The sequence below is a fragment of the Hevea brasiliensis genome, chromosome 14, assembly GCF_030052815.1.
Source record: "Hevea brasiliensis isolate MT/VB/25A 57/8 chromosome 14, ASM3005281v1, whole genome shotgun sequence".
Lineage (NCBI taxonomy): Eukaryota > Viridiplantae > Streptophyta > Magnoliopsida > Malpighiales > Euphorbiaceae > Hevea > Hevea brasiliensis.
Window position 1 is genome coordinate 86460097 of NC_079506.1, and position 72089 is coordinate 86532185.

At 32.2% G+C, this 72089-nt stretch overlaps 3 protein-coding genes and 1 non-coding gene across 4 annotated transcripts; 2 read left to right on the top strand and 2 right to left on the bottom strand.

Moving 5' to 3' along the window:
- Positions 1-6942: 6942 nt before the first annotated feature.
- LOC131173268 (oxoglutarate-dependent flavonoid 7-O-demethylase 1-like) lies at positions 6943-8569 on the bottom strand. Its single transcript, XM_058135320.1, has 4 exons — positions 8283-8569; positions 7859-8106; positions 7411-7735; positions 6943-7296 (listed from the first exon to the last, which is right to left on the bottom strand). Exons 1-4 carry the CDS (start codon positions 8529-8531, stop codon positions 7030-7032), a joined length of 1089 nt encoding a protein of 362 aa, XP_057991303.1. The 5' UTR covers positions 8532-8569; the 3' UTR covers positions 6943-7029.
- Positions 8570-20191: 11622 nt separating this feature from the next.
- On the top strand, positions 20192-21189 carry LOC110654594 (probable WRKY transcription factor 20). The gene is made up of 2 exons (XM_021810625.2): positions 20192-20579; positions 20689-21189. The coding sequence occupies exons 1-2, from the start codon at positions 20235-20237 to the stop codon at positions 21022-21024; spliced, it is 681 nt and encodes a 226-aa protein (XP_021666317.2). The 5' UTR covers positions 20192-20234; the 3' UTR covers positions 21025-21189.
- Positions 21190-24335: 3146 nt separating this feature from the next.
- On the bottom strand, positions 24336-24442 carry LOC131173551 (small nucleolar RNA R71). Its single transcript, XR_009143867.1, has one exon. It is a non-coding gene; the product is annotated as a small nucleolar RNA R71 (small nucleolar RNA).
- Positions 24443-58636: 34194 nt separating this feature from the next.
- On the top strand, positions 58637-62048 carry LOC131172572 (receptor-like protein 9DC3). Its single transcript, XM_058133677.1, has 3 exons — positions 58637-59011; positions 60333-61529; positions 61767-62048. The coding sequence occupies exons 1-2, from the start codon at positions 58729-58731 to the stop codon at positions 61481-61483; spliced, it is 1434 nt and encodes a 477-aa protein (XP_057989660.1). The 5' UTR covers positions 58637-58728; the 3' UTR covers positions 61484-61529; positions 61767-62048.
- The last annotated feature ends 10041 nt before the right edge of the window (positions 62049-72089 follow it).

Here is a 72089-nt window from a genome sequence, read left to right on the forward strand (position 1 = left end):
AGCATCTTTTAAATCTAAAAATATAGTGTCTACCACTAGACCACTAGAATTGCTTCATCTTGATTTATTTGGACCTGTAACTCCTACTAGTCTTGGTGGAAAATCATATGCTTTAGTTATTGTTGATGACTATTCAAGATATACATGGACATTTTTCCTTGCTCACAAAGATGAAACTTTTGAAAAATTCACCTCTTTTAGTAAAATGGTTCAAAATGAAAAAGGCTTTTGCATCTCATCTATAAGAAGTGACCATGGAACTGAATTTGAAAATCATTTATTTGAGAAATATTGTGATAAATATGGAATCAATCATAATTTTTCAGCTCCTAGAACACCACAACAAAATGGGGTAGTAGAAAGGAAAAATAGGACTTTGCAAGAAATGACTAGAACTATGTTGAGTGAAAATAATTTGCCAAAGTACTTTTGGGCTGAAGCTGTTAATACATCTTGCTATGTGTTGAATAGAGTTTTGATTAGACCAATTTTGAAAAAGACCCCCTATGAGCTTTGGAAAGGAAGAAAACCAAATATCTCATATTTCAAAGCATTTGGTTGTAAGTGCTATATTTTAAATAACAAGAAGGATAACTTAAAGAAATTTGATGCTAAATCCGATGAAGGAATCTTTCTTGGGTATTCAACAAAGAGTAAAGCCTATAGAGTGTTCAATAGAAGAACTTTGGTTATTGAGGAAACTATTCATGTTTTGTTTGATGAGACTAACCCTTCTATCAGAAGGAAAAATGTTTGTGATGATAATAATGAGCAGGTTTTTGGAAAAGAAAATATAATATCAAGTCAAGAAATGGAACAAATTGATGACAAAGATGAAGAAACTCAAGGAGAAACTACAATAGATGTCCATGATGCCAATGAAGATCAAATCAATGAAGAAATGCCAAATTTGGAAGAATTACAAGTAAATGAGCCCCAACATGATGATTTACCTAAAGAATGGAGATTCCATAGAAACCATCCTCAAGAAGACATTATTGATGATCCATCTTAAAGGATGATGACTAGAGCACAATTGAGAAGATATTTTGGTAATGTTGCTTTTGTTTCACAAATTGAACCTAAATGTTTTGAAGATGCTCAAAATGATGAAAGTTGGATTCTTGCCATGCAAGAAGAACTAAATCAATTTGAGAGAAATAAAGTTTGGAATTTAGTGCCTAGACCAAAAGATCATTCAATTATTGGTACTAAATGGGTTTTTAGAAACAAAATGGATGAAAAAGGCAATGTTGTTAGAAACAAAGCTAGACTAGTGGCTCAAGGCTACAACCAAGAGGAAGGGATTGATTTTGATGAAACCTTTGCTCCGGTTGCTAGAATTGAGGCTATTAAAATGTTGTGTGCCTTTGCATGTTACAAGGATTTTATGCTTTATCAAATGGATGTCAAGAGTGCATTTGTAAATGGTTATATTGATGAGGAAGTGTATGTTGCACAACCTCCAGGCTTTGAAAATCATGAGCATCCAAATCATGTTTATAAACTTACTAAAGCTTTATATGGTTTAAAACAAGCTCCTAGAGCATGGTATGAAAGGCTTAGTAAATTCCTTTTACAAAATGATTTTCAAAGAGGCAAAGTGGATACAACACTTTTTGTTAAGAAGCATCATAATGATATGCTCATTGTGCAAATTTATGTTAATGATATAATTTTTGGTGCTACTAATGAATCTCTTTGCAAGAAATTTTCTAAGATTATGCAGAATGAATTTGAAATGAGCATGATGGGTGAGCTCACATTCTTCCTTGGACTTCAAATTAAGCAAATGAAAGATGGCATCTTCATAAATCAATCAAAGTACATCAAGGATATGCTAAAGAAATTTAAGATGGAAGATTTGAAGAGCATGGGCACTCCTATGAGTTCAACAATTAAAATGGACAGTGATGAAAAAGGTAAAGAAGTAGATACCAAGCTTTATAGAGGTATGATTGGCTCTCTTTTGTATCTTACTGCATCTAGGCCAGACATACACTTTAGTGTTTGCTTGTGTGCAAGATTTCAATCATGTCCAAAAGAATCCCATCTAAGTGCAGTTAAAAGGATTTTTAGATATCTCATTGGCTCACAATCAATTGGTTTATGGTATCCAAAGTGTGAATCATTTAATCTTGTTGGCTATAGTGACTCTGATTTTGCTGGAAGTAGACTGGATAGAAAAAGTACTTCAGGTACTTGTCAATTTCTTGGTCTTGCACTAGTTTGTTGGCACAGTAAGAAACAAACTTCAGTAGCTTTATCTACAGCTGAGGCAGAATATATAGCTGCTGGTAGTTGTGTTGCTCAAATCTTATGGATGAAACAACAATTGGAAGATTTTGGTTTAAAATATAATCTTGTTCCAATTAGGTGTGACAACACAAGTGCCATAAATTTGATCAAAAATCCAGTCCAACATTCAAGAACTAAACATATTGAGATTAGACATCATTTTATTAGAGATCATGTTCAAAATGGAAATATCAAAATAGAGTTTGTTGCCTCTGAAAATCAACTTGCTGACATTTTTACAAAACCTCTTAGTGAAGAAACCTTTTGTAGAATTAGAAGGGAAATTGGTATGTGTGAACCACTTGCTTAAAATTTTAAATCATAATAATTTCATGTTTTTATCTTATTTAATGCGTAAGTGATCTGCTGTGATATAAAGTTTGCTAAGAAATTTCTGAAGATATTAGCTAACTTGTTTGTGTACTCGTAAAATTAGTTTACTATGTTGTATGCTAATATTGCTTGACTAAAATTAGTTTGCTATATCATATACTGTTCAAATTTCAAACCGAAAAGGTGATTGTTCTTGAAAATTTCTGCGTGTCCACTAATGCATTTATCTTTTCTCATTCGATATCACATTCTCAGTGCTGTGTCAGACATGTAGAAATGTTTATTTATGCATATAGAGATAAATAGACTTGTTTGAAATACAAAATAAAGGAAAACAGGTTCAGTTGAAAGTACAGTGAAAATGAAAAGCGCGGGACTCAAGAGGACTTAAACCCTCTGCCACACGAAACCCCCACGCTTTCTCTCTCTCCTCTGTATCGATTCCCGACACCTCCCAAAACACACCCATTCTCTCTTTCCGGCAAACCATACCCTAACCCACCAAATATCTCAACTCTCCTTTCCTCTTCCACTCTTCACTCACCGAAACGCCATTAGCAGATTTCATTTTTTAATGGCTCGCACCAAACGGAAATCCCCTGTTGCTGCGACTGCTTCGTCTTCCTCGTCAGCATCCGACGATGTCCCTGTTGCCACATTGCGAAAGAAAGGGAAGAAAACCTTACCTGCATCGAAATCAGCTAGTGAGTCTTCAAATCCATCCAAGGGTGTCGAACTCACTAAAATGACACCAGAACAGAAAAAGAAATGGCAGAAGTCCGGGTTGGATACCCAACGAAAAATGGGTGCCGTAAAATCTTCAGGCCCAGTGGACAAAGCACTGTTGGATTGCAAATTCATCAAATGGGAGAACTTTAATAAGGTAAACTTTCAATTCAAAGAGCTTTTTGAGTTTCAAGGATGGTTGGATGTGTGTGAATGTGCAAATGAGTATTACCCTAGGCTTGTTCAAGAGTTTTATAGAACCATGAGAACTGTTGATGATGAGGACAAATTTGAAGTGATTTTAAATAACAGTACATATGGTGTTTCTGTTGAACTGATAGCCACGGCTTTGAAATTGCCCAATGATGGAAATAAAATTTCCACACATAAGGATGTTGCTAGGGTGGCAGGATTCAATTTGGTTGAGTTTGAAAATGAGGTGTTCCCTGTTAACACTGCTGCAAATGAAAAATCCACCAGTACAAAAGCCCTCCAACATATCAAAATCATTCACAGTATGGTGAACTACATTTTCTGTCCTAAATCTGGTAGTTATGGTTATTTGAGTCACTTGGACATGTGTATTATGTGGCACATTGTGAATAAAGTTAGGTTGAATCTAGCTTATTTAATTTTCAAAAACATGTGCAAAGCTTATGGGATTGGAAAACTGCCATATGCACATCTTCTGTCTGCTGTGTTTAAAGAGCTACATGTGAATGTTTCTAAGGAAAGCTCTAGAACTGATTTGATAGTGCTTAGGGAAATACATTCAGACACTGATGGGAGAAAGAAAAGATTTGAAAAGGGTGGTTCCTCCTCTGCTAAAGTTGATTCTGAATCTGCTAGTGAATTTTTGAGTGAAATTCAAGGGATAAAAGCTACTGTTAATGAACATTTTAGTTCAACAAATCAGTCCCTTGACATTCTCAGAAAATTTATGGATGTGGTTGACTATAAAGTGAGTCACCTGCTCACTCAAAATGAGGAGTTAAAGAGGCTGATTATGGATCTTCAGCAGGCCAAGGAAACTGGTGTTCCAACTAAGGTTGAGGCTGCTACCCAAGTCTCTGGTGATAAGGGTGAAAGCAATAAGGTTGGTGAGTCTCCTGATGATATGGCACATAAAAGTGACCAAGTAGCTGAACCTGAGCTTGAACCTGCAGTAGAAGCTCCTGTTGAGCATGCTACTGAATAGGTCATTGAACCTGAAATTGGCCTCACAGATGCACCTACTGAGCATACTATTGAAAATGTTGTAGAACCTGAAAGGGAGCTGCCTGTTGAATCTCCACCTGCACCACCAGTTGAGATTGCTGTTGTTCCTACGCAGCCCCAGGAAACTTCTTTAAAAGATCACCAAGCTAGTGCTCAAACTCAGCTATCTGCAGCTGCTGCCCCTGCAGCCAAGAAAGGTAAGAAAAGGTACAAGTCCACTATGTCAAATCCCTATCAGACGTTAGCTGCTGCTCTTGAACCTCCTTCTGAAGAAGATGAGCCCGAGAAAGATGATCAAGTGGCTGACCAAGCACCTCAGCCCCCTGTTATTAAACTGCCTAGGAAGAAAATGGTGCCTTCAAAATCCACTCGCAGGAGTAAAAGACTTAAATAGCATTTCATCTAGATTTTTAGTTTACTGTTTGCATATTTAGTTTACTAGTCTGTTTGCTGATATTGGTTTTTAGTTTGCTACTGTCTACCTTACTGCATTTACATTTTGGCTAACATGATTCTTTTTGGGGTATTTTCTCCTGTTTCCTTTTTGATTGATGACAAAAAGGGGGAGAATGGTTATGGATATGTGAATATGTGTTGATGAACATGGAAATGCGTTGATATACTTGTGAAGTGTGATGATATGTGACATATGTGTTGATGAACATGGAAATATGGAAATGTGTTGATATACTTGTGAAGTGTGATGATATGTGAATGTGTGTTGATACTTGTGTTGATGGATATGTGTTTATACTTGTGTTTATACTTGTGAATTGTGAATATGCTTTATAGCATAAACTCAGGGGGAGCTTATGTACAGAAAATAGATTTCTTGAAAATTATGTGCATATATTTAGGGGGAGCATTTTCGGTATACTATACTGCTTGGATTTACATACTCACATAAACTCTCACACACTTTTATTTTTTATTGTTGATTTAGTTGAGTTTTGTCATCATCAAAAAGGGGGAGATTGTTGACCCCGTGTAGCTCAAAATGAGCATTGATTTTGATGATAACAAAACTCAAAGAGAATCTATCTAACCTAACTTTAAAGTGTTGTGTAGATTCTTTGTCTTATGCATAAAGAACCTTTCAAGTTGTATCTAAGAAGAAAAGATACTCAAAGGCATTTCAAGACAAATCCAAAATGAGAAAAAGACTATGGAAGCCAAGACTCAAAGAAAAGGTATGAAAGGCATAGTGTTAGAGTCTTAGGTCTTTTGTGAAAAGAATGGATGAGAATTTAGTCATATGGAGCTCAAAATTAAAATTTTATTTTCTGATCACTTTTTCTCATCATGACCTTGGACACTACTATTGAAACATTTTTCTTAAGGTCTAAATCATTTTACATTGCAAGTTGAGACATGCAGCTGTTGCCTTAGTTTGCTAACTGGTTTGCTAAAATTTTCGGTTTGCTAATGTGTTTGCCAAAAAAATTAGTTTACTAACCAGTTTGCTGACTGCTACCATTATTTCATTAGTTTGCTAACTGATCAGAGCTGCTCAACTTCGCACAAAAGGACAAAATAACGGCCATTTTGTCTTGGGTAGTGTGTATAACGTTCCAAAAGGGTTTCAAACGGTTTAAAATGATTTGGGACTATAAATACACCTTCTTTACTTCATTTACACTTGATGAAAGCTTATATTTGAACTCCAACATTGATTTTTCACTTATTGCTTTCATTCAAGAGCTTTAAAGATTTTGAGCTACCATTGGCAAATCAACTCATCTCTTCTTTATAGTTTGATTTGTATTGAGTAAGAGTGAGTGTTGAAACATTGAATTGCATTTAAGAGAGGTTGTACAAGCACCTATTGAAGCTTGAGAGAGAAATGTGAAGGTTTCAAGCTACCTTGGTAAAAGCTTGGTGTTGAGAAATTGTAAAGGGCTTTTGGTCTCTTGCCTTCAAAAGAACAAATAGTGGAGAGAAGACTCAAAGAGGGTTCTTTGAGAGAGTGGATGTAGGCTAGTTAAGCCGAACCACTATAAAAATCGTTGTGTTTGATCTCTCTAACCTTGACCTCCTTAATTTTGTGCAATTTAAATTTTACTTGCTATACATGATATTGAATGTTGTTTGAATGAGATTGAATTGATAAATTTGAGGACATATTGAGTGATCTGAGAAATTAATTGTATATTGTATGATACATGCCTTGTTAGATATTGCCATATACATTGATTGAGGGTTGAATTGCAACTTAGGAACACATTGTTGAAGCACATATTATTTTCATTATATATAGAGTAGCACTTAGTTGAACAAAGTCACAATTTTTCATTAGGCCACAAGCAAGGGCCGAAAAATTGGTAAAGTCCAATTTACCCCCCCCCTCTTGGACTATTTTTGGGACAACAGAGTGGAATGAGAAACTCCACTTATTACATAATTTGTTGTTTCTTCTGAAATTTTAAAACATAAACTGGTAAATGGTGTTACCAATCAGTCGTTTTTGGCTGCTTCATTCTGGATCCTGACGACATCCAGGTATGATTTTCCAACCAATTCTCGTGAAAAGAGTCCCTTGAAGAAATCAGCAACACCGATTTTTCTAAATGAGGCAGGCCTCTCTGGGGATACAAGGCTCGGTGCTGGACCCATTTCTCCACCCAAATTCGGGCTATAAAAAGTGGCAATGGAGATCCTCTCTTTCACCGAGTTCACTGTTGCTCTATGCTCAGTGCTTTTGTAAATTCCATTGGTAACAATCTGCAAATAAAATAATAGAACTTGAGGCCACAACTCATAATTTGTGTGATCAATGTAAACTAAGCTCATTATGAATAAATTGACTTTGTTTTAAGAAAAGCTTATATTAAGTACCTCCAAAATGTCACCAATATTGATGATAAAGGCATCTGGCAGTGGCTTAACAGGAACCCAACTCCCATCTTTCTTTATTTGCAAACCTTCTACCTCGTTGACTTGAAGGAGGATTGTGAGGCCTATTGCATCAGTGTGGGAATTGAGGCCCATGACCAGCTCAGGTTGTGGGCATGGAGGATAGTAGTTCATTCTCATTTTCTGGCACCCTTCTTCAAATATTTTTCCCATTTCTTCAGCTTCCATTCCTAGAGCTTTTCCCATGAGATTGAGGATTTTCATGGCAAGATTTTTCATTTCTTCTGAGTAAGTTTCCAAGGTGTCCCTAAACATAAAGTTATATTGAAGATCATTTTGATTTTCATTCTCTTATAATTAATTAACATGATTATTAATAAGGATTACCAAGATTGCATGTTTTAGATTTTCAGAGAGAGAGAATAGGCACCTGAATGGGAGAGGGAGCTTGTGGAATAAGTAAGGCTTTCTCAGATTATGTGGCAGGGTGATCAAGTAGAAGATGTCTCCCCAGTCAAGCTTCTGCTCCTCTGACACAACGAAAGCCTGCCCAAATCCTTCCATATCTCCTGGTTTTTGCCAATACTTATTCTTCTCTTCCATTGGGAGATCGAAGAATTCTTGAATTTCCACCTTCACTTTTTCCACTAATGAACTGCTCACTCCATGATTTATCAGCTGCAAAAAAAAAAAAAAAAATTGTGACCCGAAGCATCCTTGTGAGCTCTGGTGAGAGTTGATGTACACGGCAAAACATATAAATACATGGGAAAAAGTTTTCACCATCGTGAATTCCCATTTTCTTGTAAACACTAAACAAACAAGGGATGATTCTGTTCAGTACATGTAAATACCTGGAAGAAACCCCAGTTTTTGCATGCGAGATGGAGCTCATCCAGCTCTGAATCGATGAAATCTTGGGAAAACAACTTTTGCATGTCAATCACAGGAACTTGGGGTAGAGAAGCAGCATTAGATATGATTGGAGAGTCTTCATCAGGACGCAAATAACGCGGTGGAACTTTTGTCAGTGGCTTCTTTGCCAGCTCCTGCACACAAGGCACCAGGAGAGAGCTCCCAAGCTTTGTATGTTCAGCTTCCATGGCTTCTGTTTTCTATTTTTCTCATGTTATACCCTTTCAGAATTTCCGCCAGCGAGGAATATATGTGCTTGAGATCATGCATGCTAATCATTTCCCTCTAATTTAAAACAATAAATTAAAAAAAAAAAAGAGAGAATGACTTTTTCACCCCTTGTAGAAAACAACGACATTGAACCTTTTTCAGCATACAAATCCACATATATACACTATAAGAAAAACATGCTCGAATGATCTCTTGCAGGTAATTGTCGCAGTTAAGCCATTACTTTCAATACAAAAGGAACCAGACCAAAAATCTATAGCTTGGATTTGGAATTGGCTATTGAAAAAAATGGCATAAAGTTCGATTTGGCTTTTGGAGTTGTTCATTATGTTCAATGTCATCCAAATTGAACTTTGTGGCCAAATTTGCATGCAACTATTCTAATCATCTCATTTCAGCCCAATAACACTCGCTTTTATATCACACACCTTATGCAAGAACGTAAACCAAAACAAAACTCAAAATCATCATTCCAAAGCCAGTCCTTATGGGTGGAACTTGGAAGTGGATATTTGGTAAGGTTTACAAGGGGCCTTTGGGAGATGGTTCACTTGTTATTGTTGTAAAAAGACTGGAAGATGGTATTGCCCTTGACTCAAGGGACAAGAAGACAAGGAAGCAAAAGACAAGGAATGGACGTGAAATTGGATTTGGGAAGCGACAAGCAGCAGGAAGAGGTCACAACTCATTAGTAGGGACTAGGGAGAGGGAGAGAGAGAGAGAGAGAGAGAGAGAGAGAGAGAGAGAGAGAGAGCAGAGAGAAATAAGGCTTCTCATAGAATAAAATTTTATTTTTTTTTTAAATTAAGAAAAATGAATTTCTTGTATCACGAGAGAAATAACGCATGTTATAGCACTGAATAATCTCTTCAATCATATTGAGTGTGCTTTCCATACAATATCTTTTTTGCCGATGTAAATTTAAATGTCAATCTGAATAAAAATATTATTTTAAATATTATTAAAAAAATATTTTGAAAAAATTATTTTATTATTTTAATATTTTTAAAAATAAAATTAATTAAATTTAATTTTTAATTATTTTTTAATTAATACATTTAAAAAAATAATTTTTCAAACAATAATTTCAACAGAAATATCAAACATGCCCTTAATTGTTACCTTGCTCTATGCTTTGATACAATCCATTTGCCAAAATCTGCCAAATTATATAAAGGTTCAAGATCATGAATATATGATAAAATCTTTTTTTGGTAAACAACCCAGTAATTCAAAATCTATTATTATAATAAAAGAATGAAGAAACTGTCAGGCATGCATTTATTTTACCTCCAAAGCGTCTTGATGTGGCCCAACCGCAAGTGCATGAGTCGTATAAGTAATATAGAAAAGATATCGTTCCCGCGAGGAGTTGTGTTAATGATTGATTTTTTGATATAAAAATTCTGACTAATTTGAACTATTTATGAAATTAAAGTAATAAATTGATAGATATTAAAGTGTGAATTCTATGTGTGTAAAATTAATAATCTATTCAACAATGTAGTGATTTAACTAAATTTGCATCAAATTAAAATAAGTAAATTGAAATATGGCAAGATTTAAAATGGCAAGTAATTAAATTCAATTAGAAATTAACAATGATAAAAAGGCGATTTCGGAGTTCGGGAGTTCATATTCAAGCTATTTTGGGATTTTTTTTTAATTGGTTATCCAATCTTGTGGAACTTACGGGTTTTAAGGAGATTAATTCTTAAATCCTTTGAATACCCTTTCGAGTGGGACAAAGAGTGCCTTAATCAATCTAATCCTACTTTCGTAGAGTTAAAGTTAATCAAGACTCATTAAGTTCCTTAATTAATCCGTAAATCCTCTTAATCCTTAGTCTATTTCTAGATCTAAATTAATTAAGTCCAATTTCTTGATTATCTATCACAAGGCTTTCTCCTTTTGGTGCCTCAACCATGGATTAAAAATAACACTTAATGGGATCCTACACTAAGCATGTCATTGACCACACAAGAAATGAATAAAACTCATTAAGACCACAAAATATGGATGACCCAATCAAAATCCATAAAATATCTCTAATATTACATTCCAACTCCAGAATCTAATGAACACTACTCACTTTCCATAATATTTACAAGAAAATCTGAGTTAATATGGAAATAAATATTTAATCTAAGCTAAGAATTAAGAAACCCAATACAAGAAAGGTAGGAAATATGCAAGAAAGGAAAGAAAACTCTCAATCTGTCTGGAAATGGAGGGGTGACGTTTTTGCTCCCCTTTTTGACTCTTCAGCTGCTGCTCCTTTTCTTTTTGTTTTGCCTCCTCTTTCTAAAATGGGATAAGGGTCTATTTATAACTTTTTCTCTGACAAGTAGCCCTAAAATGGTGTGTTTGATGTGTGTTTTTATGAGGGAATCTTCTGCTAGCACATTATGAAGACTTTCTGGGACTGCATAAGTGGACTGCATAAGTTATGCAGTCCCTTATGCGCTGATCGCTTTCTGGGCTCTCAGGCGGTTGCATGAGCAGAGTGTAAGACTGCATAGGTTATGCAGTTTTCCGTGAGGTTGCATAAGGGAGGCATGAATCTGCATAAGTTATGCAGTAACTTATGCAGATTTCGGTAGGTTTTGGAAATTGTTTCTTCTCCTTGTGCAGAATTGCACAACTTAGGTGGCAAGTTATGCGCAATTTGGCCAATGCATACTTCAACTTTGAAACTTGTTTTTGACATCTTTGGCTGTAGAAATCACTCCTCAAAGGCAAAATTTCTTTTTAGTCCCTCAAAAACACCATTTTACCGACAAAACAAAGTAAAATTACAAATTAATCCAAAAATTGGCAATAATGAAAAACTATCTAAATAACTAATGAAATTAGCTAAAAGTGATTAATAATCAAATAAAATGACCATGAAATTAAATCTAAATGACTATGCAAAATGTATGTATCACGTCTCCAATGTTGATGATAAAGGCATTGGGGAGAGGTTTAACAGGAACCCACCAGCCATCTTTCTTTATTTGGAGACCTTCCACTTGGTTGTGTTGGAGGAGGATGGTAAGTCCTCCAACATCTGAATTAGGGTAGAGACCCATCACAAGCTCTGTCTGTGGACATGGAGGATAATAGTTCATTCTTATAGACTGTATTCCTTCTTCAAACATTTGTCATTTCACTAGCCTCCATTCCCATAGCTTTTGCCCATCAAGTTTATGATTTTCGTGGCCAGGTTTTTCATCTCTGCAAAGTAAGCTTCTAGGGTATCTCTGCATGCAAATAATTAAATTAGAAAAATTTTATATGCCATTTCTTGAAAAGGAAATTTGAATCTCATTAAATTAAACCTAAGTTAAGTGAAGAAATTATAGCTATATATAGGTTATCTGATATAATAAAAAAATTTCCTTTTTATTAAAAGAATACAAGAAGAAATTTTCAATTGTAAAAATGAGAGTCGTGCAATATTTGTGGATCTAATTAATTAATAATAAATAAAGAACTATATATATAAGACCATGTGAAATTATCTAGAAAATAAAAAAACATAATGGGTCATGATGTCCGGCGTTGAATTATTGTCTCTACTTTTATTTATTTATTTATTTTTTAACTTTTGTTTAACTTTAATCTCCATATTGATAAGCATTTAACCAAATAAATAATTAAAAATTATTACAATCATACACTTAAAGGTATGATCGAGACTTAAAGCTCAATTTCATTTTTGAGAAAGTTTAAGTTTACTATTTTTAGCTTTTTTTTATCTAAATTAATTTAAAATTTTAAATTTAATTTAATTTAAAAATTAAAAAAATTAATAAATTAAATTTTTTTAATTTTTGAATTTAAATAAAAAATCAATAAATTTAACCTAAAAATTAAGAAAATAAATTTTTTAATTTTTGAGTTAAATCAAGAAATTTAGCTTATAAATTTTAATTTTTGAATTAAATAGAGTTTAAATTAAAACTTCTTAGTTAATGTGAACAAAAAGTTAAAAATAGACTAAATTAGAATTCGGTGCTAAATTTTTTTTTTAAACACAAATTTTACAAAGTTTAATTTTATTTAAATAGTTAATTTATATTTTAATACAATAACAATAAAACTTTAATTTTAAATTGATTGAGATAGGCTATATTACTTCTTTTTCATCATTCAAATATATTTCTGACTAATTCCACATCAATAACTAAGCATTAATTTTAGTCTAATATTTTGTACGTTCACTTTTATTCATATTTTTTAGAAATTATTTTATCCATAATTATCTATGATAAAGAGAAGATTAAGAAGTATTCATTATTTTTTTTTTAATTTTATCTTTATTTTTAATAAACACAATGAATATTTAAATAATTTCCCAAAATTCATCTTAATGCCTCCCTCCTTTTTCTCTTAATTAGATGAAATAAAGGTAATTTAGTTAAATTAAAGAGTATTTTATTATAATTTAGATGATTTAATTGTTTGTGTAAAAATTTAAACCACAGATAAAAGTGGATTAAAATTGTTTGGTTTACAACCATAGAGTCTTGTATAATTAATTAGATTAAATTCCCCTCAAACTTTACAGAAATACGACGATCACCATGTTTATATAATCCTAAATAGACTTAAATAATTTTTCGGTCCTTACTTGTAGCCTAATGAAAAATTATGGCTTTGTTCAATTAGGTGGTCCTATATGTAGTGGAAGTGATATGTGTTTCAAAAATGTGTTCCTAAATTGCAATTCAAGCCTCAATCAATATTTATAGCAATTTTCAACACAACATGCTTCATAAGAAATTCAATCAATTTCTCAACCTAATCAATATATCTTCAAATATATCAACTCAATCTATCATCAATATCATTCAACATTCAATATCATGCATAGAAAATAAATTGCACAAAAGTAAAGAGATTAGGGTTGGAGAATCAAACACAATGATTTTTATAGTGGTTCGGCTTAACTAGCCTACATCTACTCTCTCAAAGAACTTCTTTCTATTATTTGCTCTTTTAAAGGTAAGAGACCAAAAGCCGTTTACAAATTCTTCAACACTAAGCCTTTACAATGGTAGCTTGAAACCCTAACAAGTGCTATCCCAAGCACTCACACCCACAAGCTTCAATAGGTGCTTGTACAATCTCTCTTAAATGCAATTTAATGCTTTAATACTCAATCTCACTCAACACAAATTAAATTATAAAGAAGAGATGAGTTAATTTATCAATGGTAGCTCAAACACTTTAAAGCACTTGAATGAAAGTAATAAATGAAATTTCAAGGTTGGAGAGCAATTCTAAGCTTTCATTTTTTTTTTTAAAATGAAGTAAAGAGAATGCATTTATAGTCCCAAATCATTTTAGACTGTTTAAAATCCTTTTGAAATGTTACAGATGCTGTTTTAGGTGAAATAGTCGTTATTTTGTCCTTTTGCACGAAACAGAGTAACTCTGATCATTAAGCAAACTAATAGAATTTTGGTAACAGTATCAAACTGGTTAGCAAACTAATATTTTAATAAACAAGTTAGTAAACTAATTTACCAGATGCTTCTTTCAATTTTTTAGAAAAATTTTAATCTTTGAAAACCTGATTTAGACTTTAAGAAAAACATTAATTCCAATAAAAATATCCAAGGTCATGATTAGAAAAAATTTTGTAAAGTAATTGAAAGAAAAATTAATTTTGGGCTCCAATTGACGAAAACTCTCATATATCCTTTTTACACAAATCCTAAAACTCAATTCCTAACTTTATGACTTTCATACCTTCAACTTGAGCCTTAACTTTCATAGCCTTGTTCTTTCTCAACTTAGATTCATCTTGAGTTGCCTTTCAGTGCCCTTCTTCCTTAGATGCAACCTCAAGGATTTTTCATGAATAAGGAAAAGAATCTACACATAACTTGAAATTGAGTTAGATAGATTCTAGTTGAGCTCATCAAAATCAATGCTCATTTTGAGCTACATGGGGTCAACAATATCCCCCTTTTTGATGATGACAAAACTCAATTGAATCATCAATTAAGAATAAATAAAAGTGTGTGTAGGTGTATGTATAACCGTGCATGTAAGTATGTTGAGTTAGATAGATTTTAGTTGAGTTCATCAAAATCAATGCTCATTTTGAGCTACACGGGGTCAACAATCTCCCCCTTTTTGATGATTACGAAACTCAATTGAATCACCAATTAAGAATAAATAAAAGTGTGTGTAGGTGTATGTATAACCGTGCATGTAAGTATGTGGGAATTACTCCCCCTAAATGTATGCACAAATGTTAAAAAAAATTAAAAGTATTGATAGCTATACAAAGCTCCCTCTGAATTTATGCAACAAAAAATATTCACAAGATATCCACAATTTCAATAGGCAAAATGTTAAGCTTAACCTGTAACAATAGTCACATACAAAATTATTTGCACACATAAGCCACAATAGTTTGCACACTTGCATCTAAAACATAAGCGCATCCATTGCAAGACCTATTAACAATATCTCAAAATAGTTTGCACACACATATCTGAAACATAAGCACATCAATTCTCCACCTTTTTGTCATAAGTCAAAAAGAAAAGAGGAGATATCAATCCATAAAGAACCAAGTAAGCACAAAATAGATGAACAGTAGCAAACAAAACAAAAAAAAATCCAACAACAGTAGTAAACATATTAGTAAACTAAAAAGGCAGGTCATGATATAAACATTAAGTCTTTTGCTCCTTCGAATAGGTTTGGAAGGTACTTTCTTCTTCTTGGAAGGTTTAGCTGCAGGTGGTTGATAAACTTGAATAGCCAAAGCATCACGGGAATCATCCTCCTATGATTCATCCTCATCAGAATGGCTTTGGAGAGCAACAAACATGCACTGATATGGGTTTTTCACTGTAGATTTAACTCTCTTCTTATTGCTCTTAGCTTGAGAGACTTCAACTACAGGAATTGTAGGCGGTGAAGAAATAGGTAGAGCACCCTCCTGCTGAACCTCTATAGGATAACCATCCTTTTGCATAGGCTCAACTTCAGGTTCTATAACCTTTTCACTTTCATGCTCAACATCAGTAGTAGGTTCACCAATCCCAGTACCTCCAAACTCAACATTACCATGATCAGAAGCAATTCCATCATGATTGGAATGATCATCAGCATGTGGATCAGTCACAATTCCAGTGCCAGAATCATGTCCCTATGCCAGCTTAAGTTTTACAATTTTCTTTTTTTAAATCCTCATTTTGAACAATTAAGTAATCCACTTTGCAATTAAAACCATCAATTAATCTCTTCAAAAGCTCAAAAGACTGATCATATGCACGAAATTTCACATTAATACATTCTTTCAAGCCATGAAGCTCACTCATAATCTCATTTTTAAAATTAGAATAAACTTTTGCTTTAGAGGAGCCACCTTTTTCAAATCGCTTCTTCGTACCATCATTATCAGAATGGATTTCTCTAAGCATAATTAAACTTGCCCTAGAGCTTTCCTTAGAAACCTCTATATCAAGCTCATTAAACAAAGTAGTTAAAAGGTGGGCATAAGGTAATTTTCCAATTCCATAAGCCTTACACACGTTCTTGAAAATCAAATAAGCCAAATTCATTCTCACTTTATTAATAATATGCCACATGATACACATGTCCAAGTAGCTCAAATATCCATAGCTGCCAAACTTAGGACAGAATACATAATTCACCATACTATGAATAATCTTAATGTGCTGAAAGGCTTGAGTGCTAGTGGATTTTTCACTAGTAGGAGTGTTGGCAGGAAAGATTTTATTCTCAAATTCAACCAAATTAAAGCCTGGAACTCTAGCAACATCTCTATGAGCCAAAATCCTATTACCATTATTAGGCAATTTATAGACTTTAGCAATTAAATCAACAAATACCACATATATTTTGCCATTCTTAGAGTTCTATAAAAATCTTAGACCAGTCTAGGATAGTAAACATCAGTACATTCACACACAGTCAACCATTCTTGAAATTCAAAGAGCTCCTTAAATTGAAAATCAACCTGGTCAAAATTAGTCCACTTTATAAACTTACTATCCTGAAGCAGTTTTTCAATAAGAGGAGCAATGGATTTTGAAGCAGCTTGTTCATTTTGAATGTTAATTCCACACACTTTCCGTCCCCTTCGTTTTTCTTTTACAATGATCACGGTTCATCTTCTTCAGACGGAACAGAGGATATATCTTCAGAATCAACATCTGGTAATTTTTTCTTTTCCTTTAATTTTTTCTTTGAAACGGCAACAGGATCTCCTTCAGATGAAGAAGAGGACGACGAGGCTGTGGCTGGAGTTTTACGTTTGGTACAAGCCATAGTCAATAAACCAGAAACGCAAGACTCCAATTTGTGTAGGTACAGAGCAGAGAAGAACGAGATTTTAAGATGGGTTACAGTGCAATGAGGGATAAATGATATGCTAGGTTTAAAAAAATGATGTGATTAGAAAAGATTAAAATTGAGATAGTGAGAACATAACATTTTTATGGATTTTTCATAGCCTTAAATATTTTTCAGGTGCTAAAAATTACTATCGATCCCAGTGATGATATTCCTAGATTTGGCAAATTTTAATTCCATCCATTAATTAAATTCAAATTCATCAATTTAAAATGATTCATAGTCTATTTTGATTCGTAAAAAAATTTGAAATGAAGTGAATTTGAATGACCTGCAAAAATTGAGGGTACAAATTGCTGATCAAATCAATAACCCCGAATGACTGATTCAAATTTGACATGTTTGGTTGATTCATTCAATTTAAATTTTAACTTCAAATATAATTTATTAAAATTATTTTTTTTTAATTTGATATAATTTATAACTCACAAACTTACTCAATTTAATTCAAAATTTAATAAAAGTAATTTAAATTAATTCACATTTAAAAATACTAAAAATTAATTCACAATTTAAATTGCATATTTATTTAGATCTCTGGTGGTAATGGAAGGATTTAATTTAAATATTGTAACTTTTTTCCATTTTAGTATAGTGTGAGATTAAGAAAAAAATTATAGAATTAAAATTTAGAGATGGTTGAGAGATTATAGCATTTTCAAAAAATATTTTGACCTAAAATGATTTGTGCTATCTGTAAATTAACTCGAAATCGTAATAAACAATTGCATAAATTAATTAATATATAAAATTAATTTATGTCAAAAAAAAAACCTTTAAATTGGTTTGAAATTCAAATTTAATTTTGTTTTACCTTTGAAGGTCTCAAATACAATCCCATTTGAGATATTTCCCTAATTTCTTTCTTATCAGTGATTTCCAATTTGAATGACTTGTTTACTCAATCAAGCTTTTGGATGTTTAGGGATCATTTAGAAAAGTCGTCACCTAATTTCTACTCAATCCAGTTCTTGAATGCTTAGGGACCATTTGGAAAAATTTCTGTGGAATATATACGAAGTGTTTAATGGATTAAAGAGGGAGACGAATTGATTGAAAAGGACAAGTCAAGTCATTGGCTTTTTATCTCTACAAGATGGACGAAGGAAAATAAAGTGTTGAAGCCATTAAAATCTTTGCCTTATTATTCACGGCCATCTATGTCTTGACAGAAGCAGTCAACTATTACTATGTATTTGTATTCTTACGTGTGAGTTATCTTTGAGAGAATTGCACGAGAAATTTGTGAGAGAGAAAAATAATTAATATATATAATAATTTTTATTTATTGGAAGATTTATTTTATGGAGTGGTTGGATGGCGAGGACATTTTCTCTTTCAGCTACTTGGTAAAGAACTCACTTCCATTTGTCTAAGGGATATTTTGCATATATATCATAATTTATAAAAGCAAAAGTATCTACTTGATCAAGTTTTTCATTTTTCATTATTTTAAAATTAACGTCTTCAAAAAGGCGAAATTAATGATATATAAACCTACATGTTGTGCTTATTATCTCACCAAAACAAAAATGTTATGCTTATTTGCAATCCATTTTGACAATTAATTAGAATACTAAAGCAAGAAATTGCAAATTTAAGTATTTTAAGAAGTTCAAGGATACTTGATCAATGAAAGAAAAAGTTGAAAGATTTTTATTAAAAATTTGTATAAAATTGGAGTGATTTTGTATGATAATATTAGAAATAGTTGATTGAATAATCTATTTAGCAATGAACCTTGAAAGTTGGGATTATACATCAATAGAATTGTTCTTGGCCTCTTTCCATTTGGAGGAGCATAATTTTCTTCTTTTTTTTTTTATTTGTGTTAGTATAATATCAACATTTACAATTAAAAATATAAGTAATGACTTGAGAATCTATCTAATTAAATGCTCATGGAAATAAGTGTCACAGAAATTAACTTCCACTTGTTATGCATAAAGAATGTTACAGAAGATGGTGAAATATAGAATTAAATAATCAATCAAATTAGAAATTAAATGATATGTCTAATAATTAAAGAAAAGGAAAGTCAGAAAATGTGTTTAACTTTAATTTATAAATGCTAAAGAATTTGGGATACCATTGCCATATACCAACAAAGACTTATATGTTATTTATTAGTCTTAGTCGAGGCTACTTCCTGATGGAGATATTTCTCTTAATAAAAGTAGGTATATTTTAACTATAGTTAAGAGTTTCAAATTAGAATGTCTTTTATCATATAAATAAATAAATAAATAAAATCTCAAATATATAATTTAATTATAATTATCTTACAATAAAAATAAAAAATAACTCTATCTAAGGAGAGAAAACATCACAAAAACTTAACATCTATCAACAAGGATGGATATAAGGATTTATTTACTCAAAATCTATCAACAATAATAGATCAGAAGAAATATGCCAAAAATCTGTTTCAAATGGACATAGATCTGAAAGTTATTAAAAAAAATATCAATAGAAGAGAAAGGGAAAAAATGACCATAAGTGAAAATACTCATCGGTGGCCACTAAAAAAAGAAATCAATGAGAAAAAAATAGACAAATAGAAAAGAAAAAGTTTCTGAAAGGCAACGATTATTAATACCATATATGACGGCAAATATTGGGCTACATACCCACACCTTTTTCCCATTTAGTGTCCACCAATATAAATTTTTGCTAGGCCCATTGAAGCTCCAACAGTGCTCAAATTAAAGAATAAAGAGGACCCATTAAAACCCAGAAACTAAGAAATGGGTTTTATTAGGCTAGAAATTATGGTTTTCAAAAATCGGTATTCCAATGTTGAATTCTCACATAACTCTCATGCTTTTATTTATTTATTTATTTATTTTAACAGCAATATATTGCATTAAAAGCAAGAAACAAAGAAAGGATAGAGAGGAATGTGATTCCCATTCTTTAGCAATTTGTTGGGAATGTGATTCTAGTAAGGAATAGAAAGGAAGCACTTGTAAACCACTTATGGAAGAATCTGTTAAGACATGCAAGCCAAGCATAAAGCCCCATCACAAAAGAAAGACAAGTTAGAAGTTAGTAAGCAGATATGGAATCTTTTATAGAAAGTCAAATTTGCAAACTACAATCCCTATATAGAATTTTACAAAAGTTTAATTCAATTAATTTTTTTATTAATTTTTATATTTAAAATAAAAATTTAATTATATAAAAATTTAATTAAATGCTTTGCATGTAAATTATTTATTCACTTTGCTTCTCCCTTATCAATTCTCATTAGATGATCTCTCTCCCCTTCAATGGGGAATAACGACCATGACTGCAGTCCTTTCTTATTTTCCTCTCCACCTTATGCTCCATTGTCCTCTCCTTCTTATTCACTGTCATCGTCTCCTCCATTATCTCCAAGTCCAGATTCACCTTTTGAATCTTCCTCAAGTCTTCCCCTACATACTACCCAATCTTCTTCAAGTTCTTTCCATCCTTCTGCTGCTAATCTTGGGCCATGCGCTGCCTGCATAGTCCATGGTCAGATATGCACTGACAAGTGTTATGTAGCTTCCTACATACCACCCACTGATTCACACAAATTGACCGTCGTTAATGGAATATTTGGAACTCCCAATATCGTCAGCTTCTTGCAGGTACGCCATAAACTATATTCTTTCAAATGATTCTACAGTGAAGAGTTATTTTTATTTGATTAATCAAATAGTCAGGACTGAATTATATAATGATGTTATTTTGCTGCAGAATAACAATTCATCGTCATATGTTCCACTGTTATTATTGTTGAGAGACACAACTACTCAAGATGGAGAACTGAAGCAGACAAGTACTCAAGAGCATCTGAAAGTCTTATCTGCTGCTTCTAATGGTGACCGAGCTTTTTATAATTGGAGAAAACATGGGCAAAAGCAAGTAAAAGGAAGTGTGTATCCGCTTAGCTACTACAGGTGCACACATCCAAATTGTTTAGTGAAAAAGAAGGTTGTAAGATCATTGGATGGGTATATTGCAGAAATTGTCTACGGGGGTGAACACAACCATCCAATGTTAGGAGTTCTTGGTCCAGTCAATTTCTGTTAAAATAAAGTCCTATTCTTCAGGAAGTCCTATTCTTTTGGGACTGTTAGGATTTATCTGCTGTTATTTTTCTTTTCAACAATTTTACGTTATTTGTGTTTATCTATCTTTTGTAAGGCTATATATTGCCATGTCTAATTTCAATAAGATTATCACTTTGAAATCCAATTGTTTATGTTTCTGGTTTAGTTATTTTACTGTAAGACTCTATAATTGGTATCAGAGCCCCCACTGGGTTTTGAAAAAAAGGGAAGTAGCAATCTTCGAGTGATCAAACACAGAGAGTATGAGTGAAGATAAAACTCTAACAAAAATTCCTCACTTCGACGGTCACTATGATCATTGGAGTGAACTGATGGAAAATTTGCTTAGAGCAAAGGGTCTGTGGAGTTTAGTGGAAATTGGTTTTACAGAACCAATAGAAGGAACGATACTAACTGAGGCACAACGGGAGCAGTTCGATGATGCTAGACTCAAAGATCACCAAGTCAAGCATTACCTCTTTCAAGCGATTGATCGAACTGTCTTTGAGCAAATCTTGGACCGTCGCACAGCCAAGAGTGTTTGGGACTCACTGAAACGGAAGTTTGGTGGGAATCTAAAGGTGAAGAAATCTCTTCTTAATGCACTAAGGAGAGAGTTTGAGGTTCTAGAGATGAAGAAGGATGAAACCATCACTGATTACTTTGCAAGAGTAATGATGGTCTCCAATAAGATGAGGAGCAATGGAGAAGAAATGCCAGACAAGAAAATTGTAGAGAAAATCCTACACACTCTAACTGACAAATTTACATATGTTGTAGTGTCCATCGAAGAATCAAAGGATACTGATACTATGTCCATTGATGAGTTATAGAGTTCGTTAGTGGTGCATGAACAGAAATTTCGACGTCCTAGCAACAATGATGAGGATCAAGTGCTGAATGTTGTAGGTCGATCAAGTACAAATAACAGAGGAAGAGGAACTTACTGATGCACATATTTTGCATAGTCATTTAGGTCTAATTTCACAATCATTTTATTTGGTTATTAGTCATTTTTAGCTAATTTCATTAGTTATTTAGTTAGTTTTCCATAATTGTCAACTTTGGATTAATTTGTAATTTTTGCTTTGTTTTGTAGGAAAAATGGTGTTTTTGAAGGACTAAAGAGAATTTTGCCATTGAGGAGTGTCTTCTACAGCAAAAAGATGCCAAAAGCAAGTTTTCAAGCTAAAATATGCATAGACCAAACTGTGCATAACTTGCGCATAAGCTATGCGATTCTGCATAAGGAGGAAGAACAACTGTTCCCAGAACCACCAAATGTGCATAAGGAGATCGCATAGCTTATGCACATTCTCACCTCCCTTATGCAGATTCACGAAATTGTGCATAACCTATGCACCAAGTCATGCAAACGCATAAGTGACCCAGAACCAGTTGAATCGCATAAGGGATTTGCATAACTTATGCGATCCACTTATGATCCATAAAGAGTTCATTAATGAGTCGTGAAGATTCCCTTAATGTATTCCTCCTAGAACATACTATTTTAGGGCTCCATGTCAGAAAAATGCTATATATAGTCCCATTTTCTCATTTTAGAAAAGGGGGCAAGGAGCAAAGAAAGAAAGGAGGAGGCTAAGCAGAATTTGAGGAGTCATTTTCACCTTCCACACCATTTTCAACTAAGATTTGCAGATTTCTTTCTTTCTTTACACTTTTCTACATTTCTAGTGTTTAATTACTTACTTCTTAGCTTAGATTAAAGCTTTATTTCCATTTAAACTCATCATATCTTGTAAGCATTATGGATAGTGAGTAGTTTACTTTTGATTCTGGAGTAAGGGTTGTAATATTTGAGATATTTTGTGGATTTTGATTGGGTAATCCATATTTTATGGTCTTAATGAGTTTTATTCATTTCTTGTATGCTTAATGACATGCTTAATGTAGGATCCCATTGAGTAATGTTCTTAATCCATGGTTGAAGCACCGAAAGGAGAAGGCCTTGTGATAGATAATCAGGAAATTGGACTTAATTAACTTAGACCTAGAAATAGGCTAAGGATTAAGAGGATTTACAGATTAATTAAGGAGCTTAATGGGTCTTAATTAATTCTAACTCTACGAAAGTAGGATTAGTTTGATTAAGGCACTCTTTGTCTCACTCGAAAGGGAATTCAAAGGATTTAAGAATTAATCTCCTTAAAACTCATAAGTTTCATAAGATTGGACAACCAATTTAAAATCCCAGAATAGCTCGAATATGAAATCCCGAACTCCGGAATCAGCTTTTTACCATTGTTAATTTCTAATCGAATTTAATCATTTGCCAATTTAAATATTGCCATATTTGAACTTGCTTATTTCTATTTGATGCGATTTTAGTTTAATTAATACATTGTTGAATAGAATATTAATTTTGCACATTTAGATTTCACACTCCATTACCCATTAATTCATCATTTTAATCTTATAAATACTTCAATTTAGTCAACTTTTATATCGAAAATTCAATCATTAACACAACTCCTCGTGGGATCGATATTTTTCTATACTACTTGTACGACCCGTGCACTTGCGATTGGGACGCATCAAGTTTTTGGCGCCGTTGCCAGGGAGTTGTTTGTTTAAGATTGAATTCTTGATTATTTTAGTTGTTTTTAGTTTTATCTTTGTTATCTTTTCATTTTGTGTTTGTTTGTTCTTTTTCAGGTACTTTAATCTTTTATGAGAAGAGCTAGAAGCTCAAGTGACACAACCTTACTGTTCAATCCTGAAATTGAGAAATTTTGTAAGGCCAACAAGAAAGAAACCAGAAGAAAGAAGGAAGCTTCGAGAGAAACTGAATTAGAAGCAGATATGGCTGATGAAAGAATTAGAATTGGTGTTGGTAATGCTGGAAATGGTCAAAACAATGAAAATGAAGCCCAAGGGGAAGAAGTTGTTAATGCAAACGTGCCTAGGGGAAGTATGATGGACCATGATTTTCCACGTTTTGATGACTTGAGAGAGAGCATAGCAAGACCAAGGATTGATGCGAACAGTTACAAAATGGATTTTGGAGTTCTTCAAATGATCCAAAACTCTCAATTTGGAGGACATCCTTCTGAAAATCCACACACACACCTGAAGAAGTTTGCTATGATTTGCGACATGCAAAAACAACCTGGAGTGTCTGATGATGCAGCAAGATTGAAGCTATTCCCATTCTCTTTGAAAGATAGAGCATTGGATTGGCTTGATTCTTTACCTCACAACTCCATTACAAATTGGGAGCAACTCACTGATGCATTTCTTGCACAATATTTTCCACCTGGAAAAACTCAAGAGCTGAGGAATCAAATGACAGCTTTCAGACCAAGAGAAGATGAAACTCTCTATGAATCATGGATGAGATGGAAGGAATTAGAGAGATTATGCCCACATCATGCCATTCCAAAATGGATGATAAATCAGAATTTCTACACAAATGTCACTCCTGCAATCAGAGGAATTATTGATGCTCAAAAAGTAGGAGAATTTATTATAAATCATGAATCTGAATCTTATGAGTTTTTAGAGAAAATTGCAAAGAATACTCATCTTTGGAGTAGTCCAAGAGGACCAGCTCCAACTCAGAAAAGGCAAGCTGCTGGAATGTATGATCTTGATCCATTCAACATGATTAATGCAAAGTTTGATGCACTTACAAATGTCCTTGCTAAGAAGATGGAAGATTTGAGTATGTTGGTTAGTTCAACATCATCACCGGAAGTTCACAACAAGTGGCTTATGCAGAGGAAACTACCACCGGTGTGGAGTAGATTATGGAGAACAAGCGGATATGTTGGTAATTATGGAAACAAGCAAATGGGGAATCCTTATTCTCCAACTTACAATCCAAATTGGAGGACTCATCCCAACTTTTCATGAGGCAATCAGCAATATCAAGTTCAAAATCAAAATTTTCAACCACAACAAAGAGAGTCAAGTTCCATATCGCAAAATAGGCAACCATTGCCCAATTTTCAGCAGAAAAATATGAACCTCCACCAAAACAAAGAAGAACGAAATTCCACCACCAAGCTTTATTGCAACAGATTCTTGCCAACCAAAATAAGCATGATGAGGAGATGAGAGAGGTGAAAGCAAGGCTGGAACAAATGCAAACACACAAGAATCTTTGGAAAACCAGTTGCACAACAAGCATCTTCCTCAAGTGCCAAATCTTTTGGAAAGCTTCCAAGTCAACCAGAAAATCCAAGAGAGCATTGTCAAGCTATTACTTTAAGAAGTGGTAAAGTTATAAATGATGAGAAGAGTGAAAAAGTTGAAAAGAGAGAAAATGAAAAAGGAACCGATGAGAGTGAAAAACAAGAGAGTGCAGAAAAATGTAAGGAGAAATTTGAAGAAAAGAAGAGAAGTATATACCTCCGAGCCCTACAAGCCACAACTTCCCTTTCCACAAAGATTTCACAAAGCCAAGCTTGATAGGCAATTTGGAAAGTTCTTAGAGGTTTTGAAGAAACTTTACATAAATGTGCCTTTTGTTGATGCTCTTTCACAAATGCCCTCTTATGCAAAATTCTTGAAAGAAATTCTCTCAAACAAGAGAAAACTTGAAGATGATGAAACCTGTAGCTTTGTGACAGAAGAATGTAGTGCTATCCTCCAAAGGAAACTTCCTCCAAAGCTTAAGGATCCAGGAGTTTTTCAATTCCATGCCACATTGGAGAGTCTTGTTCTACAAAAGCTCTATGTGATTTAGGGGCAGTGTTAGCCTTATGCCCCTTTCTATCTATGAGAAGCTCAACATGGGAGATCTAAAGCCAACCCACATTTCTCTTGATTAGGTACGAACAATCAAGTATCTGAAGGATTTTGGAGAATGTGCCCCAAGGTTGGAAAGTTCTATATACCTGTTGACTTTGTCATCTTGGACATGGAGGAAGATTCTAATCTTCCAATTATATTGGGGAGACCCTTTCTAGCTACAGCAAGAGCATTGATTGATGTGAAAGGAGAAAAGCTTACTCTTAGGGTTGGTGAAGAGCAATTAATTTTCAATATTAATAACTCTATGAAGAAGCATCATTCAAGCGATACTTGCTTGAGAGTTGATATTATTGATAAGTGGTTGAAGAACACTTGAAAGAAATATCCGTAAGATCCACTTGAAAATTGTTTGGTTCATGGAGGCGGCCTAGACAATGACCACCCTCATGTAGCTGCAGATTCTCAACACTTAGAGGGAAGTCCACCATTCATTTCTGCTCCAGTTTTTCAACTCACACGAAAGGAAAAAGCAGAATTTAAGCAACCATCATTCAAGGAAGAAGATGCACCTAAGGTAGAACTTAAGCAACTTCCTTCTCAGCTCAGGTATGAATTTCTTGGCACTAATAACACTTATCCAAGAATTGTAAATGCAAACTTGAGTACTTTAGAAGCGATAAGTTGTTAAGAGTGTTGAGAAAATTTAGGAAAGTTTTGGGATACACCATAGATGACATTAAGGAATAAGCCCACACTTTTGCATGCATAGAATCGGTTTGGAAGAAAATTGTAAACCATCTATTGAACATCAAAGGAGGTTGAACCCAAATATGAAAGAAGTTGTTAAAAAGGAAATTTTGAAGTTGCTTGATGCAGGGATCATATATCCCATCTCAGACAGTACTTGGGTGAGCCCAGTACATGTTGTCCCAAAAAAGGGTGGAATGACAGTGGTCAAAAATGAAAATAATGAATTAATTCCCACTAGAACGGTGACTAGTTGGCGAATGTGCATAGATTACAGAAAATTAAATGTTGCCACTAGAAAAGATCATTTTCCACTTCCCTTCATTGATCAAATGTTGGAAAGACTAGCTAGGCATTCTTACTTTTGCTATTTAGATGGATATTCAGGTTTTTTTCAAATCCCTATCCATCCAAATGATCAAGAGAAAACCACTTTTACTTGTCCATATGGAACCTTTGCTTATAGAAGGATGCCATTTGGGTTGTGTAATGCACCAGCCACTTTTCAGAGGTGCATGATGGCAATCTTCTCAGATTTCATTGAAGACATAATGGAGGTTTTTATGGACGATTTTTCTGTTTATGGATCTTCATTTGATATATGCTTGGCTAACCTTTCTAAAATTTTGCAGCGATGTGCGAATCGACCTTGTGTTAAATCGAAAAGTGACATTTCATGGTTCTAGAAGGGATAGTGCTTGGACATTTGGTGTCTAACAGAGGAATAGAGGTTGATAAAGCCAAAGTTGAAGTGATAGAGAAGATGGCTCCTCCTACCAATGTCAAGGGAATTCGAAGTTTCCTAGGACATGCCGGGTTCTACAGACGCTTTATTAAGGATTTTTCTAAAATAGCTAAACCTTTGTCTAATTTGTTAAGTAATGACACACCATTTGAATTTGACCAAGAGTGTTTGGATGCCTTTTGCAGGTTGAAGCAAGCTCTCATCACTGAACCAATCATGCAACCACATGATTTGAGCCTACCTTTTGAAATTATGTGTGATGCTAGCAACTATGCAATTGGGGTCTGTTCTTGGTCAAAGAAAGAACAAAAAGGCTTATGCTATTTATTATGCTAGTAGAACACTGGATGAGGCTCAAACAAATTATGCAACAACTGAAAAGGAATTTTTGGCAATTGTCTTTGCATTGGAAAAGTTCAGACCTTACATTATTGACTCAAAGGTGGTTATATTTTCAGATCATGCAGCCATCAGGTATTTGCTCCGTAAAAAGGAGGCCAAACCGAGGCTCATTAGGTGGATTCTGATGCTACAAGAGTTTGATTTGGAGATTAGAGATAAGAAGGGAGCTGAAAATGTAGTTGCTGATAATCTTAGTAGGTTGAAATTGGATGGTGAAGAATTGGATGAAATCCCTATTGATGAGTTTTTCTTGGATGACCAACTTTTCTCTCTTGTTGCTAAACTACCTTGGTATGCAGACTTTGTGAATTATCTATCTTGTGGAGTTTTACCTCTAGGTATGACATGGCAACAAAAGAAAAAGTTCTTGCATGAGGTGAAGTTTTATAGATGGGATGACCCTTTACTCTTTAGGAGATGTTGTGATGGTCTAATTAGAAGATGTATTCCTGAAGAGGAAATCCAGAGTATTTTGCATCATTGCCATGCTTCTGATTATGGAGGACATTTTGGCATCTCTAAGACAGCTAGTAAAATTTTGCAAGCTGGTTTCTTTTGGCCAAATCTTTTTAAGGATGTGAGGAAATTTGTGTTGGATTGTGATAAATGTCAAAGGAGTGGAAATTTGTCAAAATGAGATCAAATGCCCCTAAATAATATTCTTGAAGTGGAATTATTTGATGTTTGGGGAATAGATTTTATGGGGCCATTCCCTCCTTCATATGGTAATAGATACATCTTAGTTGGGGTTGACTATGTGTCAAAGTGGGTGGAAGCTATTGCAACTCCAACTAATGATGCTAGAGTGGTAGTAAAATTTTTGAAAAAATTTGTCTTGAGCAGATTTGGAGCTCCTAGGGCTATAATTAGTGATGGGGGTTCCCATTTTTGTAATAAGCAATTTGAGAGCTTAATGAGGAAGTATGGTGTAGTGCACAAGATAGCTACCCCATACCATCCTCAAACTTCAGGACAAGTTGAAATTTCTAACAGAGAGCTCAAGCATATTTTGGAGAAAACAGTGAACAATTCTAGGAAAGATTGGTCTATCAAACTAGATGATGCTTTATGGGCATATAGGACTGCCTACAAAACCCCTATAGGAACTACTCCCTTTAGGTTGGTGTATGGTAAGTCTTGTCATTTACCTGTGGAGCTAGAACATAGAGCATATTGGGCCATTCAGACCTTGAATTTTGATCTTAAGCAAGCTGGTGAGAAAAGGTTGTTACAACTTAATGAGCTTGAGGAATTGAGGATGGATGCTTATGAAAGTGCCCGTATTTACAAAGAAAGAACTAAAGTTTGGCATGATAAGCATCTGAGGAAAAAGGAATTCAAAGAAGGTGATTCAGTTTTGTTGTTCAACTCAAGATTGAAATTGTTCCCTGGAAAACTCAAGTCAAGGTGGACTGGTCCATATAGAGTTTCTAAGGTTTTCCCTTATGGAGCAATAGAAATTTGGAGTGAAAAATCTGGGAATTTTAAGGTCAATGGGCATAGATTGAAGCATTACATAACTGGAGACCCAATACTAGGAGCAAGCTGTTACAAGCTCTCCAATCCCTCACCTCTTTTCAGTAAAATTCATGAAGAGTCCAGCTAAGGACTATAAATTAGCCCTCTTGGGAGGCATCCCAAGTCCTTTTATTTTGCTTTTGTTGATTTACTTTCATTTTCATTAATTTTGTTTTTATCTCAAATCTCCCCAAATTAAAATTTTGACATTGTTAACTCTTGTCCCTTGTAGATGTAATTCAATGAAGAAAGGCTGGTGAACTGTTGGGGAAGTAATTCTTAACTTGAAAAATTTTGTCCTTCAAAAGAACTGATAAGCTTTTGCTGCATAATCTGTGCAGGAGCTGCAATCTGGTTATTGCAGAGGAAAAGTACATTCTGCAGCAAAAAGGGTGTCTGCAGCAAATGGCTCATGTTTTTGATGAGGTTGGATGTATTTAAGTGGAGGAAGGTTGGAGAACTGCTGAAAGCTGCAATATGGTTATTGCAGAGGAAAAGTATATTCTGCAGAACAGAAAAATAGAATCTGCAGCAGATCACTTGTATTTTTGGTGAGGTTGGGTGGGTAATTTTCTAATATTTGTGCTTATAATGATATTATGGTGGTTAGTTGGTCATTTTTGCAGTTTCGAGCTCCTTTGGGGTTGTAGGATTCAAGGTAGAAATGTTGCATTTTCTTGGCAAATCTTGGAGACTTCATTTCATTATTTGTGGTTATATGCAACTTCATGCAAATTTTATAGAGTTTTATGTGCTAAATAATTGACTTGCAGAATTTGAATCAAAATGGCATAGTTCTCAAGGGTCTTTTATGTAGGATCCATTTTTACATACTTGTGTGATGCACTTTTGATGAACTTTGAATATATTGATGTGTTTTTGATAAAAATTTCTCATGGTTTGTGCTTCTTAGAATTATATTTCATCATTCCAGGGTATTTTTCACACTTGCAATTCATGTTCTATTGCATTCTTGATCTTGTTGAATTGTGCATAAGCAACTGCATAGCTTATGCAATCCTGCATAACCAAAATTCTTACCATTTTTCACCTTTATTGCAAGTGCATAAGGAGAGTGCATAGCTTATGCAACTCTGCATAACCTCATTTTGTCAAATTTCATATCTGTTAAAACTTGCATAAGGTGAGTGCATGACTTATGCACTTCTGCATAACCAAAAATCCAAAACTCCAATTCTGCCGAAGGGTGCATAAGCAGAGTGCATAACCTATGCACTTCTGCATGACCAGAAACCCAGAAAAATCATTCTTGCCGAGGGGTGCATAAGGAAGGTGCATAAGTTATGCACTTCCGCATAACCAAGAACTCCAAAAATACAACCTTGCCGAGACCTGCATAAGCAATGTGCATAACCTATGCACTTCTGCATAACCAGAAATCAGAAAATCCCAAAAGTTGCCGAGACCTGCATAAGCAATGTGCATAGCCTATGCACTTCTGCATAACCAAAATTCTGAATTTCAAAACCTACCGCAGAGTGCATAAGCAGAGTGCATAGCTTATGCACATCTGCATGACCACCAACCAAAATTCAAAAAATTGCGCGAGTGCATAAGCAGAGTGCATAGCTTATGCACATCTGCATGACCCAATTTTCTGAAAAACCATTTGTGCCGAGAGATGCATAAGGGGAGTGCATACCTTATGCACTCCCGCATGACTTCGCGCCTCACCATTTCAGGGTCACCGAAACATGCATAAGGGCGATGCATAACCTATGCACTTGTGCATAAGCATTTCTCTGAAATTTAAATCCTTTGAAACATGTACAAAAGAGTGCACAGTTATGCATAAATCATTTTCCCCTTATGCGTCTCCTACAACCCGATTCAAATTCATTTTCAAGAAAGAACATTCCCACCACCTCCACTTCCCACTCTTGAACCCCACGACCGCCCTTCAACCTTCATTCTTTCCGGCATTCTCGCCTCTCTCCCATCTTCTCCACCAGCTCTCATCACGAAACCCTAAATCCCCCTACATTTTCATTTCCCCCTATCTCTTCTCCAATCGGCCATGGATTCCCCTCCACATTCCCGCCCCGCCTCTCCTCTCGAAGTCTCTCCATTGTCTTCGATACACCCCCCTTCCAATCCTCCACCACAAACGACACCACCAACCACATACAAACGCAAAATTAGGTCCAAATCCGTGCGACCCATGTCCTCTACTCCTCCTCTGTCCAAACGCAAAGACCCACCCACCCCATTTTCGGAGCCACCTCCTAAAAAGCCAAAAGCACCAGCCTCTACACCTTCTTCCAAGAAAGACAATTTCAAGTGACCCCATTTGTATCAAAGCTACCCTGGCCTCTCCCTGATACAATTCAAAAAGCCGCTTTCAAAAGACTTAAAGATAGAAGGGTACAACCTACTAGGTATATATCTGCTGATGCTCTACAATCTCTGGGTTTATTTGACAATGTAGTTGCATTTCTTGACGGTATGGGTTGGACAGAATTTGTGCATAAGCAAGAGGTAGTTTATCCAATTCTAGTTTTGGAGTTTATTTCTTCATTCTCTGCCACCCTCAACTTGCATGATGTAGACCATAAGCCAATTATGACATTTAGATGCTTGGGCCAAAATAGAGAGCTGTCATTGGATCAATTTCATAGCATTTTTGGTTTTGCAATTGATGGGTTCTTTAGAGTGCCACATACTGGAGTAGAGGTAGCCAATAAGGGCATCTGGAATCCTGCCCAATTTTGGAGAATCATAACAAACCAACCCCAAACCTTCTCTGCTGGTAGGTCCAAAACATCCCAAATCCTTGACCCTGCACTTAGGTTTATTCATAGGCTGATGGCTAGCACCATATTGGGCCGAGGGACTAGTTCTGGTGCTGTGGGCAAATCTGAACTATTTATGTTATGGTGTGCATTTCACAAAGTTAGGGTGTCTCCAGGTTACTTCTTTTGCGAACATGTGCTGCATATTGCCACCAAATCCATTGGTGACATTGTTTTGGGTGGACTCATTACTGTCATAGCCAAGCATTTTGGCTTTAATCCTGCAGAGCACTCAATCCCAAAGACTTGAGGACACTTCCTATTTTGATGTCAGACACTTAACCAAAACAGGTTCCATTTATCATATTTTGATATCGCCACCCTGCAGTTAAACCGAGCCTATTGCACAACCGTAAACCCAACCTTTCACACCAGTCCACAAAGACCCTACTACACCTACCCCACCCCTCGGCCTACTCAGACACTCCACCTACCTCTGCTCGGCCCATTCCTCCTACAATGAACCTACCTCATCCACACCTCCTCCATTCAACACTAAAGCCTTATTCACCTACCTTGACAGCTTAGTGATGATATCTACTTTGTGGATAGGAAGCTTGATGATGGTCTTGATACACTAAAGGATCGTCATGATCAACTATTTGACCTTGTCATGGAAACCGAGGACAAACAGAAGAATCAAGGAGATGGTGAAGCAACTCATGATCTTCTGGGCATGCCACCCCACCTCCATCACCTCCTCCTGCACCATCATTTCGACAAATGATAGCAGCAAACCTTATAGCAACATCCTTGGACAAAGGAAAAACAATAGACATAGATTAGTGTTTAGTTTACTTTTGTTCAATCTTGTAGGACCTTTTCTTTGTAAATATGTTCAAACATTTATAGTTTGTTTTGGATTTTGTTGATTTGTTCTGAATTAGTTTCTTTTAAATTCTGTTTCTTTTGAAGTTTTATTGAATAGCTATTACATTCGTCTTCTTTGATTTTTATTGCACTTATTGCCTTTTTGTACATATTTGCCCATACTCTGTCTATATTTCCATACTTCTACTGCTGGTTGTACATTTCCCCTTGCCAATTCCCCTGCAGCAGTTTTTGTATACACTGCACAGCTATGAATTTCCTCATGCATAACCTTTGCATAGCCTGTGCAACTCTTTCTGCTACTTCTGCAGAACTGCACAGGTTGTATTTCCCTTATGCAACTGTCCTGCATAGACTATGCAACATCTATTGCCTCTTATGCAGCACCGCATGGCTTATGCACCTTACCTATGCACATGTTCGATGAGACTTAACTCTGCATAACTCATGCGACTTCTTATGCATCCCTTTAACTTGAATTCTCATACCAGGTAACTCTTTCTTTTTGTTCTTAATTTTTACAATTCCTGGTCAATATTATTTGCTTTGAGTTTTGGATATCTACTGTTTGAGACATTGAGGACAATGTCTAATTTTGAGTTTGGGGGTGCACATTTTGATTTTTAGCTTTATTTTTCACATTTTGAGTATAAGAGCATCTCATCCCATTTCATTTACATATATTGTAAATAGTTTACATATACATCCATACATACATATTCATTACACATTTACACACACATTATACATCACTTAGAAATTGTACAAATTGCATACAAATAGGCTTCCTCCATTTAGTTCATGCATTACTCATTTTAGGAATCATACACCATGCATTAAAATCTTTTGCCAAATCCCTTGAGTATTGAAAATGTGCCTATGAGAGTGATTTGACTCACCTTTTAGTTGGGTTTGTGGATTGAAAGTTTCCTAAAAGGTGCAAGGTTTTGAAGTGTCTATCCCTTGCCTATATCTTCTTAGCCAAAAAGCCACCCAACTAGTCATTTGGAGATGGAAGTGTTTAGAGGGAATTATTGGATATAAGGTAGTCAAATGATGTCTCACCAATCCTAGAACAAATTTTCTAAACCTTTCAAGGCGAAATACCAGCTTGTACTTGAAAAGAGAGATGATTAGGCATTCTTTGATTTAAACCTTCTCATTTTAAACCTTTGGCCCTTTTTCCTAATTAAAATTTATCCTTGCAAACCCCTTTGAGCCTTTTTGTCCCTAATTTTTCTTGAAACCCTTATTACTACCTAGCCAATGAACCAAACACTCCAACCCTTTTCATGAGAATAATTATTCATAATATTAGGTACATAAAATAAAATAAAATAAAAAAAAAAAATACAATAAAAGGGAAAAGAAATACTTGTCACCTTGTAAAAGTGCTAGTATATGTGCTTTTCACTATTGCCATTCAAAATGAAAGAAATCCACCCAAAGTATCAAAAGAAATGAGTTTGGGGGTGGCAATTTTAGGGACAATCATCAAAAGAAAATACAAAATACAAGTTAAAGTATCAAAATGTCCCTCCATTTTTATGTGTTTTGTAAACTATGCTAGCACTTGACAATCCTCATTGTGTATTCTTCTCTCCCATATAAAAAAAAAAAGAAAAAAAATATATAATAAAGTGTACCTTATGTTTCAAAATTGAAAATATTCTCATGCTTTGAATCCTTTTTACCTATCTTTCTTCTTAGTCTCATTTTGAACCCCATGGCCCCACTACATCCCTAAAAAGACCTTTGATCTCTTGATAGTACTAGCTACATTAGTGGAGATAGGAGTAGGGAATTTGCCTATGGGATTGGAAAATTATTCATTCATTCATTCAATTCCATCATTCCATATGGAGACACTTTGACTATTGATTGTTCTAGAATTCCTTTTGAGCATGACTCTCTCTTTTGATTGGTTGGTTTGGGGATTTGAATGATAATTGACTTGATGGCTAAGCGGTGAAAGCTTGGATAAGCATTAAATTCTTTGCATTTTGAAGGATGGGTATATGGATTGTTGGTATGGCTAAAGGTGTGTTAAGTTACCTTAATGAGTGATTTTCATAACTCTTTGGATAAGGCACCCTTAAAAACTTTGCACCACATTTTAAAGTTTGCTTGAGGACAAGCAAAAGCTTGAGTTTGGGGGTATTTGATGCACATATTTTGCATAGTCATTTAGGTCTAATTTCACAATCATTTTATTTGGTTATTAGTCATTTTTAGCTAATTTCATTAGTTATTTAGTTAGTTTTCCATAATTGTCAACTTTGGATTAATTTGTAATTTTTGCTTTGTTTTGTAGGAAAAATGGTGTTTTTGAAGGACTAAAGAGAATTTTGCCATTGAGGAGTGTCTTCTACAGCAAAAAGATGCCAAAAGCAAGTTTTCAAGCTAAAATATGCATAGACCAAACTGTGCATAACTTGCCGCATAAGCTATGCAGTTCTGCATAAGGAGGAGGAACACTGTTCCAGAACCAGCCGAAATGTGCATAAGGAGACTGCATAGCTTATGCACATTCTCACCTCCCTTATGCAGATTCACGAAATTGTGCATAACCTATGCACCAAGTCATGCAGCTTCGCATAAGTGACCCAGAACCAGCCGAAAACTGCATAAGGGACTGCATAACTTATGCAGTCCACTTATCTGATCCATAAAGAGTTCATTAATGAGTCAAGTGAGAAGATTCCCTTAATGTATTCCTCCTAGAACATACTATTTTAGGGCTCCATGTCAGAAAAATGCTATATATAGTCCCATTTTCTCATTTTAGAAAAGGGGGGGGCAAGGAGCAAAGAAAGAAAGGAGGAGGCTAAGCAGAATTTGAGGAGTCATTTCCACCTTCCACACCATTTTCAACTAAGATTTGCAGATTTCTTTCTTTCTTTACACTTTTCTACATTTCTAGTGTTTAATTACTTACTTCTTAGCTTAGATTAAAGCTTTATTTCCATTTAAACTCATCATATCTTGTAAGCATTATGGATAGTGAGTAGTTTACTTTTGATTCTGGAGTAAGGGTTGTAATATTTGAGATATTTTGTGGATTTTGATTGGGTAATCCATATTTTATGGTCTTAATGAGTTTTATTCATTTCTTGTATGCTTAATGACATGCTTAATGTAGGATCCCATTGAGTAATGTTCTTAATCCATGGTTGAAGCACCAAAAGGAGAAGGCCTTGTGATAGATAATCAGGAAATTGGACTTAATTAACTTAGACCTAGAAATAGGCTAAGGATTAAGAGGATTTACAGATTAATTAAGGAGCTTAATGGGTCTTAATTAATTCTAACTCCACGAAAGTAGGATTAGTTTGATTAAGGCACTCTTTGTCTCACTCGAAAGGGAATTCAAAGGATTTAAGAATTAATCTCCTTAAAACTCATAAGTTTCATAAGATTGGACAACCAATTTAAAATCCCAGAATAGCTCGAATATGAAATCCCGAACTCCGGAATCAGCTTTTTACCATTATTAATTTCTAATCGAATTTAATCATTTGCCAATTTAAATATTGCCATATTTGAACTTGCTTATTTCTATTTGATGCGATTTTAGTTTAATTAATACATTGTTGAATAGAATATTAATTTTGCACATTTAGATTTCACACTCCATTACCCATTAATTCATCATTTTAATCTTATAAATACTTCAATTTAGTCAACTTTTATATCGAAAATTCAATCATTAACACAACTCCTCGTGGGATCGATATTTTTCTATACTACTTGTACGACCCGTGCACTTGCGGTTGGGACGCATCACTTACAGAGGAAGAGGGCATGGAAGAGGGAGAACAAATTTCAACAAAGCAACTGTTGAATGTTATAAGTGTCACGACTTAGGACATTTTCAGTATGAATGTCCAAAGTGGAAAAATGAAGCAAATTATGCCGAGCTCGACGAAGAAGATGAGTTGCTGCTAATGGCCTATGTAGAACTCCATGAAGCAAAAAGAAGTGACGCATGGTTCTTAGACTCGGGTTGCTCAAATCACATGTGTGGTAATAAAAGTATGTTTTCAAGCTTAGACACAACTTTTACTCATAGTGTCAAGCTTGGAAATAATACAAGAATGAAAGTGTCTGGAAAAGGTACTGTGAAATTGATTTTACAGGGAAATTGTTACACCATTGGAGAAGTATATTGGGCACCTGAACTCAAAAATAATCTTTTGAGTGTTGGACAACTTCAAGAAAAGGGAGTAGCAGTGCTGTTCAAAAATGGAGTATGCAGTTTTTATCATCCACAAAAAGGGAAAATGGCAGAATCAATTATGAGTGCAAACCGGATGTTCATTTTGCTTGCAGAGTCATCAATCACAACACATGAAGGGAGATGCCTCCAAGTTTCAAATTCGGATCAGTCAATACTCTGGCACTATGGTTATGGCCATCTCAGCTACAAAGGCCTTCGTATCTTGCAACATAAAAACATGGTGGAAGGTTTGCCGCAAATTGTTGATCCAAGCATCACTTGCGAAGCATGTATGAAGGGCAAACAACATCGGACTCCCATTCCAAAAAGAAGTCAGTGGAGAGCAACTGAAAAATTGGGTCTTGTTCATGCGGATCTATGTGGTCCTATTACACCGCCTTCAAGCAGCGGAAAAAGGTACTTGCTATGTTTTATAGATGATTTTTCTAGAAAGGCATGGATGTACTTTCTCCCAGAAAAATCAGAAACATTTTACCATTTTAAATGTTTCAAAATTTTGGTGGAAAAAGAAATTGGAATGCCCATAAAATGCCTAAGAACAGATAGAGGAGGAGAATTCAATTCTGCAGAATTTAATGACTTTTGCAAGCAACATGGAGTGAAGAGACAACTGACCACAGCTTATACTCCACAACAAAACGGAGTAGCTGAACGCAAAAATCGTACAGTGATGAACTTGGTAAGAGCTATGTTGACAGAAAAGAAAGTACCTAAGAAATTCTGGCCTGAAGCTGTCATGTGAGCGAATCATGTCTTGAATCGATCATCGACACTTGCAGTAAAGGATATGACACCAGAAGAGGCTTGGAGTGGAGAAAAACCATCAGTTGACTATTTTCGAGTTTTCGGATGTGTGGGATATGTTCATATTCCAGATGCTAAGAGAAAAAAACTAGAAGACAAAAGTGTAAGTTGTGTTTTATTTGGAATCAGTGGTGAATCCAAAGGGTACAGAATGTTTGATCCTATTGCAAAAAAAAATCATAGTGAGCCATGATGTAATTTTTTATGAGGATCGTGAATGGGATTGGGAAAATTTTGAAGATGAAGCTGATTTAGATTGGGGAGAAAGTATTGAAATTTCAGCCGCAAAAGAAGAAGACACTGAACAACACACGCTTTGACTTCATCGATTAATCCAGATGGTGAAATTGAAGCTGCTGCTGAACCTGCTGCTATCGATGCAACACCTGCTGCTGAAATCGAACCAAATTTGGCTATAAGAGAGGGCAGAAGTCGATGTCCACCTATATGGTCAACTGATTATGTTTCCGGTGAAGGTTTGTCTGAAGAAGATGATATTAACATGGCGTATTTGACAATTTCAGATCCTGTAAACTTTGAGGAAGCAGTCAAAAGCTCAAAGTGGAGATTGGCTATGGATGAGGAGATTAAATCCATTGAAAAAAATCAGACTTGGCACTTAGTAGTTCTACCCGCTGGTGCAAAGAAAATAGGAGTAAAATGGATTTATAAAACTAAGCTAAATGAGCTTGGAGAGGTTGATAAATACAAGGCGAGGTTGGTGGTGAAAGGCTACACACAAGAGCATGGAATTGATTACACTGAAGTTTTCGCGCCTGTGGCCAGAATGGATACTGTAAGGATGATCATAGCTTTTGAGGCTCAGAAAGGCTGGAAACTTTATCAGTTAGATGTAAATCAGCTTTTCTACATGGAGAATTGAAAGAAGATGTCTTTGTAGAACAACCGAAAGGCTATGAAAAAAAGGGGAGTGAACAAATGGTGTACAAGCTCAACAAAGCACTCTATGGGTTAAAACAGGCACCTAGAGCCTGGTTTAGCCGAATTGAATCCTACTTCATCAAAGAAGGATTTGAAAACAGTTCTAGTGAGCATACGCTCTTTGTTAAAAGGAAGAAAGGTAACATTCTTATTGTAAGCATTTATGTTGATGATCTTTTGTTTACTAGCAATGATGAAATATTGTTGGGAGAATTTAAATGTTCTATGAAAAAGGAGTTTGATATGACTGATCTGGGTCAGATGAGGTTCTTTCTCGGAATTGAAGTAATACAGCGATCAGATGGCATTTTTATATGTCAAAGAAAGTATGCAGCTGAGGTTTTGAAGCGATTTGAGATAGAAAATTACAACTCTGTTTGTAATCCCATTGTTCCAGGACAAAAAATTGGCAAAGACGAAAATGGCATTAAAGTGGATGCAACTTTTTTCAAACAGATAGTGGGAAGCTTGATGTATCTCACTGCCACTCGTCCTGATCTTATGTTTGTTGTAAGTCTAATAAGTCGTTTTATGGCTTGTCCGACACAACAACATTTTGCAGCAGCAAAAAGGGTCTTGAGGTACTTGAAAGGTACTGTTAACTATGGTGTATTCTACAAAAGGGGAGGAATTAGTGAGTTGATTGGTTTTACTGATAGTGACTATGCCGGCGATATGGAAGACAGCAAAAGTACTTCAGGCTATGTGTTTATGATGAGTGAAGGAGCAGTGGCATGGTCATCTAGAAAGCAACCTATAGTCACCTTATCAACTACAGAAGCGGAGTTTGTTGCCGCTGCTGCATGTGCATGTCAAGCTGTTTGGATGAGAAGAATACTCAAAGAGATCGGTCATTTACAGGTAGAAGGAACCAAGCTTATGTGTGATAATGCTTCAACTATTAAGTTGTCAAAAAACCCAGTTCTGCATGGTCGTTCCAAGCACATAAGGGTAAGATTTCATTTTCTTAGAGATCTTACTAAGGAAGGAACTGTCAACTTATTGTTTTGTGGTACTCGAGATCAACTTGCTGATTTGTTGACAAAGCCTCTCAAGTTGGAGGCATTTCAAAAACTGCGTAAAGAGCTTGGTGTATGTGATGTTTCGGACTTAAACTAATTCTTGTTATAAAATCCAAAAAAAAAAGGGAATAAGTTTAAGGGAGGGAATGTTAGGAGTTCTTGGTCCAGTCAATTTCTGTTAAAATAAAGTCCTATTCTTCAGGAAGTCCTATTCTTTTGGGACTGTTAGGATTTATCTGCTGTTATTTTTTCTTTTCAACAACTTTACGTTATTTGTGTTTATCTATCTTTTGTAAGGCTATATATTGCCATGTCTAATTTCAATAAGATGATTACTTTGAAATCCAATTGTTTATGTTTCTGGTTTAGTTATTTTACTGTAAGACTCTACATCCAAAGCCTCAGCCTTCTAATTAAAAGCAACTCATCAGGGACGCAAGGGATAGGAATTGTATCCCAGGAGAGATGGTCAAGATTTGAGCACTCCAATATGGAATAATCACCTGAATGAAACAAAAGAAGGGTCTCGAAATTATTAAGTTGATAATCTCCCCAAGAATTATTATTATTATTGTTTTTTTTTTTTTATATAAGAGTATCAGTCCACCCATCAACTAATTTAATTTGAAAGATTAAGTCATAATAAGATTTATTAACTAATTAATGATATCTTAATTTTTTTTTCCTTCAATGATTTTAACTAATAAATGATATTTTATTTTTTTTTTTCTTTAATGAGTTAAAACTCAAAAGCAATAGACTTTATAGAGAATTCAAACCCCAAATACTTCAATTTCGGATTTGCCATAATTATTACCATATCATTTTTTTGTGATTTTTTTTTTAATCTCAAGACTCTATTTTTTTTTTTTATTTGATTGCCATGTTAAACTAATGGTATGTTTTTATGTCATGTATGTATAAGTGCTTTTACTGATAAGATTATCAAAGTCTAAAAAATAGAAAATGATTTCTTTTTTTAAAAAAAGACAGTCATTTTCCTTAAAAATGATTTAATTTTTCCCTTTGACTACAAAAATATTTTTTATTGACTTATTTTTCTAAATATTCCAAACATAAGAAAATATGAAAAATATTTTTTTAAAAAATATTTTTTATAAAACAAGCAGAACTCAAGTTATTGAATTGAAGCATTATATCAAAGTTATAGGATTGCAAACTCCAATCTCTATTTCCTGTTTGAAAACTAAAATTTTATAATAATTTAATTCAATTGATTTTTTTTTATCAATTATCGTATTTATAATAAAAGAATTTAATTTTTTATAATTAAAAATAAAAAATTAATTTTAAAAAATAAAAATTAAATATAATTATGTGAAAATTTAATTTTTTTTTTCTTACAATCGATGTATATAAAGCAAATCTTTTTAATGGAAATCACCAGCATATATACAATAGTCAATAGAGAAATCAAAATTTCTCCGATCTACTGTTAATTCTGCACGGTAGCCGTGCAAATTTGACGGAGATATTTGATACGAAATGGATGGTTGGTAGACAAAAGTTCACATAATTATTAAAAAAAAAGATATAGAAGAGAATATATATATATATGTGTGTGTGTGTGTGATTTGGTTAATAGGCTTAACTTTAGAAGTAAGACTACTCCACAACTCACTTTATTGATTAAGGATGAAAAATATATATAATAGGAATTATTAGAAACACTCTCAAAGATACCCTAAATCTATCAACTCTCAACTTTTGTGTTTCAGTCGCTAAAGTGACATACTATCAATCCCTCATGCCAACTCTATTACGGGCTTTATACATAGATGAAGATAATTATTATTAAAATAATAATAATGATGATGATAATTATAAATTGATAGTGATAATTGTAAGATAATAAGGTGACTTATAATGATAGAGATCAATGAGGATGTGGTGTCATCTGCTTTATCTCTTACCATATCAATTCTCTCACTTAAAGACATATTTTGAATCAATGAAGACTACCTATTTAGGAGGGACCTGCCAATCAACCTTGAGGATGCTAGTGACCATTTCTAATAACAATCTCTTTTAACACTTAAAACATATTATTGATTTATATCATTTACTTTCTTTAATTGATTTATATCATTTATCTTTTTTTAATAGTCTCTCCTCGTGAAGGGCATTGCGGCCATCAATTAGAAAAAAAAAGAAACTTATTAAAATGTAGAAGTAAAAGTTTACTGTTACGAGAAGTTGGATAGCACGCAAATCAATGACACGCAATTCGTAATTGCATATGCTTTTAGAAATTTAAAAAATCAGTGATACGTAGTTTGAGGTAAGAATTCAATTTGAAATTGTACTCCTTCTCTTATAAATAGGTAGTAGCTCATCCATCTTCAATGGCTCAAATTCTTGAAAAGTAATTCAAAATTTATAACTTTAAAGAAAATTTGAGAGAGAGTTTATGTGAATTTTAGAAAAGTTTTCTAAAAGGTGGAGCGACAAAAATAACGAGAAAATTATTAGGCGTATTTTGGAAAACACTTTTGAGTACTACTATTTTGAGGTCAATCTCTTTTATAACAACTCTCTTTGTATCTACTATTTATAATAATGGAAGATTTATTTAGAGCTTAGCCGATGGACGTCGCCCAAATTAAAAAAAAGAAACTTCTAGGCTTGCCTTAGAAACAAGTGAAAATTATGCAAAATACCCTTCCTCCCCTGAAAATAACAGGAAAATAATACCCGTCCTTTGTAAAACCATGTATGTTAGTTTTTGTTTTTCTTCAAAGGAAATAATTACTGGGTAGGTGTATGAATGAAACTTTTTTTATTTTTTTATTTGAATGGTACAAATATCAAATGATAAGGGATTTAAATTTGATATTAAAATTTTATAATTTTTATTTAAAAATAAATTCAAATCCTTAATAATTTCAAATGCACACCCATAGAATTTTAGGAAACTAACTTTTGAAAATATACAAAGGCTTCAATGGATTAAGAAGGGAGATGAATTGATTGAAAAGGACAAGTCAAGTCACTGCCTTTTATCTTTAGAAAATGAACAAGGGAAAATAGAGTGTTGAAGCCATTAAAATCAATGCCTCAGTATTCACGGCCATACTTGTCTTGATAGAGGCAGTCAACTATTACAATGTATTTGTATGCTTAGGGTTATTTTTGTGAACCCTATGAAAAGCAATACTCTCAAACATTATATTCCTTGTTGGTTATAAGTCTTCTTGAGTGAAACCTCCTCTGAAGATTGGATTGAGATGGCAATTGTAGCAAGAGACTTTGAACTGTGAACTAGTTAAGGTCATTAACTCCTTGCCTTGGCGTTCACGGCCGTGCTTGGATTGAAACAGAAAGTTAGAAACTATTTCTTGATGTAAAGTCTCCTTCATATTTAGAAGAGCAAGACTGGTAGCTGAAAAAATACAGATTTTTTTTTCTTTTTTCATAGCAGATTCAGATTTTAGCTTAGCCAATCCTTGCCCCATGCTCATGCATCAATTTATTGATTAGAAGTTTAAAAGCACAATTATTATCAATATACAATCTTCTATATTTGAAATTATTTGAAGAATAATTTAGTCAAGTACTTAAAAATTACTAAAAGCTTCTGCAAACAATTGATAATATGTAATTTGCTGATGAGATATGTGCTTTGGTAAAAGCAATCGACTATTTTATTTGTTGAACCCTTTTAATACTGATACTCCCAAATATTAACAATTTCACTTGTTAAATTTTTGTTAATATCTAATTAGGAATATTTACTTTTTGGTAAAAAGAATACTATTATCCACAATTAAAAATAAAAAGTTTATATTTTTAAACAATAAAAAAATTTTAATTTTAAAATAACAAAGTATTTTAAACATCTGAAGAGAAATTCTCCTAATGAAATAAATAAATTTAAGTGTGAAATCATAATTATTAAAATTAAAATCCCTAAACATGAAAACTCATTTCAAAATTCATGAATAGTTGCTACTGAAATAGAATTGGATGGCATGAAACAATGTTGTGCCGAGTCCATTGATTCAAAATTCTTTTATAACTAATAATACGATCCGAAATAATTTAATTTTAAATTATAAAAAAAAAAGATATAATTAATTGATCACAATACAAAATAACTCTAATTTAAAATCACTTACCATTTGACGCCCTACTTTTCACATTATAAAATGAGTAATTTATAATTAAATCTCTGAGACATAATAAATTTTTTGCTTTGTATTTTGTTTGTGAAGACAAATTTTATAGTGGAAACTCATAAATTTTATATCTGGGCTTCATTTGCTTTATACAAAATATTTTCCTCAAAAATATCTTTTACATTTTTTTAGCGTTTGAGGCATTTAAAAAAATAGCTAACAAATTTTTCAGGTCAAAAAAAAATTAAATAATTTTTTAAAAGATATATATTTTTTAAATAGAAAGTTATTTTTTATTTTTAAATTTTAATAATTTTATTAAAATATAAAATTATTTATACACATATGATATAAACACATCTATTAATTTAATATTACAATTAAATAATAAAAAATATTTTTATAAAAAATATATTTTTAACAAACATTTTCTATATTTTATATAAAAATTATTTTTCACTAAATAAACTGCTTCATTTATATTTTTTTTCCTCCATACTTGGCTTTTGGGGTAGAATTAATTTCTCTATACTATTATTGCATATAATTTAAATTAATTTAGCTGTCATAACATCAAAGAATCAATGAACGGAAAAGTAAGAAAACGTGTTTAGTTGATATACGCCAAAGACTTTGGGATGTCAATGTCATTAAGACATATTCTATTATTAATCAAAGTCATATGGCTTTATCGCGATGGAGATACTCATGTAGTTAAAATTAAAAATTATATATATAAAAACAATAATTTAGATAGATTCAATTTGAATTTAATTATTATTATATAAATAAATAAAATCTCCAATAAATAATTATATTATTTGCATTTTGCAAAATACAAATTGGTTAATAAAAATGGTGATTCAAGCCGTTATTCAATCTTTATTAGAAAAAAAAAAAAGACTTACCTTAAAAACAAGTGAAAATTAAATAGAGGTGGCATATTTTGATTCAATTAACCAATTTGATTTAAATCTACTTGATTTAAAGTAATTTCTAATTTTAATCTATGCAAAGCTTAAAATAACTCGAAATAATAGTCAATTTAATAATTTATATAATTCAATTTTAATCTGTTTAATTAATCTGAACAATATAAATTTTGAGTTGATTTTTTTAAAAAAATATTTTAACATAACGATATGTAATATGTGTAAATTAACTCGCAATTCTAATGAATAATTGCATAAACTAATTTTATAAAATTCATTTATGTCAAACAAACATTTAAATTGATTTGAAATTCAAATTTAATTTTGTTTTAACTTTGAAGGTCTCAAGTCGAATCCTACTTGAGATATTTCCTCAATTTCTGTCTTATCAGTGATTTCCAATATGAAATTAACTTGTCCATTTTACAACCTAGTCGTCACCTAATTTTACTCTATTAAGCTTTTGGATGTTTAGGGACCATTTAGAAAAATGTCTGTGGAAAATATATAGGAACTGTTCAATTGATTAAGAAGGGAGACGAGTTGATTGAAAAGGACAAGCCAAGTCATTGATTTTTATCTCTGCAAAATGGACAAGGCAAAATAGAGTGTTGAAGCCATTAAAATCTATGCCTTAGTATTCACGGCCATAATTAAAGATAGGATTCCTTTCTATCCACCAAAATCTAGAACAACATTCACATTTCTTTCTAATACGAAGTTGCATTGCATATAAAATTCCTAAGGTTTGAGCAATAGAAGAAGGGGACATGTAGTAGTATAATACTTTTATTAATTATGAAAATCATTGACTACTCAACATTGATGGATTCCTCCTAATTATGAGGATAAAATTTGTATTCTAGAGTGAATATAACACCATTAATCGAAATTGATATGAAAAAAAATTATTCTTTTACATAATAAAAAATGTTTACATATTTTAAATAACAAACATTTTTAAACATTACAATTTACAAAATTATAAAGTTTCACTAAAGTAATGTTTAGTATAAATGAATTTCGTAAAATTTTATAGAATACATTTATAAATATAAAATTTTAGTGTTTGTTTTAAATGAGAATTCATTTGCAATTCTTAATAATGAATTTCATGAATTTTATTATAATTAAATCAAATTTCATCAAAATTGATAAAATTTACAAATGAATTTTAAATTTAAAATTATATATATTTAAATTTATAAAATTATTCTCTTATTATATATTATTATATTTTATTTTATTTATTTTAAATATAAAATTCATTTCATTTGAAATGAATTACATATTAAATATAAAATATATTAAATAAAGAAATTCATTTATAAATGAATTTACAAATAAAATAAATTTTACCATAAAAATATTTCCTTAAAAATAAAAAAGAAAATAAACTATAAAAATTAACCCTCAACTCAGATTCCTAAAATCAAAATCCCTAAACTTGAAATCGTCATAGCATATGCATACGTAATTATATTAATTATCTAAATCAACTAATTACTATGTTTAAATCAACTAATCACTACCTTATGACATATTACGTTAATCGGTCAGAGCCATTATCATGGTCATGAATTATTAGGAACACTTGAACTTAGCTCAATGTTGGTTGGATGGTGAGGACATTTTCTCTTTCAGCTACTTGGCCAACATCTCACAACTTCCATTTGTCTAAGGGATATTTTGCATATATATCATAATTTATAAAAGCAAAATATCTAGTTGGTCAAGTTTTTCATTTTTCATTATTTTTAATTAATTTGGAAAATTAAATTATCTAATTAACGTCTTTAAAAAGGCGGAATTAATGATATATAAACCTACATATGTGGTGACATGCATCTATATGGAATAAAATGTTGTGCTTATTATCTCACCAAAACAAAAATGTTATGCTTATTTGCAATCCATTTTGACAATTAATTAGAATACTAAAGTAAGAAATTGCAAATTTAAGTATTTTGAGAAGTTCAAGGATAATTAATCAATGAAAGAAAAAGTTGAAGGATTTTTATTAAAAATTTGTATAAAATTGTAGAAATTTTGTATGATAATATTAGAAATAGTTGATTGAATAATCTATTTAGCAATAAACCTCCTCTTTCCATTTGGAGGAGCATAATTTTCTTTTTTTTTTTTTTTTATTTGTATCTGTATAATATCAACATTTACAATTAAAAAGATAAGTAATGACTTTAGAATTTATCTCATTAAATGTTCGTGGAAATAAATGTCATAGAAATTAACTTCTACTTGTTATGCGTAAAGAATGTTATAGAAGAAGGTGAAGTATAGAATTAAGTAACTAGTCATATTAGAAATTGAATGATATGTCTAATAGTTAAAGAAAAGGAAAGTCAAAAAACGTGTTTAACTTTAATTTATAGATGCCAAAGAATTTTGGATGCCATTTCCACATACTAACAAAGACTTATATGTTATTTATTAGTCTTAGTGGATGCTACGTCTTAATGGAGATACTTCTCTTATTGAAAGTAGGTATATTTTAACCATAGTTAAGAGTTTCAAATTCGAATGTATTTTATTATCATATAAATAAATAAAATCCTAAATATATTATTTAATTATAATTTGAGATTATATATTTTGTAGAACATATAAAAACTATTTTCATTGTATAAACTAATATATTCAATATGGGTAATCCATTTGATAAGAGTAAAAGCTCCTTTTCTCATCAATAGGATTCGATTTTTCTATGGAGTATTCTAAAATTATTAATGCGATGTGAAAGAATTTAGCCTTAAAATTTTCTCAACGAAGAAACTAAATATTAATTTGTCAAAGCTAACTCGATAATATGCTAACCATAATGCAAAAAAGAAAAAATGTATATAAATTCAAAGGAAATAATTACGGGGTAGGTGTGTGAATGAATTTTTTTTTTTAAATTTTTTAATTTGAATGGTGTAAATATCAAATGAAAGATATTTAAATTCGATGTTAAATTTTATAAATTTTTATTTAAAACATAAATTCAAATCTTCAATAATTTCAAATACACACCCATAGAATTTTAGGGAAATAACTTTTGAAAATATATAAAGGCTTCAATGGATTAAGAAGGGAGATGAGTTGATTGAAAAGGACAAGTCAAGTCACTGCCTTTTATCTTTAGAAAATGAATGAGGGAAAATAGAGTATTGAAGCCATTAAAATCCATGCCTTAGTACTCACGGCCATACTTGTATTGATAGAAGCAGCCAACTATTGCTATGTATTTGTATACTTATGGTATGAAAAGTAATACTCTCAAACATTATATTCATTCATCTGAAGCTTGGATTGAGATAGCAATTGTAGCAAGAGACTTTGAATTGTAAACATAATTTAAATTAATTCACAATCTGAAATAACTTAATTTTAAATTATAAAAATAAAAATAAGATATGAGTAATTGATCACAATACAAAAATAACTCTAATTTAAAATCATGTACCCATTTGACACCTCTACCTTTGACATTATAAAAAGAGTCCTTTATAATTAAATATCTGAGATATAGCAAAACTTTAAAGATTAAATTATTTCAAATTGAAATATAATTAATAGAAACTAATTTATTAATAAAATTTAAATTTAAATATTAAATTGTTACTAAAAAATATATTAGTAGTAGACTTTGACTCATTTAACTAAATTGTTACCAAAAACATATATGAGTACCAAATTTGTTAACATGAATGACGACTACCAAAACTCATTATAGTTCTGCCTACCAAAATAATAATAATAATAAGTGTTAAGTCCTATTACTGACTATTTAATAAAAATATTTAATATATTAATAAAATTAATAATAATAATATATTTAATAAAAATATTTAATATATTATTATTATTAATTTTATTTTTTTTATTGCAAAAGATATATTAATTTGACCATTAAATTTATTTTAGAATAAGTTTATTTATAATAAAGACAACATTGTGATCATTTTACCCTACTACGTTTCTTTATTTGCAGTGTCTTTGTTTTTTTTTTTAATTTTTTATTTTATTACTAAACAAAAAACCATTTTTTTTTTAATTTTATATGATATATCGTGAAAATTTTTAAACATGCTATTTCAGTTTTTGTCATTCCTTTTCAATAAGTTGAATTTTATGAATTAAAAGGAATGTTTAAGCCCTATATAAAATTTTATTTAAGCATTTTATTTTATGAATTGAATTTTTAAATTTTAATTTATTTATTTTAAAATTTAAACCACCAAGTATTCAAAATGAATTTAATTTTTTTTACCATTTTTATTTTCACGTTGTTGTCATTTTAATTGTTTTAAAATTATTTAACTATTTAATTACTAAATACGTTTTAATTATTATCTTTCTTATACCAAATTTTAGATGTTTTTACTTATAATAAAATGAATTTTATTTTATACATAATATTATATTAATGAAATATCACGATTTCATCTAATTATAAAAAAATATAATAATAACAAATCATTAATCTATTTTAGTAATATTTTTAGCTTGTATTTTTTTTTTTTTCTTCTGTAAACAGCATTTAAAATAGTAAGATGTGATTGACATCATCATCATTATTATTATTATTATTATCATTTTGTTGTAATTTTTAATTTAATAAAAAAATATTTTCTTTTTTATATTATCTATAGATTGTAACCTGTTTTAAAAGTGTCATTCATGCTCTATTTAATTTTAAAGTAAATTAATGTCTTTAATTTAAACCATTTTATAAGAAGTGTCAATTAAAATGCGTTTTCCCATTTTCATAGGTCACATTCAATTTATAGAATCGGTTCAATGACAAAATTAATATTAAGATATTACGTGATACTATAAAGATTGAATTTGAATCAAATAAATACTTTTAAATTCTAATTTCAAGCTCAATATCAAAAGATATTTGCTGAACAAAAATATTCGGTCTTAATTGGAAAAAAAGAAAGGAGGAGGTGGCATTTTTATATTGATCTGATTTAATCGGTGGTAGACCAATTTTCCATCTTTCTTGATAATTATGTTCTTCGAAAAAAAATAAGTGGTAGACCTTGACTTTCCTTGATGATTAATAAAATTCTAAGGAGACATGTTTTTTGTTGGATATATTAAGGATTTTCTTTTGAATTATTAATTATTGGATCAGTGAAAATAGACCCAGCTGAAAATATGAAGACTCAAAATTCGTAAATAGTTGCCAATGTTAAATAGAATTGGATGGCATAGTCATCTTCGAAATGAAACAATGTTATGCCGAATCCATTGATTCAATTTTTTTTAAACTATTAATAAATAATTTAAATTAATTCACAATCTAAAATAACTTAATTTAAAATTATATAAAAAAAGTAAAATATGAATAATTCATAATAAAAAATAACTCTAATTTAAAATCATCTATCCATTTGACAGTTTTGGCAAAGGTATTTTATTGTAAGATACAACAAAATTTTATGAATCAAATTGTTTTAAATTGAAACAGAGCTGACGGTAAATTTAGACGACAGTCACTAATTTATTAATAAAATTTAAATTTAAGAATTAAATTATTACTCAAAAATATATTAGGGACTAATATATGAATTTTGTCATATTATAGAGATTATTTAATTGTAAATTACCCTTATAAAAATACCAGATACCAAATTGTACAGATTTATCATGGTGAGTTTGGTAATGCTTCCAGTTAGGTGTGACATGCTTGACCTAGCTGCCAATTAGGTGTGACTTGCTTGACCTACAGGCCGTAGTAAATATAACAACAGAGCTAGCATATGGGTATGATGATGCCAAGTTTTTCTTGGTTAATTCAATAAAATAATTTTGCTTAAAGAAAGTAAATACAGAGCATAAGCCACCTTGGTGGGCCGCCCTTTGTATTTTTATCAATTAGGTTCAACTAATTGATAGATTATGTTTTCTACCCATCCAATAAATCCCGTTTACTCAACACAGATATTCTTTTTTTACTCATATGACCAAGATGCAAATGTCACGATTGAATCTGATTCTGATTATTGCTTCTGGATGCTACTGTAGCTTCCCCTGAAACTATACTACCTTGAAGAAAATACAATCCTGAAACTAAACCACTCTTCATGAGTACTATAGAGCCTTTGCACACTTTTAAAACTCCGTTCTCTGCGTGGTATCTGAATCTATGAGAGTCAAGTATTCCACGAGAAATCAGGTTCCTCTTTAGTCTTGGACCATGCAAACACTCTATAGTTCTGACAATGCCATCAAATATTCTTAATTTGATGTTATCAATTCCTTCCACAGATAATGCATATCATTGCCCAGAGAACACCTTACAACTCATTTGTTTGTAAGTGACAAACCAACTTCTGTGTAGACACATGTTATAAGTAACACCAGTATCAAGAATTCATGAATTTTGTCCATGATCCGAACTCACAGATAAAATTTTCTCAATACTGTCATCATCATCAGAGTTGATAAAATTGTCAACCACATTCACAGAACTTTTTGGTTACTTTTCCTTTTTATTTTTTAGCTTGGGACAGTCTCTCCAGTAGTGATCTTGCTCCTCACACTCAAAACAGTTAGCCTTTTTCATTCTTAACTTAGACCTGGCCTTAGATTTCTTCCTGTTAGAAAAACCCTGCCTTGAATGTGTTCTTCCCTACTCACCAAACCTTCTTCCTTAAATATTTCTCTATTATCAGGAAAATTCTTTTTCAACTCCTTCGATTTTAGAGAATTACTAACATTGTCTAGTGAAATACTGTCTTCTCATACAATAGAGTATCAACAAAAGTCTCATAAGAGGATGGCAAAGAACATAACACAATAAGGGCCTGATCTTCACTATCAATCTCAATATCAATATTCTTCAGGTCCATAATAATTGAATTAAATTCATCAAGATGTTCTTTAATAGGTGTACCTTTGCTCATTCTCAGATTGTAAAGCCTTTTCTTCAGATACAGATAGTTGGTCAGTGATTTGATAGAGCATAACTCTTTTAATTTCTTCCATGCTATAGACTCTGAGCTTTCACCGGCAATCTCGCGTAGGACATTATCAGTTACGCTCATGAAAATTGTACTCAAGGCTCTCTCCTTCAGATCAACCTTCTCTGCCTCTTTCATACTTTCTGGAAATTTATCCTCGATTGCTTTCCATAGAACTTGTAGGATCAAGGAAGATTTGATTTTAATATTTCATAGACTGAAACTTGACCCACCATCAAATTTCTCTATCTCATACTTCATTGAAGATGACATCATTTGTAAACTCTAGGTTTTGTGTACAAAGCCCTGATACCAGTTTGTTATAATAGGCACGCAAAACTAAGACACACACACAAATCGCACAAATATACAATATAGAAAAGAGAAGATGAATAACACAGGATTTAACATAATTCAACCGTACGATCTACATCCACGGGCAAAATAAGAGAAAAAGTTTCACTATGATGAAAAGAGTAAGATATAATCACTCAGAACTCTCAAACTCTAACTCCAGTGTATTTTTCGAATACCTCATAACTCTATCGTAAATGGCAGAATATTACAATATTTATACTATATCGGCTCGTGCCCTCCGCTACCATCATGGATATCACTTTTTATCATAATCGAATCGTAGCGCGAAACTTTTAGGTCATGTCATAATTCGAGTCTATGAAAATATATCCAAAATTCAAGTCACAAAAATAACACCTATAATGGCAGATAATTGGTGTTTATCTCTGTGGGATTATCTATGTTGGAAACCTTGTTCTTTGTGAATAATGATGTTAAAGATAAAGAAATTAAATAGAAAAAGAAAATTATAGTGATGAAATTCAGTCAGCGCATTAAATTTGTGTGGATGATTTTTCACAACATTAACAAACTTCTTTTTTTCTCGTTTGTTATTTTCATCTAATCATAATAGAGGGTGAGGCTCCATTTATTTCACCAAAAATATTTTTCTGGATAATTTTCGGTAATATTTTTGGTATTTGAGATACACAATAGTCAAAGAGAAAATTAAGTCATTTTTAAGGAAATTGACTTTCATTTTTTTTATAAAAGAAAGTCATATTTTCTGTTTTTTAAACTTTGATAATCTCATCTCTTGTGCATGTTTAGTGCACCATGGTTAACTTGTGCTATCCTTGACTAGTTTAACATTATTGACTCCGATAGATATCAGGTCACTGGTTAAAGAGTTTGACATCATGGTTGCAACATTTTGCAATTTTATTGTGCTCTTGTTGTTGGGAATATTTGGTTATTGAAGATCAAACTTTCCTTAACTTCATTTGTAGGCATGCTAATTCTGACTTACAAATTTAAGTTTACCCAATGGTGGAAGAATGAATTTAAGTTCCCATAGTTTCTCCCATCAATTTATAGTGTCAAGTGGAAACCCAAGTCCAGGTTTCCTTATCCAACACAGGTGGTTAAGGATAAGATGAAGAGTTCAATAAATCTTGCAAGAAACTATGTTACCCAAACAAAGAATTTTAATGTGTAAATTCATGCTGGCGTAAGTTTTACCCTGTGGTGGAAGAATGAATTTGGGGGGAAATGCAGGAAAAGTCAAGAGGATCTCATCAAAATGCCTAGAAGAAGCACTGAAATCCTTTGGTACTGAGGAAGATCCTTTTGAATTTGTTTCTTTGATATAATCTTATTTAGACCCCACCCGATTTTGGTTTTACCCGAGGGAAAGTCTTTTTTGATATTGGAATCGGCGAGTGAAACAAATTTTTGGGTTGGGTCTTGTCTAATTGTTTATATGATTTGATGCCCAGTGATTTAAATTGACCTAATGAGATTAAATTTCAGTCTAAAGTTATATTAATTTAAAATATATTTTTTAAAAAAATAAATATTTTAACCTGAAAATAGCGTATCCTCTTGAAATTGGTTTGACAATCCTAGAAGTATTTCGGGTTTCGTATAATCGATTTTAAGAGCCCATACTTGAAGGAAAGCAGTTCAATACCTTTGACAGCAGTTTATATGAAGAAAATTTGGGATTATGTAGATTTCCGCTAGAAAAATGTGACAATAGGGAGAGGCAACAACCAACAACATCAAAAGAAGATGATTCTGAATCTAAAACTGGAATTGGATGGAAACCTGAATTTGTAGGGTATGGATGTGAGGATGGTTTAAGGTAAGAGTCGTCGGAAAACCAAAAATATCCAAAACTAAAGATTATTCATACAATAGAGACTTTTTAATACGCACAAAAGGTGTTTATAGGTAATATTTCATGTCTCGCATATAATCTCCTCCTAATCAACTTCCTTTTTTCTTTTTTTTTTTAATTTTTTTTTTTTGGGTGAAATTTCTACCTTGTTAGGCAGATGAAGAACAAGTAAGAAGATCCAAAGTTGTTGGGAAATGAAGATACTGTCTGCATATGAATGTAGGGGCAAATCTAGCACACTTGTTCCTCTTCTTACGCTTCTTTCTTTTTCTCTGTATTTTGTTTAATAAAGAAAGTTTATGTATGTCTAAGGTTGGGAGTTGGTGTGGCATTTGTAACTTCAATTTAATTTAGTTGTCATGTTTTGGGTCATAATTTAATTTAAAATTTAATTAATATTTCAAAATATATAAAATTCAGATGACTTGATAATTATCAATTTTTAGATCAAATTTCTCTATAACATCTCTATTATCTCGTATGGCTTTATTCCATTTATTGGGAAATAATTTAAAATTAAATCAAGCACTAAAAGAAAGTTCCTTTGAAAAAAATGTTCTTAAATTAGATTTATGATGAATCAAAAAAAAAAATATATGAATAATTTTTTTTTTTTTTAAGCTAGATAAGAAATTTATCTTCTTCAAAACAAAACCAAACCAAGCTGATTAAGTGCAATTGATTAAATTGAATCCAGCCACCCACGCCCCCTCTTTGATAACATACCAATCAGAAAAGGAAGAAAGAAGCCATTTTAAGTGAAGACCAAAACGATGTGTAGCAGCTCAAAATGATACGGTGCGCAGCATGTTTAACAGAAGAATAGACTCAAACGAAACGGGGCGTTTTACCTACAAACTCGAGTCATCGAAGACGAAAGAGAAAAGAAGATCAAACAAAACAAGGTTTGTGAGATTGTTAGTTGAAAGGGAATCGCAAAGCAGTTACATGAAATATTTGGCGGGAATTGTTAAGATAAATGGAGCCAACCTGGCAGAGATAATTCTAGAGACTTAGCTGTAGTTGTTCTTCTATCGCCTTGCTTGTTTACAAGGAAAAGAACTCTGTAGAACAGTGACAGTTATTATTATGTTTTTTCAATCAACTGATGATTTCTTCATTTCCCAATTATTATTACAGAAATTTCTCTTTGCAGAAATTTCTCTCTAAATTTTAAACAATAAAAAAATTTAAATTTTAAAATTTTGAAAATAATAAACATTTTAAACATCTGAAAAAAAAAAATCAACCTAATGAATAATTAAATTTAACAGATAAATTAAAATTATTAAAATTGAAATCCCTAAACTTGTAATAGGTATCAATGTTTAAATAGAATTCAGAATTGGATGGCATAATTAGGGGTGAGCATTCGATTCAAATCGAATCGAATCGAATCTAATTAAATCATAAAAATTGAATTACATATTTTAGAAACGGAATCGAATCGAAATAGATGAAAAATCAAATCGAACCTAATCACTCTATTTCGGTTTAGTTCTGTTCAAACTAATCGATTTTATTTTTTATTATTTTTTATTTTAAACTTGATTTTCAAGTTATTTGATTTGATTTTGACCTTAGTTTGAACCTAATAACCATTAATCAATGAAATTAAATAATTTGTATATATAAAATTATATATAATTCATAAATTCTCCATAAAAATAAATCAAATCAAAAATTAATAAAACTATTCGGTTCGGTTCGGTTCGGTTTAACTAATCTTTTTTATCTTCAAAACTGAACCAAACTGAAATAATTAAAATTTTTATAATATAAAATCAAATCAAACTGAATCGAATTATCTTAAAAATCAAATCGAATTATCGAATTAAAACGGTTCGATTTGAACCGAATAATGCTCACCCCTAGACATAATCATCTTGAAATGAAACAGAGGAAGCTGCTAAAATATATAGCATGGACTGGACCGGCCTTTTTATTTTCCTCTCTTGCGTCCAAATATGAATATAAGTCTCAGGTCTTTTATCTACATGTAGGGGTGGGCATTCGAACCGAACCGAACTGAATCAAATCAAACCGAATTAAATTATAAAAATTAAATTTTAAATTTTAGAAACTGAACCGAACCGAAATGGGTGAAAAATCGAATCGAACTGAATCACTCTATTTTGATTCAATTCGGTTTAAACCAATTGATTTTGATTTTTAATTGATTTTTTAATTTAGACTTGATTTTCAAGTTATTTGATCTAATTTTGACTTTGGTTTAAACCTAATAACCATTAATCAATGAAATTAAACAATTAATATATATAAAATTAAATATAATTCATAAATTTCTCATAAAAATAAATCAATTCAAAAATCGATTTAGTTCTATTTGAATATATAAATTACTATTCTGTTCGGTTCGGTTTAACCGATTTTTTTTTCTTCAAAACCGAACCGAAATAACTGAAATTTTTATAATGTAAAATCGAACCGATTAAATTTTAAAACAGAACCAATTGAACCGAATTGACTCGATTCGATTTAATTTTTCAATTTGAACCGAATTCTGCTCAGCCCTACTCCATACCAACAATACAGTGTTCCATAGTCCAGGAGAGCTGATCCTCTTATATTTGATGGCCTTCACTTTGTAAATCCCATTGGGTGGGGTCAATAAATTTGAGAAGCCTGACTTAATGTTATTAAAATTATTTTTAAATTGTCTTGTATGAATTGATCCACTGAGTAAAGGTATATTTTGCTAGGTTTGAATTTTCATTCTCTTAATTTTTTTTATTAAAAAAATTATTTGTAAATTATAAAAGAATTCTTTGTAAATCAAGGCAAATTTATTAGGTGATAAGCAATTCAAAATACTTTTAGGTTACATTCGGATTTTAGAATTTGGATTTGAAATTTAGATTTTAAATATTTAATTTAAAATTCATAAATTTAAAAGATCTATTGTTTTGTTTAGCTAATAAAAAAATTTCATAAAAATAACTAAAAATTGTGATATTATGTAAAACTAATATATTTAATTACAGTGAGATAGAATTGAAATAATAAGGTAAAAATAATTATTTTAAATTTTTAGTTTTTTACCTCATCATGAATACATGGAATTAATATTTTACTCGTGTATTGCACAAATTATTTATTATTTTAATAATATAAATTTATATGCATTTTTGTGTTTTATATTTTTATAATTGTATTATAAAATTTCGTTTATGGTAAAATTTTTAATTAATTATAATTTTATTTTAAGCGTAAATAAATAAATAAGTTAATTAATATATTATTTTTAAATTGTGATTAGTAGCCAGCAATGATTCTTTTATAGGGACATCTATTTGTTGAAATACAATATATACTTATTCTCTTAAATAGATGAGATTTGACAAACCATTTGTCAAATATAAACATCAAGATTTTCAAAATAATAAAAATAAAAATATAATTATATAAAAAATAATTAAATTATCGAAATTAAACAGTGAAAAGAGAAAGATTTTACTATATTAAATATCTAACAGAAGCGAGAAATAAATTTTTTTTTTCTGGTATTAATAAATTTTATTAAATTTTAAAATTTAATAAATAATAGATTATTTATATTTTTTTAATTAGTTTAAATATACTTAATATCAAATAAAAAAAAGCCATATTAATGTTTAATATCACTTTTTAATTTTAAAAATTAAAAAGCTAAACTGACTTAAATGAATTTCAAATAATCGTTATATGCATATTTTTATTTGTATATCAATTAATCAATATCATTTGTCATACAGCATATCAATTAATTGATATCATTTGATAAATGGCATTATTGGCTTGTATAAAGCAGCGAAACATAATGACAATTGGGTGACAAGTGGCATAATTTTAAGTTAATTACTTAAACAGACGGCATTAATTTGTAAACTTTTGTGTATGTTTCATATTAATTTGGATCAAATTCATTTTTATTTAGAATCTTTAAATATTGTATTTAGTCTAAATCTAAATCTATAGGATCAAATTCCTTAATCTAAACATAGTATTAAATTATTTAACATATCCATAAAAGTATTTAAAGTTTAGTTTGAATATAAATTTATGAAAAATTATATATATATATATATATATATATATATATATATATATATATATATATATATATATATATATATATATATATATATATATATATGATGAACACAATTTTTTCATCATCATGACATAAATTATATATGTACTATTTACGTAAGTGTAATGTAACACATTATGAAAGTTTTCAATGTGAATACGACTTTTAATTGTCTAACCGAATACACACAATTTTACTGATTAAAATCAATTTACTTCTTAAATTTTTGTCAATATCTAATCAGGACTAATTATTGGGCCTAATGAGAACACGATTTTTATTTTTGGTTAAAATAATACTAATATCTAACATTAATGATAAAACTTATTCTTCTAAATTCCCCCTAATAAAAAAATTAACTGTCAAATCAAAGTTATAAAAATTAAAATTCCTAATAATAAACAAACCCACACGATATTCATTTTAATTACACAGGGAATGCCATATTGCGGATTAAAAATTCTTGTGAAACGCCGATATTGCCTTGTGACATTATAAATGGCAATGCTTGTGCTCATATTTCTCATCTCCACTTCCGTTTCATAATTCCTTCAAAGAAAATGGGTTGGCTTGCTCGCTTTCTCAGCTTCCTTTTATTTCACTTGTATTTTCATGCTTCTTCTTCTCTATCTTTTTCTTTCAATTCCTCATTTTCGGCAATGTTGTGCCAACATGACCAGAGTCTTGCCTTGCTCCAATTCAAGAAAACCTTTTCCATTAGAAGTGATGCCTCTCCCTGGGAATCGTATTTCCCATACCCCAAGCCTTATCCCAAGACAGAGTCTTGGAAAGAGGGCACAGATTGCTGCTCGTGGGATGGGATCACCTGTGACTTTGAAACTGGTAATGTAATTGGCCTTCACCTTTCTAATAGCTTGCTTTTTGGTACCATCTATTCTAACAATCCTCTTTTCTTCCTTCTTCATCTCCAAAGCCTCGACCTCTCCTACAATGATTTCAACAATTCTCACCTTTCACCTCAGTTTGGCCAGTTTTTGAATTTGAAGTATCTTAACCTTAGCTCTTCTAATTTTGGGGGCGAATTCCCTTTCGAAATTTCTTATTTGTCAGATTTGGTGTCTCTTGATCTTTCTTTGAACGATTTTTTGATACTAGAAACCACTATTTTCAACAAGCTTGCTCAAAACCTAACCCAATTGCAAGAATTGGACTTGACTTTTGTAAACATGTCTTTGGTCGCACCTAGTTCCTTGATGAATTTGTCTTCTTCTTTGACATCACTCAGACTTGGGTATTGTGGATTGCACGGAAAAATCCCAGATATCAGTCATCTATCCAAATTGGTTACACTTCATCTGTTATTTTGGGATTCCTATGGTGGTTTGATGATAGAAATAGAACCAATGACCTTTGACAGGCTTGTTAGAAATCTTACCAAGATAAGGGTCTTTCGTTTACGTGGTGTAAACATGTCGATGGTGGCACCTAGTTCTTTGATGAATCTCTCTTCTTCTTTATCATCACTTGCACTTATCTATTGTGAATTGCAAGGGAAATTCCCAGACAACATAATTCAACGACCAAACCTCCAATTGCTCGATTTATGGGGCAATGAACATCTCACTGGCTCCTTAACTCGGCATAATTGGAAAAATTCCTTCCGGCACTTGGATCTTTCATGGACAAAAATTCCAGTATATTTAGACTATGATTTTATCGGAAATTTAAAGTCTTTAGAAACTTTGGGTCTCAGAGGCTGCAACTTTTAGAGTTTCAAATTTGGAACTGCTAGGTGAGTTGACGCAACTCACTGAGCTGGACCTTTCCGATAATAGTTTCACTGGTCAAATTTCATCCTCATTTGGAAGCCTTAAGCAACTCTCCTCATTGTACCTCTCCTATAACAATTTTAATGGTCAGATTCCCTCTTCATTTGAAAACCTTAAACAACTTCGTTCCTTGGACCTCGATAACAACAATCTCAGTGGTGAAATTCCTAATTATTTTACGAACTTCACACAACTTTTATCGTTATCTTTATCAAATAATCGGTTTACAGGCCCCATCCCTGTCCAATTAGGCAGGCTTTCATGTCTAGTTAACATGGATTTGTCCAATAACAAGTTGCATGGCCGAATTCCAAATTCAATTTTCAAACTTGTGGACTTGACTGTTCTCATTCTTTCATCCTATAACTTGACAGGAGAAGCCTCTTCTGCAACTTGCAAGCTAAAATCTCTTCAAATTCTTGACTTGTCAAACAATAGTTTGAACGGCTTCATCCCACAGTGTTTGGGAAATTTTAGCAAAAGTCTTTCAGTGTTGCATTTGGGCATGAACAAGTTTCATGGAACCATCCCTGAAACATTTTCAGTAGGCAGCAGCTTGAGATATTTGAACTTCAATGGCAATCAATTACAGAGGAAAATCCCACTGTCCATCTCCAATTGTAGAAATTTGGAAATATTAGATCTTGGAAACAATAATATAGATGACTCATTCCCGCATTTTCTAGGAACTCTTTCGAATCTGCAAATTCTAATTCTAAAATCCAATAAACTCCATGGTTTGGTGAAAAGGCCCACTGCCAATTATTCGTTCTCAAAGCTACGAATTTTTTATCTCTCCAGTAACATGTTTAGCGGACCTTTACCTGCAGAGTATTTCAATAATTTCAAAGCAATGGTGAACTCTGATGTGAAAATGGAATACATGGGGGATCCAAATAATTCTTATGATTATTCTGTGAGTCTGACACTCAAAGGATTGGAGATTGAGTTGGTGAAAATCCAAACGCTTCTTACAACCATTGATTTGTCTGGTAATAAATTCACAGGAAAAATCCCACAGTTGATTGGAAAGCTTAAATCACTTAAGCAACTCAACTTATCTCACAATCAACTCACAGGCAATATTCAACCATCATTGGGGAATTTGAGCAATTTGGAATCACTAGACCTCTCTTCAAACCTTCTTGTTGGAAGGATTCCAATGCAATTGGTAGATTTGACATTTCTACAAGTATTTCGGGTTTCACATAATCGACTTAAAGGACCCATACCTGAAGGAAATCAATTCAACACATTCGACAACACTTCATACGAAGGAAATCTGGGATTATGTGGATTTCCACTAGAAAAATGCAACAGCAAGGAGAGCCAACAATCAGCAGCATCAAAAGAAGATGATTCTGAGTCTAAAATCGGATTTGGGTGGAAAGTTGTGTTGGCAGGGTATGGATGTGGGGTAATATTTGGTATAGCAATGGGATATGTTGTGTTTAAAACAAGAAATCCTGCATGGTTTGTGAGGATGGTTGAAGGATTTCAAAAGCCAAAAAGGTTCAAAAATTAAGATAGTTCATACAAGAAAAACTTACTAATGGAGTTAGCGTTTTCAGGTAATATTTCATGATATTTCTTGTTTCATAATCTCTGCTTCATATATCAACATAATTTTTTTTTTAATTATTCGTATTAATTGTTAATCGACACTATACTTGACCTTATTTTTCTGTTAAGAAGTAGAACTATGAGCTTGTGTCATTATAATTGCAAGTAATTATCCATTTGGCATAAAATTTATACAGTTTTTATCTCTTTTGTGGTAAATTCTTACTTTGTTAGCTACATTACAGCCAAACAGAGATGCAGTCTGAGATGTAATGTGCAGGAAGTCTATGCATAGCAATAGCTGGATCAGAATAGCAGCTCTGGAGTGAGGGACAAATCTGGAGTCAGAATTATGGATTAAAGTTTCTGTTGTTACTTCTTTCTTTCTGTTGTTTTCGTGATAAATAAAGATTTTCCACAATTATATTCCTTGGGAATTATTGTGGAAACTCTGTATAATCTGATGTTGTAATGTTTAGACTGAGTTCCTTTCAAAATTGGCCTAATGTATGGAAGTTTATCAGTAATCTTTTCTATTTAAATAACAATTAAACATGGCATAACTTAAAAATTATAAATTAATTATCATTTCATTTATCTAATAATTATCTTTTCTTTCTTTCACCACTTGGGTGGATAGGTTCGAATCAAAACGAAACCATCCCAAGATTTTTGCATCAACCACTTGTCTTTACAGAAGCAATAAACTATATTATGTGCTTGTACACATTTGGTTGTTTTTGCGAACCCTTCGGGAAGTGATATTCCCAAACATTACACTCATGTCTGGGCTGAGTTTCATTTCCCATTGGCCTTAATTATATGTTGTTGGTTATTTTTATACATTTCTTTTTTAGATTTACACATAGTGAGGCTACAGAGCATTAGCAAGTGTCTTGAGTTTGTTGGGCTTGGCATGTTCTTGACAGCCTGTGTAGTTTAAATTGAAGGCTTCAATTCAAAATTGAGAGAGCCCAGACCATGTTTTGGTTAGGGGACAGCACTATAAACAGACATTTTTCATCAATTGGAGCCCAAAATACTTTGTTACTTGTGTAATTTGTTAATATTTTACTAATTCTCAATTCCCTCAATTAAGATCAATATATTAATTTTAATACCATGCTGTAGTAAACCCTTAGTTTTCTTTATTTGTTATAGTTATGGAGAAGATTAAAGAATTCTAAGTAGTACGAACTCTATACACATTTCTTTATGTATTACAAAGGTTTAAGCAATAGTATAATACCAATTAATTACTTTATTAAATTAAACATTATTTCTCTTCAAAAACATGACTTTATTGCAAAACAGCCAATACATGGCTGTATGACATGAAATAATCAATTGCTTAAACTATATAATGAGTGAAGTCATTCTTATTAGAATAGACGAGTCAAGAAATTGTTTAAAGGAAAAGAAAGACTAGAAACTAACATCTGATAATTTGCAAATTCATTCATGGGATTATAAATAGCAATACTCAAACACATCTTTCTTATGTCAACTTTCAAATTTAGCTTTCCACTTCCACTTCTAAATTTCTCCACGAAAATGGGGAGTCTGCCATGGCTTGCTCACTTTCTCTGGTTCCTTTTGTTTCACTTGCATTTTCAAGCTTCTTCTTCACTATCTTTTTCTTCCAATTCCACTGCTTCAATGTTGTGCCAACATAACCAGAGTCTCGCCTTACTCCAGTTCAAGAAAACCTTTTCCAATTGGAATTCCCTTTATACCAAAACAAAATCTTGGAAAGAGGGCACAGATTGCTGTTGGTGAGATGGGGTCATTTGTGACCTAGGTACAGGTAATTTAATTGGCCTTAACCTTTTCTGCCAGCTTGCTCTATGGTACCATCCATTCTAATAATAGTCTTTTCTCCCTTCGTCATCTCCAAAAGCTTGACCTCTCTTTCAATGATTTTAACAACTCTCAAATTGTATCTCAATTTGGCCATCTTTCAAATTTAACATATCTTAGCCTATGTTTCTCGGATTTCGTGGGCCGAATTCCTTTAGAAATTTCTTATCTGTCTAAACTGGTATTTCTTGATCTTTTTGGGAACTATGATTTGATATTAGAAACCACTTCTTTTAAAAAGCTTGTTCAAAACATAACCCAGTTACAGGAGTTGGACTTGAGGTTTGTAAACATGTCTTTGGTCGCAACTAGTTCCTTACCTAGGCATGATTGGAATAATTCTCTCCGGTCCTTGTCTCTTTCTAGAACAAAGATTCAAATACATTTAGAACATGACTTTATCAGTAATTTAAAGTCTGTGGAAACTATGGATCTCAGTACCTGCAACTTTGAAGGTTCAAATTTGGAATTGTTTGATAAGTTGACCCAACTCATTGAGTTGCGCCTCTCTCATAAAAATTTCATAGGTCAAATTCCATCTTCACTTGAAAATCTTAAGAAACTCTTGGAATTAGACCTCTCTCATAACAATTTCAATGGTCAGATTCCCTCCTCATTCGAAAACCTCCAACAACTTCATGTTTTGTACCTCCAAAATAACAATCTGAGTGGTCAAATTCCTACTTACTTTACAAACTTCACACAACTTTCTCTTTTCTCTTTATCAAATAATCTGTTTACTGGCCCCATGTTCCAAGTAGACAGGCTTTTAAGTCTATACTACCTTGATTTATCCAATAACTTATTAAATGCAACAATACCAGCCTCTCTGGTTACCCTACCTCGACTGTACACCATAGTCCTCAACAGTAACCAACTCACTGGTAATTTTGGTCCATTCAAGGATAATCAATTGGGTTATTGATTTAGGCAATAACAAGTTGCATGGCCCAATTCCAAGTTCAACTTCCAAACTTGTGTACTTGAGTTTTCTCAGTCTTTCATCCAATAAATTGGTAGGAGAAGTCCCTTCTACAATATGCAAGCTGAAATCTCTCCATATTCTTGGCTTGTCAAGCAATTGTTTGAATGGCATCATCCCACAATGTTTGGGAAATTTTAGCAACGCCTTTTTGATGTTGCATTTGGGCATGAACAATTTCCAAGGAACCATTCTTGAACCATTTTCAGTGGGCTGCAGCTTGAGATATTTGAATTTCAATGGCAGTCAATTGTGAAAGAGAGTCCCACTGTCCATCTCCAATTGTAAAATTTTGGAAATCTTAGATCTTGGCAACAATCGTATAGATGGCACATGTCCTCATTTTCTGGAAACTCTTCCTGAGTTGCAAGTTCTAGTGCTCCAATCCAATGAACTCCATGGTATGGTGAAAGGATCCTCTACCAATTACTCGTTCTCAAAGCTACAAATTTTTGACCTCTCCAATAACATGCTTACTGGGGCTTTACCTGCAGAGTATTTTAATAATTTCAAAGCAATGATGAATGTTGATGTGAAAATGAAAAACATGGGTTCACCAAATTATAATTATGATTATTCAGTGAGTCTGACGCTCAAAGGATTGAAGATTGAATTGGTGAAAATTCAAACACTTCTCACAACCATTGATTTGTCAAGAAACAAACTACGATAAAATATGAAATGGATTTAACTATTTTGTTACTGCTTAATACTCAAGTCAGCTCAACTCAACTAAGTCTTTATCCCAAAAATTTATTGCGGTCGGCTATATGGATTCTCTTTCTCCACTCTAGATGATTTTGGTTTAAATCCTTGGAAATGTGTAATGCTTCTAGGTCATGTTGTACTACTCTTCTCCAAATCAATTTAAGTCTACCCCTTCTTTTCTTTATATCCTCTAACCTAATGTGTTCTACTTGTCTAATTGGAGCTTCTGTAGATCTGCGCTTCATATGACCAAACCACCTCAATCTCCCTTCTCTCAACTTATTCTCAATTAACACCACTCCTACCTTTTCTCTAATACTCTCATTATGGACTTTATCTAGTCTAGTATGGTCACTCATCTACCTTAACATTCTCATCTCCACAACTCTTATCTTAGACACATGTGACTTCTTCATTGCCCAATACTCACTGTCATATAATATGGCCGGTCGTATGGTTGTACGGTAAAATTTTCTTTTCAATTTATTGGAAATCTTGTAATCACATAAAACTCTCGTGGCACGTCTCCACTTCAACCATCCGACTTTAATACTATAACTAACATCCTCCTCACATCTCCCATCTACTTGAAGGATTGAGCTGAGATATTTAAAGTGATTACTTTTGGGCAATACCGCTCCATCCAAACTAACTCATTCCCTATCACCAGTTCAGCCTTCACTGAACTTGCAATGCAAGTATTCTGTTTTTGTTCTACTTAACTTAAAGCCCTTTGACTCTAGAATACTTTTCTAAAGCTCTAACTTTTTATTGACTCCTTCTCGTGTATCATATATCAGAACTATATTATCCGCAAATATCATGCATCAAGGGATACTCTCTTGTATATGTTTCATCAATTCATCTAGAACTAATGTAAAAAGGTAAGGGCTTACAGTTGAACCTTGGTGTAACCCAACTGAGATAGGAAATCTCTTGTGTCTCCTCCCACTGTACGCACAATAGTAGTTGCTCCTTCATACATATCTTTCAACACTTGTATGTACCTAATAGATAACCTTTTTTATTCTAACACTCTCCATAAGACATTTCTTGGAACACTATCATAAGTCTTTTCCAAATCGATAAAAACCATATGTAGATCCTTTTTCACATCTTTATATTTCTCCATCAAGCTTCTAATGAGAAAGATCGCTTTCATAGTTGAACGACAATGCATGAAGTCAAATTGATTGAGAGAGATAGAAGTGTCATGACGTAGTCGATGTTCCACAACTCTCTCCCACAACTTCATAATATGGCTCATGAGCTTAATTTCCCTATAGTTTGAGTAACTCTATATGTCTTGCTTAATTTTAAAAATAGGTATTAAAATACTCATCCTCTATTCATCAGGCATTTTCTTTGAGTTTAGAATCTTATTAAACAATTTAGTTAATCGTGCCACTCTCATATCTCCCAAACACTTTCACACTTCAAATTTTGTCACTACTTAATAATGGGAGATAATTGGTGTTCATCTTTGTGGGTTTACCTATGCTGATAATGAAATTCACAACTCACACCTAGGCAGGGGGAGGTGGTTTATAGGTGGTTATGCAATTTTTGCCTTTAGCATCACATGATAAAAGGTGCTGTAGTTGATTTAGATTTTTCAATTTCTCAAGTTGCTAATACAATGTGTTCCTATATGATTATGATCGAGTTTATAACAGATGGATCATGATGAACGAGAACTGTGCTAAGATTCTTTGCCTTTTTTGATATTCATATGTATGTTTCACTTGATTACTTTTGCTTGTCACAGCTTTCTTGAAAAATAAGGTCGAAAAGTCGAAAAGCTTGTTCTTTGTGAAAAATGATGTTGAAGATAAAGTACCTTAAAAATAAAGTTATAGTGATGAAATTCGGTTAGCATATTACATTTGTGTGGATGATTTTTCACAACAATAATAAACTCTTTTTTTTCTCGCTTTTTATTTTCATCTGATCATAATAGAGGGTGAGGCTCCGATTATTTCATGAAAAATATTTTTCTTGAAAATTTGTGATGTTTGAGGTACACACTAATCAAAAAAAAAAAAGTCATTTTTAAGAAAATGATTTTTATTTTTTACAAAAGGAAGTCATATTTTTCGTTTTCTAAATTTTGATAATCTTATTTCTTGTGCATGTCCGATGCGCCATGGTTAACTTGTGCTGTCCTTGACTAGTTTAACATTATTGACTCTGATAGATATCAGGTCACTGGTTAACTTAAGTTTTACATCATTTTTGCAAAAATTTGCAATTCTATTGCGCTCTTGTTGTTGGGAATATTTGGTTATTCAAGAGGATCTCATCAAAATGCAAATTCTTTGGGACTGACGAAGATCTTATATATCCTAGTAAACTAGTACATTTGCCTTGTAGTATATTGCATCAAAATGAACAAACTAAAAAAAATCACTCTACTTCTTAAATTTTTGTTAATATCTAATTAGGACTAATTTTTGGGCTTAATGAGAACACAATTTTTTATGTTTTTGTCAAAATAATACTATATAGTATCCAATATTAACAATAAAAAATTATTATTTTAAACAATGAAAAATTTTTAAATTATAAAGTGACAAAATATTTTAAACATTAAACATCTAAAAAAAAAAAAATTCCCCCTAATGGGAAAAAAAAAAAATTAAATGTCAAATCAAAATTATTAAAACTAAAATCTCTAAACTTGAAAATTGGTACCAATGTTAAACAAAATTTGATGGCATGGTCATCTTGGAAAATAAAATAGAGGTAGCTTCTAAAATGCATAGCATGTACCATCGTCCTGGGCCGGCCTTTGTGTTTTCCTCTATAGGTCCAAATATGAATTTAGCGGAGTGTTTGATAAAAGGTTAATAAGAGATAATTATTACTATATAAAATTTAAATTTAGATGGAAACCTATATTGAGAGTTGGTGTGGCATTTGTATCTGTTAATACTTCAATTTAATTTAGCTGTTATGTTTTGGGTCATAATTTAATTTAAAATTTAATTAATATTCCAAAATATATAAAATTCAGATGACTTGATAATTATCAATTTTTGGGTCAAATTTCTGTATAACATCTCTATTATCTTGTATGGCTTCATTCCATTTGTTGGGAAATAATTTAAAATTAAATCAAGCACTAAAAGAAAGCTCCTTCGAAAAAAATTGATGTTGGAAAGCTTGTTCTTTGTGAAAATTGAATTTGAAGATAAAGAAATTAAAAAAAAAAAGTTACAGTGATGAAATTCGGTTAGCAAATTAAATTTGCGTGGATGATTTTTCACAACATTAATAAACTCTTTTTTTTCTCATTTTTTATTTTCATCTGATCATAATAGAGGGTGAGGCTCCATTTATTTCACAAAAAAAAAAATGTTTTTTCAAAATTTTTTGCGTTTGAGGCACGCAATGGTCATAGAGAAAATTAAGTCATTTTTAAGGAAAATAACTTTTATTTTGCACAAGAGGAAGTTATATTTTCCATTTTCTATACTTTGATAATCTCATCCGTTTATTTCATGAAAAATATTTTTTAGAAAAATTTTTGGTGTTTGAAATACACACTGGTCAAAGAGAAAATTAAGTTATTTTTAAATAAAATGACTTTCATTTTTCACAAGAGAAAGTTTTATGTTCCGTTTTTTATACTTTGATAATCTTATTCGTTTATTTCATGAAAAATATTTTTCAAGAAAATTTTTGGTGTTTGAGATATATACTGGTCAAAGAGAAAATTGAGTCATTTTTAAAGAAAGTGACTTTTATTTTGCACAAGAGGAAGCCATATTTTTCCATTTTCTATACTTTGATAATCTTATCTCTTGTGCATGTCTAGTGCGCTATGATTAACTTGTGCTATCCTTGACTAGTTCAACATTATTGACTGATAGATATCAGTTCACTGGTTAACTTAAGTTTTGCATCATGGTTGCAAAAATTTGCAATTTTATTGCATTCTTGTTGTTGGGAATATTTTGGTTATTGAAGATCAAACTTTGGGAATATTTTGGGAATATCTCAGTAAGCAATATTTTCCATTTTCCAATCACAATTTCCTAAAACCAATTTCATTCACACTATAACAATATTCGATAATTGTTGAGATAAAATCAATATTTGATAAACATAATATATGAAGAAAATAAAATCATTTAATCATTTGGAATAAGTAAAACAATTATTAATTAAGAATTAGTTGTGCATAAACCTCTCTTGCTTGCCTTAATTCAATCTCCTCTACTTCCTTCCTTGGAAGGCTCTTTTCCCACTGAAATACAAAATTAAAGTATTTCAATACCTATCCAAATCATTCCTAATAATAATTCTAAGAATTGAATTCTTCATCTTAAATTTACTTATAAGGTCTCCTAAGTTGAGTTCTTTGTGTTTAATGTTATGGTGTTACTATTCATTTTACTAGTTAGGTAAAATATTGACTTTCTCATACATAATAGATATACTAATTTTAAATTCATGATCATACCACATTTTGCATCACAATTTCGTTGGCATTAGTTGCCAATTGAAATTCAAAGCTTATTAGAATAAATCTCAAAATTTCAGATTTGATCACCAATGTTTATTGTTTCATTGGATCAATATACAATAGAAATTTAGCTAAATTTTCTTCATCAAAGTTATTTCTTAATGTGTCTAGTTTAATTCTCTTTTTGAATCACTCTATTTGGAGTTTTATAGCTCAAGTTATGGCATTTTTACTATAATTGGCTAGATTGGTCACTTCCAGATTTTCTGGGTAAATTTTGGTTCTGGTAGATTTGATAACCTGATTTTGGTTGGCAATTTGAATAGATTATGGTTAGACTTTGGGTTTATGTTCTTCATGGAAGTTATTCAATATGTCTAAGCTTTCCGATGGTTGAAAAATCGGGTCATTTGGACCTCTCTACACAAAGTTATGGCCAATTGAACATGTATTGTTCATTTGGTCAATTCTGTCCAGAAACAAGGCACTAATTCCGAATTCAACTAAATTTTAAACCAACTTATGGTCACTTTTTGGACAAAGTTTCTTCATAAAAAATGTAGCATTATGATCCTAATTTCATGTCCAATTGGCCTCACACCAATTGGAGCAACACAATTCAACTTATAACCTCTTAAATAAACAGGGGTTAGGTTGTCCAGAATTCAACAATTTCATATCCTCAACTCAACTCAATTCCAATCATCAATTCACAATTCAAAACACCCTAATTGACCAAAATTAAGCACCAAAACATCAATTGGTCAACAATTCTAAAAATCGCCAAATTTCTACCAAGACCCTAGTTTTCAAGAACCCTAATTTCCTAATTACCTCAATTCATGCAAATTTACATACACTAATCACTTATACAACATCATTTCACCATGAATTCATGTTCAATTCATTTAGAACACATCAAAACCATAAACTTCAAGGGCTGGCTGAAAATTCCTAAGTTCCCTAACATGTAACTTTTGTCTCAATTTCAACAATTTCTCACTCAAATTAAGTGCCAAATCAAGAATAAAGAGAGAGAAATGGAAGGATTTTCACCAACCTTTTTATGGAGTTTCCAATTCTTCACTTCCCTTCTTCCTTTTTGTTCCCAAATGGCTTAACAAGGTCTAAAGGTGAGATTTTGTGTTAGGATTTAGGGGATTTATGGAAGAGAACCAAGGAATTCAAGCTTTTAAGCTTTAATAATGGAGGAAGAAAAAAGAAAAGAGAGAGAATGGAGAGAAAGTGTTGCACGGCAACCAAGGAAGAAGACCACAATTTTATTTTTTTTTCTTTTAATTTGTCTTTTTAAGTTGACATTTATCCTATAATTTAAAAATTTAAATTATAGATTTTTTTATGAGGTCACACTTATTTAACCATGATGTCATAACACTTTAATTTTAAATTTTCTTTTCTTTTGTTTTTCCTTTCCTTCCCCAACTCTTCATGTTTTTAATTATTTTTCACAATTTTAATTTCCTACATTTTAATGGATCTTTAGACCAAGAGTCACCTCTAAGGGTGAATTGACCATTTTGCCCCTTATTGGTCTGATCTGTTTTTCCAATAGCACTAGGTTACTTCTTAAACTCTGATTCAATTTTTCGAACTGGTTCTCTATTCTTTTCTGTGATTTTCACATTACCATTAACTTTGCAATTATCCCTAGGCCTGGGGTGTCACAGGTTCTCACATGAATTTAGGGCAGCAATTAAGCTCGCAGTCACTTCTCGGTTCGGTCACCCATCGCTGTAGCCTCGGCTCATTTAACCCATCATGCTTTGTTTTCTTTATTTCCTTTTTACCTTCATGTAATTGCTATTTATTTTTATTTATGGCTTTTCTACGTGACTTAATTATGGTTTTGAACATCCTATCTATCTGGACAGATATCAGTCACTGGAATAGTAGACTATACAGAACTGCCTACTTTAGATCTCGGTGCCTGCAACTTTGAAGGTTCAAATTTGGAATTATTTGATAAGTTGACTCAACTCATTGACTTGTGCCTCTCTCATAATAATTTCAGTGGTCAAATTGCATCTTCACTTGAAAATCTTAAGGAACTCTTGGAATTAGACCTCTCTATTAACAATTTCAATGGTCAGATTCCCTCTTCATTTGAAAACCTCCAAAAACTTCATGTTTCGTAACTCCAAAATAACAATCTCAGTGGTCAAATTCCTAATTACTTTACAAACTTCACACAACTTTCTCTTTTCTCTTTATCAAATAATCTGTTTACTGGCCTCATGTTCCAAGGAGACAGGCTTTTAAGTCTATATTACTTTGATTTATCGAATAACTTATTAAATGCAGCAATACCACCCTTTCTGTTTACTCTACCTCGACTGTACACCTTAGTCCTCAACAATAACCAACTCACTGGTCATTTTGGTCCATTCATGTAATACCCTTGTTCTAATGATAATGGAAGTCTATAGAAAAGTATATATATATATATATATATATATATATATATATATATATATATATTAAATAAATTTATTTTGATGAAAAACAAAAACAAATGGAGGTGATAAT

Bases quoted from the DNA above. Each gene is read 5' to 3' on its own strand.
- LOC131172572 (XM_058133677.1), top strand. From the start codon at position 58,729: ATGGGTTGGCTTGCTCGCTTTCTCAGCTTCCTTTTATTTCACTTGTAT. The intron at 59,012-60,332 runs GTAATGTAATTG...ATAACTTGACAG, and splicing joins CACCTGTGACTTTGAAACTG to GAGAAGCCTCTTCTGCAACT.
- LOC131173268 (XM_058135320.1), bottom strand. From the start codon at position 8,531: ATGGAAGCTGAACATACAAAGCTTGGGAGCTCTCTCCTGGTGCCTTGT. The intron at 8,107-8,282 runs GTATTTACATGT...TTTTTTTTGCAG, and splicing joins AAAACTGGGGTTTCTTCCAG to CTGATAAATCATGGAGTGAG. The intron at 7,736-7,858 runs GTGCCTATTCTC...CTTTATGTTTAG, and splicing joins AAGCTCCCTCTCCCATTCAG to GGACACCTTGGAAACTTACT.
- LOC110654594 (XM_021810625.2), top strand. From the start codon at position 20,235: ATGGGGAATAACGACCATGACTGCAGTCCTTTCTTATTTTCCTCTCCA. The intron at 20,580-20,688 runs GTACGCCATAAA...ATTTTGCTGCAG, and splicing joins ATATCGTCAGCTTCTTGCAG to AATAACAATTCATCGTCATA.